General features: G+C 42.7%; 1 pseudogene; it reads left to right on the top strand.

Moving 5' to 3' along the window:
• The first annotated feature begins 32,262 nt into the window (after positions 1-32,262).
• On the top strand, positions 32,263-64,918 carry LOC139555873 (SNW domain-containing protein 1-like; annotated as a pseudogene).
• Positions 64,919-72,089: the final 7,171 nt, after the last annotated feature.

Genomic DNA, 72,089 nt, shown 5'->3' with positions numbered 1-72,089 from the left:
CCCCAGAGAGGCAGCACTCAGTCTCCTCAGTCTCAAGTATGGCAGTGAGTATTATGTTATTACCCTGCATGTCCCTCTCCTCAGTCTCTCTCTCTCCCCCTCTCTCTCTGGCTGGTGCCATTCATTACGATGAGAGCTCAGCGCTAGATAACAGTTCATAGCTTCAGCATTAGTGCACAGACACACTCACAAACACACACACACACACACACACACAAGGATAGATAGTGATTTATAGCTTCAGCATTAGAGAGCCACATTCATCACAGCGTTGGCTGATGAGGTGTCGACATCACACTCCAACGTGATTAATCATCAGCTTCCTGCCAAGCTGCTTAGCCTGATAACGTCACCATACGTAACGCCATTTATGATAATACGTATAGCGAAATGGGGACCGGTAGTAAAAGTGTGTCAGTTTAAAGATTGAGGAAATGAACGGAAGTCATGCAGACGTCAAACGATGGAATGATCTAAGGATAGCAGGTTATGTAAGCTAGGGCTCCATTAAATATAAGTTTAGCATACAGTAACATGGAAAAGGAATGACAGGGTCTACATATATATATGAATTAAATCAAATCAAACGTTATTTGGCTCATGCTTCGTAGAAAACAGGTGTAGACGAACAGTAAAAATAGAAATAGTGGCTAAGTGAATAATTAATAAAAAATAAAGAATAAAAATAACAAGACTATATACAGTATAGGGAGTAGAAAATAACAAGACTATATACAGTATAGGGAGTAGAAAATAGCATGACTATATACAGTATAGGGAGTAGAAAATAACATGACTATATACAGTATAGAGAGTAGAAAATAACAAGACTATATACAGTATAGGGAATAGAAAATAACAAGACTATATACAAGGAGTACCAGTACAGAGTCGATGTGCAGGGGTACAAGGTATTTGAGGTAGCTATGTACTGTACATATACTCTAGTTAGGGGTAAAGTGACTATCAGCGGTCTGTGTGTGTGGGTGTATGTAGTGTGTGTGTGTGTGTGTGTGTATGTCTGTGTTGGGGTGTCAGTGTAAGTTTATGTGAGTGTGTGGGTAGAGTCCAGTGTGTGTGCATAGATTCAGTGCAAGAGAGTTGGTGTGAAAAAGGGTCAAAGCAGGTAATCCGGGTAGCCATTGAATTAGCTATTTAGCTGTCTTCTTTAGAAGTCTTATGGCTTGGGGGTAGAAGCTGTTCAGGCTCCTGTTGGTTCCAGAATTAGTGCATTGGTACCGCTTGCCGTGCGGTAGCAGAGAGAGCAGTCTGTAGAGATTGCATCATCTGTGGATCTGTTGGGGCGGTATGCGAATTGGAGTGGGTCCAGGGTGTCTGGGATGATAGTGTTGAAGTGAGCCATGACCAGCCTTTCAAAGCATTTCATGGCTATAGATGTATAGAGAGCTATAGATGTATAGAGAGTGCTACGAGGCGATAGTCGTTTAGACAGGTTACCTTGGCATTCTTGGGCACAGGGACTATGGTGGTCTGCATGAAACATGTAGGTATTACAGACTGGGTCAGGGTGAGGTTGAAAATGTCAGTGAAGACACTTGCCAGCTGGTCAGCGCATGCTCTGAGTGCATGTCCTGGTAATCCGTCTCTATTGTACTCCACACTGCCCTATCCCACTTGGACAGAAGGAACACCTAAGTGAGAATGCTGTTCATTGACTACAGCTCTGTGTCCTCCGGAACCAGCTGGTGCTCTCATGCATGGTTTAGTGTTGCTTGTCTCGAAGCAAGCATTGAAGGCATTTAGCTCGTCTAGTAGGCTCGTGTCACTGGGCAACTTGTGACTGGGTTTCCCTTTGTAATCCGTGACAGTTTGCAAACCCTGCCACATCCGATGAGCGTCAGAGCTGGTGTAGTAGAATTTGATCTTAGTCCTGTATTGACGCTTTGCCTGTTTGATGGTTAATTTCTTTTAAACGTCTGGGTTAGTGTCCCGCTCCTTGAAAGCGGAAGCTCTAGCCTTTAGCTCAGTGCGGCTGTTGCCTGTAATCCATGGCTTGCCTGTAATCCATGGTTATGTGCGTGAGGTCAATGTGGGGACGATGTCTTTGATGCACTTATTAATGAAGCCGGTGACTGATGTGGTAAACTCCTCAATGCCATCGGGTGAATCCCGGAACAATCCAGTCTGTGCTATCAAAACAGTCCAGAAGCTTATCATTCGCTTCATCTGACCACTTCTGAATTGAGCGTGTCACTGGTACTTCCTGTTTGAGTTTTTGCTTGTAAGCAAAAATCAGCAGGATAAAGTTATTGTCACGTTCTGACCATAGTTCTTTTGTGTTTTCTTTGTTTTAGTGTTGGTCAGGACGTGAGCTGGGTGGGCATTCTATGTTGTGTGTCTTAGTTTTCCTGTTTCTGTGTTTGGCCTGATATGGTTCCCAATCAGAGGCAGGTGTTAGTCGTTTGTCTCTGATTGGGAGCCATATTTAGGTAGCCTGTTTTGTGTTGGGTTTTGTGGGTGGTTGTCTTCTGTCTTTGTGTTCTATGCACCAGATAGGACTGTTTCGGTTTTTCCACATTTATTGTTTTGTATTTTGTAGTGTTCACGTTTTTTGTTATTATTAAAGATGATGAACACTAACCACGCTGCGCTTTGGTCCTCTCCTTCGTCCACCACAGAAGAAAGCCGTTACAGTTATGGTCAGATATGCAAAAAAGAGGATGAGGTAGAGTTTTGTATGCGTCTCTGTGTGGAGAGTAAATATGATTTTGAGTTTTTATTCCTCTAGTTGCACTGGTGAAATGCTGGCAGAAATTTTGTAAAACGTATTTCCATTTTCCTGCTTTAAAATCACCTGCCACTAGGAGCGCAGCCCCTGGATGAGCATTTTCTTGTTGGTTTATGGCCGTATATAGCTTGTTGAGTGCGGTCTTAGAGCCAGCAGTGTTAAATTTGCAACTGCGAAAAATATTGATGAAAACTCTTTTGGTAAATAGTATGGTCTGCAGTTTATTATGAGGTATTCTAGCTCAATGAGTGCAGAACCTCCAGACATCCTTAATATTAGAGATTAGGCACCAGCTGTTGTTAACAAGGAGACCCCCTCCTTGAGTTTACGAGATGCTGCCGTTCTGTCCTGCCGATGCATAGAAAAAACAGCTTGGTTTATATTAACCATGTCCTCGTTCAGCCACTACACATTGAAGCATAGGATATGACAGTTTTTCATGTCCCATTGATAGGTTAGCCTCTTACGGAGCTCGTCTAGTTTGTTCTCCAGTGATTCTACATTCGCCAATAGAACAGAGGGTAGAGGTTAGCCTCTTACGGAGCTCGTCTAGTTTGTTCTCCAGTGATTCTACATTCGCCAATAGAACAGAGGGTAGAGGTTAGCCTCTTACGGAGCTCGTCTAGTTTGTTCTCCAGTGATTCTACATTCGCCAATAGAACAGAGGGTAGAGGTTAGCCTCTTACGGAGCTCGTCTAGTTTGTTCTCCAGTGATTCTACATTCGCCAATAGAACAGAGGGTAGAGGTTAGCCTCTTACGGAGCTCGTCTAGTTTGTTCTCCAGTGATTCTACATTCGCCAATAGAACAGAGGGTATAGGTTAGCCTCTTACGGAGCTCGTCTAGTTTGTTCTCCAGTGATTCTACATTCGCCAATAGAACAGAGGGTATAGGTTAGCCTCTTACGGAGCTCGTCTAGTTTGTTCTCCAGTGATTCTACATTCGCCAATAGAACAGAGGGTATAGGTTAGCCTCTTACGGAGCTCGTCTAGTTTGTTCTCCAGTGATTCTACATTCGCCAATAGAACAGAGGGTATAGGTTAGCCTCTTACGGAGCTCGTCTAGTTTGTTCTCCAGTGATTCTACATTCGCCAATAGAACAGAGGGTATAGGTTAGCCTCTTACGGAGCTCGTCTAGTTTGTTCTCCAGTGATTCTACATTCGCCAATAGAACAGAGGGTATAGGTTAGCCTCTTACGGAGCTCGTCTAGTTTGTTCTCCAGTGATTCTACATTCGCCAATAGAACAGAGGGTAGAGGTTTAGTCACTTGCCGCAGTAGTTTCATCAAGATGTCCTCACGTCGGCATCTATATCGTTGTCTTTTCCTCTCCCGAGTGGCGGGGATTAGGGTATGTCCTGCGCAGTCGAGTCATTGGAGTAGAATTCTTCATCCAAATCGAGGTTTCGGTCCTAGGAAACGATGGTGGAAACATTACGTACAAAAAAAGTTAAGATCAGAGAAGAAGAAAAAAACACAAAATAGCATAATTGGTCAGGAGCCCATAAAACAGCCGCTATACATCCCAGCGCCATTCTCACATGATGTAATTCTCCTATAATCTACTGTCAGTGATATATTATGCTTTATAAAGGATCCTACTTGAAAGGCACAAGAGGGGGCCACCTCTACAACATACACCAGGCATTCAGTGAGATGTAAGTTCTATAATGTACAGTGAGTGATATATTGTGTCGTCTGTAGTCTGTGTTTAAAAAAGGATGCTACTCCGGGGCACAAGAGGGGTCTAGGTCTCTAGTTTACAACATGTACTCTTCATTCAGTGAGATGTAAGGTCTACATGAATGAAAGTCACAGTCACATTTCATTATGGGTAATGTGTGTGGCTGGGCTCCACAGTGCTCCAGGAGAGTTGGCCTACATTTTATGAGGCATTGTTCTTGGCAGAGGCTGCCCTGATAAGATAACCCATGTGCACTCATGCAATAATGTCTACGTCCCAAATGGAACACTATTCCCTAAATAGTGCATTACTTTTGACCAGAGCACTATGGGCCCTGGTCACAACTAGTGCATTGTATAGGGAATAGGGTGCAATTTGGGATGCGCCAATGTCACATAGAGCAAGTGCATGATGCATGCTAGCCTGGTTCTAGATCTCTCATCAACTGGTCTATCAATGAGTATGGTTACATGCACACAATTATGTGATTATTGTAACTAGTCAGATTAATATAGTAATATAATTAAAACGTTTGCATGCTTTGCAAGAAGAAGGATCTCTAATAATCCTGTTTACATGGACCTATCTGAAATCAGGCTACCTGATGGCACTCTGATAAATGCAGAGAATCTGGCAATCAAAATAAAGTTCTACCACAGCGACCATGTTATTTTTGGGAAGCACGTTGATTCTGAGTTCGGACATATAAAGTTTGTATGTGATAAGTTTGTATGTCATGATGCATTCTTTATTCTTACTCTTATTATTATCCATTCTGATGCCTTTATGTACATTTCTCCCTCAAATACCTTGTACCCCTGCACATTCATCTGGTACTCGTACTCCCTGTATATTGCTTCATTCTTCTGTATTTTATTCCAATTGCGGTACTATTTTTATTGAAAATGTTTTCATTGGGAAGGGCTCGTAAGCAAACATTTCACAGTAAAGTTTACACCCGTTGTATTCGGGGCAAATTGATTTGATTTGATAACTATACCTAAGATGAGTACTTTCAGTTTTTCCGAACTCACTTCACTCACCCATTAGAGGGAGTCTTGCACTGCTGGTGCTGGCACATGCGCAGAAGAAATACACTGCTGGAACTAATGTCCTAATAATTTAAAATATTGCTCTGAAAGCCAGGTGTTTTAATCGGCGTGTGCTTACTATGATTATTTTATTTATTTATCATTTTTTATTTCACCTTCATTTAAACAGGTAGGCCAGTTGAGAACAAGTTCTCATTTACAACTGCAACCTGGCCAAGATAAAGCAAAGGATTGCGACACAAACAACACAGAGTTACACATGGGATAAACAAACGTACAGTCAATAACACAATAGAAAAATCTATATACAGTGTGTGCAAATGTAGTAAGATTAGGGAGGTAAGGCAATAAATAGGCTATAGTGGCGAAATAATTACAGTTTAGCAATTAAACACTGGAGTGATCGATGTGCAGAAGATGAATGTGCAAGTACAGATACTGGGGTGCAAAGGAGCAAAAAAATAAATAACAACATGGGGATGAGGTAGTTGGGTGGGCTATTTATAGATAGGCTGTGTACAGGTGCAATGATCGGTAAGCTGCTCTGACAGCTGATGCTTAAAGTTAGTGAGGGTTATATAAGACTCTTGGGATTTTTGCAGTTCGTTCCAGTCATTGGCAGCAGAGAACTGGAAGGAAAGGCGGCCGAAGGAGGAGTTGGCTTTGGGGAAATATACCTTCTGGAGCGCGTGCTACGGGTGGGTGCTGCTATGGTGACCAGTGAGCTGAGATAAGGCAGGGCTTTACCTAGAAAAGACTTATAGATGACCTGGAGCCAGTGGGTTTGGCGACGAATATGAAGCGAGGGCCAGCCAACGAGAGCATACAGGTCGCAGTGGTGGGTGGTATGTGGGCCTTTGGTGACAAAACGGATGGCACTGTGATAGACTGCATCCAATTTGTTGAGTAGAGTGTTGGGGCTATTTTGTAAATGACATCGCCGAAGTCAGGGATCGGTAGGATAGTCAGTTTTACGAGGATATGTTTGGCAGCATGAGTGAAGGATGCTTTGTTGCGGAATAGAAAGCCGATTCTAGATGTAATTTTGGATTGGAGATCCTTAATGTGAGTCTGGAAGGAGAGTTTACAGTCTAACCAGACACCTACAGTGGGGAGAACAAGTATTTGATACACTGCCGATTTTGCAGGTTTTCCTACTTACAAAGCATGTAGAGGTCTGTAATTTTTATCATAGGTACACTTCAACTGTGAGAGACGGAATCTAAAACAAAAATCCAGAAAATCATATTGTATGATTTTTAAATAATTAATTTGCATTTTATTGCATGACATAAGTATTTGATCACCTACCAACCAGTAAGAATTCCGGCTCTCACAGACCTGTTAGTTTTTCTTTAAGAAGCCCTCCTGTTCTCCACTCATTACCTGTATTAACTGCACCTGTTTGAACTCGTTACCTGTATAAAAGACCTGTCCACACACAATCAAACAGATTCCAACCTCTCCACAATGGCCAAGACCAGAGAGCTGTGTAAGGACATCAGGGATAAAATTGTAGACCTGCACAAGGCTGGGATTGGCTACAGGACAATAGGCAAGCAGCTTGGTGAGAAGGAAACAACTGTTGGCGCAATTATTAGAAAATGGAAGAAGTTCAAGATGACGGTCAATCACCCTCGGTCTGGGGCTCCATGCAAGATTTCACCTCGTGGGGCATCAATGATCATGAGGAAGGTGAGGGATCAGCCCAGAACTACACGGCAGGACCTGGTCAATGACCTGAAGAGAGCTGGGACCACAGTTTCAAAGAAAACCATTAGTAACACACTACGCCGTCATGGATTAAAATCCTGCAGCGCACGCAAGGTCCCCCTGCTTAAGCCAGTGCATGTCCAGGCCTGTCTGAAGTTTGCCAATGACCATCTGGATGATCCAGAGGAGGAATGGGAGAAGGTCATGTGGTCTGATGAGACAAAAATAGAGCTTTTTGGTCTAACTCCACTCGCCGTGTTTGGAGGAAGAAGAAGTATGAGTACAACCCCAAGAACACCATCCCAACCGTGAAGCATGGAGGTGGAAACATCATTCTTTGGGGATGCTTTTCTGCAAAGGGGACAGGACGACTGCACCGTATTGAGGGGAGGATGGATGGGGCCATGTATCGCGAGATCTTGGCCAACAACCTCCTTCCCTCAGTAAGAGCATTGAAGATGGGTCGTGGCTGGGTCTTCCAGCATGACAACGACACGAAGCACACAGCCATGGCAACTAAGGAGTGGCTCCGTAAGAAGCATCTCAAGGTCCTGGAGTGGCCTAGCCAGTCTCCAGACCTGAACCCAATAGAAAATCTTTGGAGGGAGCTGAAAGTCCGTATTGCCCAGCGACAGCCCCGAAACCTGAAGGATCTGGAGAAGATCTGTAGGGAGGAGTGGGCCAAAATCCCTGCTGCAAACCTAGTCAAGAACTACAGGAATCGTATGATCTCTGTAATTGCAAACAAAGGTTTCTGTACCAAATATTAAGTTCTGCTTTTCTGATGTATCAAATACTTATGTCATGCAATAAAATGCTAATTAATTACTTAAAAATCATACAATGTGATTTTCTGGATTTTTGTTTTAGATTCCGTCTCTCATAGTTGAAGTGTACCTATGATAATAATTACAGACCTCTACATGCTTTGTAAGTAGGAAAACCTGCAAAATCGGCAGTGTATCAAATACTTGTTCTCCCCACTGTAGGTATTTGTAGCTGTCCACATATTCTAAGTCAGAACCGTCCAGAGTAGTGATGCTAGACGGGCAGGCGGACGCGGTTGAAGAGCATGCATTTAGTTTTACTTGCATTTAAGAGCATTTGTAGGCCACGGAAGGAGTGTTGTATGGCATTGAAGCTCGTCTGGAGGTTTGTTAACACAGTGTCCAAAGAAGGGCCAGAAGTACACAGAATGGTGTCGTCTGCGTAGAGGTGGATCAGAGAATCACCAGCAGCAAGAGCGACATCATTGATGTATACAGAGAAAAGAGTCGGCCCGAGATGTGAACCCTGTGGCACCCCCATAGAGACTGCCAGAGGTCCGGACAACGGGCCCTCCGATTTGACACACTGAACTCTATCTGAGAAGTAGTTGGTGAACCAGGCGAGGCAGTCATTTGAGAAACCAAGGCTGTTGAGTCTGCCAATAAGAATGCGGTGATTGACAGAGTTGACAGCCTTGGCCAGGTTGATGAAGTCTTTTATCGATGGCGGTTATGATATCGTTTAGGACCTTGAGCGTGGCTGAGGTGCACCCATGACCAGCTCGGAAACCAGATTGCATAGCGGAGAAGGTACGGTGGAATTCGAAATGGTCGGTGATCTGTTTGTTAACTTGGCTTTCGAAGAGGCAGGGTAGGGTCGATATAGGTCTGTAGCAGTTTGGGTCTAGTGTCTCCCCCTTTGAAGAGGGGGATGACCGCGGCAGCTTTCCAATCTTAGGGATCTCAGACAATATGAAAGAGTGGTTGAACAAGCTAGTAATAGGGGTTGCAACAATTGAGGCGGATCATTTTAGAAAGAGAGGGTCTAGATTGTCCAAGCTGATTTGTGGGGTCCAGATTTTGCAGCTCTTTCAGAACATCAGCTATCTGGATTTGGGTGAAGGAGAAATGGGGGAGGCTTGGGCAAGTTGCTGTGGGGGGTGCAGAGATTATGACCTTACGCTGATTAAGATAACAAGAGTAAGGTGTTTACATGACTAATGCCTTACTCGGCCTAGTGGCATAGTCAGTATAATATCAAATTATTAGTGTGCATGTAAACACTCCTTGCCATGCCAAACATGTATGGACATGCAACAAACATGGCAAAGAGGAGTAAGACACAAACAGATCTTCATATGTTTTACATCAAATTAAAAGCTACGGGTCCTGAAAATGCTACAACCGACACTGGGAAGAGAGAGAGAAAGAGAGAGAGAGAGAGCGAGAGAGAGAGAGGGAGAGAGAGAGAGAGAGAGAGAGAGAGAGAGAGAGAGAGAGAGAGAGAGAGAGAGAGAGAGAGAGAGAGAGAGAGAGAGAGAGAGAGAGAGAGAGAGAGAGAGCAGAAGAAAGGTGTAAGTGCATCGCTCTTTATTAGCTAGTGTTGAGAGATGGTTAGACACTCCCTAATCCGTTTACCCAAAAGGCCTCAGTCAGCTGCTGCCTGCCGCCCACAAAGTCACTAGTTATTACAGGATGTGAAACCATTTATAATAGGGACGCAAAGCATGTCACTGCACCTGTTTATCCCATTGGACACCAGTTATTACAGGGATACAACACGTGTCACAACACCTGACAACAGTTAAGACAGGGTGACAGAACCTTTCACTGGCTCACAGAGTCACTGCTGATCCCAGAGGAAACTAGTTATTACAGGGATGCAGAACATGTCACTCTACCTGAGTGATAACCTTGAAACACTGATCAGTGTTCACTCACGTAGAAAGAAAAGAGCAGCAACATGTGGAGCGATTCAGGTACAACCTTCAATTCATGTCTCTGTCTCAGTGGTCAAGTGTGGAAATGTGGAGTCCCTCACTCCCATAGGAGTGATCTGCTCTAACGCATTACAATGTAGGTCAAGGACAAGCACAGGCCCTGCTACACCTAGTCTGTTGTGGTCTGTTACAGTGCATTGGGCCATGCAGGAGTAGGAAGTAACATCATATGAATTTGATTGACTCTGCGGGAGTTGGTATTCAGATAATAACATCAGCAATGACTTTTGCTGCAGGCCTACAGTAGCCCCTTATCCACCAGTGAGAAGAAGCCTTATAGCATTTCCTCCACTCAAGCTAGGCTGATGTTCTGACATATCTAATCATATACATTTGATCTGTCAGCTCATTTACAGATTGATGTGAAACGATACTACAGCGTCAATGCTGTACTCACACACATTCACACACACAGAGTAAATGCTGCACACCCAGCCCAACGACCGACGCCCTGACATCAGGGGAGAGAGGGATCATGGTGGAGGAGAGGAGAGGGAGCTGTAGCTAATTTCACGCCCAGTATTTTCCTGTCATGCACTGCTAATTTCCCGTTCAGCCTTCGTGATGAAATATATGCCCTGTGATCCCTGGTGGCCACCAAGGCCCAGAGCACATCCCGAATGGCAACCTATCCCCTATATAGTGCACTACTACCATAGGGCCCTGGACCAAATAAGTGCACTATATAGGGAATAGGGTCCCATTAGGGACGCACACACCCTGAGTGCTTGCTGAGCTATATCTTTATACGGGGAGGCCTTCCTCGCAAATCCATATTAGTGCCCTTTTCATACGGGCTTCCTAATTCATACAGAGCCAGATAAAACCATGCGGGAGACAGTGGTGGCAGTTTCATTTGCTCGCTCTCAATTTCTCCCTATCCCTGAGTGACACTGCGATGAAAATGGCTATAGCATCACATTCCCCAGCTCTGCTCTGCTCTGTTCTTCACCCAGTCTCCATGTGTAATTTAACACTTTTGAGAGGCTGCAGTGGTTTAATATTGTTCAATAAGTCCTGAAACACAGTATAGTACAGTACAGTACAGGATAGGATAGGATAGGGTAGGATAGGCATACCACTCCAACAGATCCACGAACGATGACAGTTACACCTCTACTCACTCGGCCGTAACACAGCTGGACAAGAGGAGCACCTATGTGCGAATGCTGTTCATTGACTACAGTTCAGCATTCAACAATATTGTTACCTCCAAGCTCGACACCAAGCTCAGAGCCCTGGGTCTGTACACCACCCTCTGCAACTGGATCCTGGACCTCCTGACGGGCAGACCACAGAATGTGAGGATTGGCAACAACACCTCCTCCACACTGACTTAACACAGGGGGCCCCCCAGGGGAGTGTCCTCAGTCCTCTGCTGTACTCCCTGTTCACCCACGACTGCGTGGCTTTGCACGACACCAACTCCATTATCAAGTTTGCTGACGACACCACAGTTGTAGGCCTGATAACCAACAACAACGAGTCAGCCTATAGGGAGGAGGTAAGTGAACTGGCATTGTGGTGTCATGACAACAACCTCTCCCTCAACATCAGCAAAACAAAGGAGTTGATTGTTGACTTCAGGAAGCAGAGGAGGGAACATGCCCCCGAACCACATCAACGGGACTGCAGTAGAGAGAGTCACGAGATTTAAGTTCCTCAGCGTCCACATCACCGTGGACTTGAAATGGACCAACAACACCACCACTCTTGTCAAGACGGCGTAACACCGTCTCTACTTCTTAAAGCGGATGAAGAAATTCGGCGTGCCACATTGGGTCCTCTCCAAGTACTACCGCTGCACCATCGAGAGTGTCCTGACCAGTTGCATCATGGCCTGATATGGGAATTGCTCCCTCCACGACCGCAAGGCCCTCCACCTGAGGAACGCCACGCATCATCAAGGACCCCACACACCCCAGCCACGAGCTGTTCTCTCCCTTACTGTCGCGCAGACAGTATCACAGCATGAGGTCTGATACCAACAGGCTCAGAGATAGTTTCTATCTACAGGACATCAGACTGCTGAACACTTGAACTGGACTGACCACCTGCTCTGATTCTCTGCTCCTTAGCACACATGCACTCACTCACACAAACACACAGACATACTGTACTTAAACACACATATACATTCATGCTACACACACATCACAACTGCTGCTACTAGACTCTTATTCCTGCTCAATTGAAACACTTGCCCCTAATCCCCCCTTCCCCAATATATGTGTAAATATTGGACTATAAATTGTGCCTTCCAGTATAATACTTATGCTAAAATGTTTTCTATTCTACTGAGCCATTGACTTTATTTTCATATTCTTATATTTTCTTATTGTTGTTGCGTTGAAGAGAAGGAACGTGCAAGTAAGCATTTCATTGGACGATGTACCCCATACATACGACTAATAATACTTGAAACTATATTACATACATGCGAAGCTAATTTTCAAAAACCCCAAATATCAAGTATTCGGGGATGTATAACCTGCTTTTTGAAAATACAAGGTAGGACTACATATCAGTAATTGATGCTGCCAGGTACACAAACATGAAGTAGTGCAAGTGTGACATCTCTGTCCTCAGGGACAGAAAATAACAAAACATCCCAAGCCCTCCCAAACAACTAAACCTAAGCCGATGCGGTCACAGCTGTGCTCTCATCTCTTCCCCCTCCTCTCTCCTCTCCCCTCCTCACCTGTCAGAAGTAGTTACGGCGGAAGCAGCCCCCCCTCGCTTTGGTCAGTCCGACAGCTCCTCTAGTTGCCGTGGAGCCAAGCGATGTCCCCAAGTGAACCAATGGCAGCGGTCGCTATGAAGATGAGCTCCGTTTCAGAGAGGTGGGCGCCACGTGGGAGAAGGGTTGAGGGGGGATATAGGGAGAGGTGAGTGGGAATGAGGAGAGATGATGGGAAGGAGAGATGGTCCTGTGTGGCTCAGTTGGTAGATCACAGTGTTAGCAATGCCAGGGTTGTGGGTTTGATTCCTGGGGCCACCCATATCTAAAATATATTCATGCATGACTGTAAGTCACTTTGGATAAAAGTGTCTGCTAAATGGCATATATTATGGTAAAGAGGGGAGGTGTGAGGATGGTGAGGGAGTGCTGAACTCAAGTACTACAACACTGGTGCTGAGCTCCAGGAGCGAGGGGTGAGGAGGAGGTTAGGGAGGTTGATTGTGGGTGAGGAGGGGGTAAGCTCCAGGGGCCACCTCCACGCTATGCTTAAAGATGAAAGCAGAGAGGCTGTGCTGCTCCAACAAATCGATCAGACAGTGGTTAGCGGGGCTGGCTGGCTGGCTGGAATGTGTGTGTGTGTGTGTGCGTGCGCGTGTCTGCATGTGCGCACTTGTGTACTTTTCCGTGCATACGCTTTCTAAGTATTTCTGTGTCTTCTCCTACATTACATTGCATGTACAGAACGTGTATGTGTGAACGTACGTGTGTGTGTGTGTGTGTGTGTGTGTGTGTGTGTGTGTGTGTGTGTGTGTGTGTGTGTGTGTGTGTGTGTGTGTGTGCGTGCGTGCGTGCGTGCGTGCGTGCGTGCGTGCGTGCGTGCGTGCGTGCGTGCGTGCGTGCGTGTGTGTGTGTGTGTGTCAGATCCTCCGCACACCCTCAAGTCAGTCTCAAGAGGTCCCCTGGAGAGGAGAGAAAATAGGTGAAATGAGAGAAGAGTTGAGACACAGAGAAGGAAGCACGGACAAATCAGATGTCTTCCAAAACAGGTTAAAGAGACACACTTTGAAACTGTTCCCTCATGACTGGATTCCATTAATACAGTTGGCATACTACCACTCGTCTTGTGTTTTGACATTCTGGAATGGATTTGTGTGCTCATTTTGCATCAGCGTTGTTTTGTAACTAAACTATTATCATGTATCTTGCAACGATAATTACACAGACATGAGACTATATGCACTGATGTTGACTATTGTGACATTTCCATGAAGATCGTTAAAAAAGTGTCACTGTCAGGTGTTACTTTTCTCGACTACATATACAAGGAGGGGATCCTCACGTCATTGCTTGAAGCCGTCCTGAGAAGGTTGCCCGCCCTAGATAATGCCCACAGTGCTCTCTCTCTCTATAGTTTTATGGGTGAGCTCTCTGAGCAGTGATGGAGAAGAGTTGGGGCTTATCTTTGCCTGTGTGAGTTCCTTAGGGAAGGACGAGAGGAGAGGAGGCTGAGAGGAGGCTGAGGAGAGGAGAAGAGAGAAGATTAGCTACTAAGGTTTCCTCTTCGAGAGAGAGAGAGAGAGAGAGAGAGAGAGAGAGAGAGAGAGAGAGAGAGAGTGAGATGAGTGCTCTCCTGCCAGAGGACAGTTTTAACTCCCACCGGGCTGGATATATCTGTTTATGGGGAAGTTGGAGGTGTTTCCAACAGTGATAGGCTACAGTACAACCATTCACTGTTTCAGCACAACATCCTCCACACTGTGAGTAAATAGGGAGCAGAACAGTGGTGCTATGTGATTCTGAGTACATCATGTCTTGTAACACTTGGGCTTCACTTACAAGCATCTGTAGTGAGCTATCGAGCGACCGACGCTAGTTGCTCGTTCTCCAGCACTGCCAATGAACGACATGCTCCATAGATTAGCTACGTGCTGCCTCCTTGCTTGGCTGCCACGTGCACACACACACACACACACACGCTCACAAACACACACAAACACATACACACACACGGTCTGTCTTCTCAAGGTCAAAGCTCTATCAGCTCCACCACCACAAGCCCTACAGACGTGAAAGGAGGGAGGGAGGGAGGGATGAACATACGCAGCATGAAATGGGGTTATCAGAAGAGCAACTTTCTCTCTGTGACACCCCCTGCGTGTTTATGTGAACGCAAGCGGAGCAGTGGACTGAATAATTGCGTGGATGAGGGGAGGAAGAGGAGAGATGTCAATGTTTGCTGAGAGCATTCTAATTAGCCATCTCGTTTGCCTCTTAACGAGCTCTTGTTGGAGTGAAGAAACATTTTCAGTGTCGATTAGGAAATTGTGTTATTTCCTCCCCTAAGTGAGGGTCCTGTGTGTCGCACTGTGTGTGTGTGTGTGTGTGTGTGTGTGTGTGTGTGTGTGTGTGTGTGTGTGTGTGTGTGTGTGTGTGTGTGTGTGTGTGTGTGTGTGTGTGTGTGTGTGTGTGTGTGTGTGTGTGTGTGTGTGTGTGTGTGTGTGTGTGTGTGTGTGTGTGTCACAGCATGACTGTTGGTTGTTTCAGAGCCTCCCTACCTCCCTCCCTATGCCCTAGATGGGATTAGCATTAGGAAGACAGTGTGAGTGGACACAGTCCAGACTTACAGATTGGAGAAACAGCATCTCTCTGGGTGCGTCCCAAATGTTACCCTATTCGCTATTTACTGTACTACCTTCTGATCAGAGCCCTATGGGCCTTGGTCAAAAGTAGTGCACTATATAGTGAATAGGATGCTATTTGGCCTCTCCTCATAAACTCTAGTGCTGTTTCTGGAACAGAGAGACACGCACACACATACAGTGCATTTGGAAAGTAATCAGACCCCTTGACTTTATCCACATTTTGTTACGTTACAACCTTATTCTAAAATTGATTCAACATTTTTTTTTTCAATCTACACACATACCCTATAATGACTAAGCGAAAACAGGTTTTTATACATTTTTGCAAGTTTATTACAAATAAAAAACAGAAATACCTTATTTACATAAGTATTCAGACCCTTTGCTATGACTCTAAATTGAGCTCATTGATCATCCTTGAGATGTTTCAAACAACTTGATTGGAGTCCACCTGGGGTAAATTCAATTGATTGGAAAATTATTTGGAAAGGCACACACCTGTCTATATAAGGTCCCACAGTTGACAGTGCATTGAGGGTCTCCAAGAACACAGTGGCCTCCATCATTCTTAAATGGAAGAAGTTTGCAACCACTAAGACTGTTCCTAGAGCCCTGACAAACTGAGCAATCGGGGAAGAAGGGCCTTGGTCAGGGAGGTGACCAAGAACCCGATGGTCACTCTGACAGAGCTCCAGAGTTCCTCTGTGGCGATGGGAGAGCCTTACAGAAGGACAACCATCACTGCAGCACTCCACCAATCAGGCCTTTATGGTAGAGTGGCCAAACGCAAGCCACTCCTCAGTAAAAGGCACATGACAACCCGCTTGGAGTGTGTCAAAAGGCACCTAAAGGACTCTCAGACCATGAGAAACAAGATTCTCTTGTCTGATGAAACCAAGATTGAACTCTTTGGTCTAAATGCCAAGCGTCACGTCTGGAGGAAACCTGTCACCATCCCTATGGTGAAGCATGGTGGGGATGTTTTTCAGCGGCATGGACTGGGAGACTAGTCAGGATCGAGGGAAAGATGAACGGAGCAAAGCACAGAGAGAATTTGATGAAAACCTGCTCCAGAGTGCTCAGGACCTCAGACTGGGGCAAACAACCCTAAGCACTCAGCCAAGACAGTGCAGGCCAGTGGAGGCTCCTCAGAGGAGGAAGGGGAGGATCATCCTCAGTGAATTTCATTTGTTTTTAAATGGTAAAACATTACAAAAGTTATCCTTTTTAAATAAAACTAGACTAAATATATTCACGTAACCAAATAATTAATTAAAACACATTGTTTTGCAAGTTCTACAGTAGCCTCAACAGCATTCTGTAGGGTAGCACCATGGTGTAGCCAGAGGACAGCTAGCTTCCGTCCTCCACTTGGTACATTGACTTCAATACAAAACCTAGGAGGCTCTTGGTTCTCAACCCCTTCCATAGGCTTACACAGTAATTATGACAACTTCCGGGGGACGTCTTCCAATGTGTCAGAGCTCTTGCAGCATGAAATGACATGTTGTCCACCCAATCAAAGTATTTGAGAATGACTCTAGTACTGAAAGCATAAGCTACAGCTAGCTGGCACTGCAGTGCATAAAATGTGGTGAGTAGTTGACTCAAAGAGAGAGGAGAAAGACAGTAGTTGACAACAGTTTTCAACAAATGAATTTCTTCAAAAATTAAGGAGAAGCACGAGAGAGAGAGAGATTTTAGCGGGTTCACTAACGCATTTGTTCTATTAGCTATGTTGACTCTGATGTTACTTTACCTAATATGGTGACAACAATGTAGGCTGCGTGTAGCGGTTATGATATGGTTTGGCTTGAAAAGGTTTTTTCACCTGGTCATATACAGCTGATGTGTTGTGCATTGAAGTCCACAAACGAACAGAAAAGGTGAGAGGAGGAGAGTGCTGCTATGAAAGTGAACTATGTTTATGCGTGATCAGGGGTGAATTCATTCCGCCGATTCTGTTGGGAAAAGTTTCTTAAACGGAAGCAAATGAAACGGGGATAAAAATACCTGAATTTGTCCAATAGAAACTCTTGTTTGCAACTGTGATGATTACACCCTAGAAAAGCTTGATGCAGGTAAGAGTGTGCAAGGCGGTATTGGATGTGTCACTGTCTGTCCATGTGTCACTGTCTGTCATCTCAAATTTTTCTAGTGCACATATGCTGTAAACTTTCATTCATAGGCTAGGTTGTAGCAACCTCATGATGGGTATAGGAAAAATTGTAGTATCATGTAGTAGCCTACATCTATCGCTGTGACATTGAACTGTGCAAATGGAATATGAATGACAGTCATCCAACATGCTGTAATACAAATAAGGCCATGCTCATTGAAAAAATTAATCGTCCTCCCTCATCATAAACGGCACTGACCGCCACTGGTGCAGGCGTGACTTCGGGACAATTCTCTGAATGTCCTTGAGTGGCCCAGCCAGAGCCCGGACTTGAACCCGATCTAACATTTCTGGAGAGACCTGAAAATAGCTGTTCAGCGACGCTCCCCATCCAACCTGACAGAGCTTGAGAGGATCTGAATGGGAGAAACTCCCTAAATGCAGGTGTACCAAGCTTGTAGCGGATGAATGGCGCATTGGTCTAAAGCACTGCATCTCAGTGCTAGAGGCGTCACTACAGACCTTGGTTCGATCCTGGGCTGTATCAGAAACGGCCATGATCGGGAGTCCCATAGAGCGGAACACAATTGGCCCAGCGTCGTCCAGGTTAGGGGAGGGTTTGGCCGGGGTAGGCCGTCATTATAAAATAAGAATTTGTACTTAACTGACTTGCCTAGTTAAATAAAGGTTCAAAATAAATAAATACCCAAGAAGACTCGAGACTGTAATCGCTGCCAAAGGTGCTTGAACAAAATACTGAGTAAATGGTCTGAATACTTACATAAATGTGATTTCATGGTTGATGTCTAAAACCTGTTTTTGCTTTGTCATTATGGGGTATTGTGTGTAGATTGATGAGGGGCAAAAAAAACAATTTAATCCGTTTTAGAATAAGGCTGCAACGGAACAAAATGTGGAAAAGTCAAGGGGTCTCAATACTTTCCCGAATGCACTGTAAACACAGAGGAGCGAAGGCAGATATACCTGCACGTGTTTCTTAGACGTTTACGAGCTCCACAGCACAATGAAAGCTTGCCAAAGGGGAGTGTGCATGCATGCGTGCATGTGTTTGCGGTGTCTCTATGCTATGTACAGTATGTGTGAGTGTGTTAGTGCTGCCATCTACTGGCACATACATGAACTACTAACCGTTCCATGTCCTCCATCCCAGAATGAGCAGATGTATGGATTTGATTGGGTGATAAGCTGCTATGTGTTCTGCACTTATCGTTCTCTCCATCATGCTATGCTAATGCAACATGAAACTAGGCCACATGTTCGTGCTATGAAGACGCTGGCTGCGTCCCAAAGGGCACCCTATTCCCTATATACTCCCCTGCTTTTGACCGGAGCACAATTGGTCCTGGTCAAAAGTAGCGCACTAAATAGGGAATAGGGTGCCATTTGGGACTCAGGCATTTGGTATTCCAATTAGTCTCTTTGCCCAGTAATTCATGCAGTGAAGATTCTGTAGTAATTTGCTTATTAAATGGTTCAATCTTTACATTACGATGCACAAAAGGGAATAGTTCACATCCATGTCTCTTTTTATCCTCTTTTCATTGTTAATCCTGATGCTGAACATTCTGTAATTTCTGCGATATATGGAACACTATAAACTGGGTGGTTTGAGCCCTGACAGCTGATTGGCTGACAGCCATGATATATCAGACCGTTTACCACGGGTATGACAAAACATGTATTTTTACTGCTCTAATTACATTGGTAACCAGCTTATAATAGCAATAAGATACCTCAGGGGTTTGTGGTACTCCGCTTTGCGTTGTGCATAAGAACAGCCCTTAGCTGTGGTATATTGACCATATACCACCTTAGGGCCCATGAGACAGACACTAGACTAAGACATTATGGTCTCAATTCAATCCGTAGCGTAGGTAATTTCCGATTGAGCCGACATACAGATTACTGCCAAAATAATGGAAACGCTTGAGTAAATTAGGGACACAAAGTATATTAAAAGCAGGTGCTTCCACACAGGTGGGATTCCTAAATTAATTTACAATTAACATCCCATCATGCTTATGTTAATATATACAAATGCTGGGTAGGCCATTATTTTGCCCCCATCCACAGGGCACGAGTGGTCACTGAATGTTTTGATAAGCATAAAACCAATGTAACCCATATGCCATGACTGTCTCAGTCACCAGATATCAACCCAATTGTCCACTTACGGGAGATTCTGGAGCGTTTTCCACCAAAATCAACAAAACACCAAATTATGGAATTTCTCGTGGAAGAATGGTGTCAGATCCCTCCGATAGAGTTTCAAACACTTGTAGAATCTACGCCAATGTGCATTTAAACTGTTCTGGCTCATGGTGGCCCAACACCCTATTAAGACACTTTATGTTGGTGTTTCCTTTATTTTGGTAGTTACCTGTATGCAGTGTTTACCATGGATGCAGTCTCAAACACATGAACATTGCCTTTAAATCTCATTGTAATGCGGATCTTCAGCGTTACAGATTGAATTGAGCCCTAGGATTCCCACAGTGACTTTACTATATTTACTTGTAAAACCCCCATCCTCCATCTTCCGTCCCTGTTAGCTGCTTTACTATACGTCCTCTTATAAAACCTTTTACAGGTCCATCTGGGTCCTTGTTCTCCCTCTCCAGGTTTATTTACTCCTATAAGCTGCTAAAGCCTTCCATTGACCTTGGCTGGCACTGCAGTCGTACTCTCTACACAGTCCTGAGTGGCCAGGCCGAGGTCCCCAGTGCTGTTTGAGCTGAAGGCCATGTTGTCTGCCCTCTGCTGAGGTCAATCATGGCCTGGCTGGCTTACTCAACTCTCCTATAATGGAGACACTAGGACTGTGGGTAAAGGTTTTAACTCTCTAAAGAGAGACAGAGTGGGTTTGGTATCCATTAAAACACACAGATATACACAGAAGCTAGACAAATATAACTGTATATACAGTAAGACAGATGATTATCAGCTTTCTCTGCCTACCCTTGCCAGGTTCAGACAATAGAATGGGAGAGAAAGAGATGCGGAGGGAGAGAGAAAGAGAGAGAGACAAGATGTGAGAGCGAATGATATATTGAAAGAGAGAGAATGAGAGCCAGAGGAGAGAGAGAGCACTCCGTGTACCTGTCCTGTAGATTTATGGAGAGGAAAGGTGTGCTGGAGGTAGAAACACTCTGGGCAGACAGCAAACTCCCTGCTGTGTGTTTAAACCAGATTATACTGGATAGAGACACCACTAGAATAACCAAACCTGAGAATTACACCAACTCTAGTGAATATAGGTAGGAATACTGAATACGTGGCCAAAGTATACAACTATAGGGAATAGGAAGCTAAATCAAGAAATTATATAGTTGTTTTATTGCTTTGGTACTATTTTCACAAGTATGTGGTACAATGTCACAATTCTTAGTACAAAACTCAAAACAGATCATCAAAAATGCTGGGGTTGTTTTGTTGCTCGAAGCACATTTTCAATTGACTAAGTACAACACACAAAATCCCAGAGTAACCTTTAGTGATTCATCTAGAAATACACTATATATACAAAAGTATGGGGACACCCCTTCAAATTAATGGATTCGGCTATTTCAGCCACACCCTTTGCCAACAGGGGTATAAAATCGAGCACAAAGCAATACAATCGCCATAGAAAAACAGTGGCAGTAGAATGGCCTTACTGAAGAGCTCAGTGACTTTCAACGTGGCACCGTCATAGGACGCAGAAGTCAGTTTGTCAAATTTCTGCCCTGCTAGAGCTTCCCTGGTCAACCGTGAGTGCTGTGATTGTGAAGTGGAAACGTCTAGGAGCAACAACGGCTCAGCTGCAAAGTGGTAGGCCACACAAGCTCACAGAACGGGACCGCCGAGTGCTGAAGCACGTAGCGAGTAAAAATCGTCTGTCCTCGGTTGCAATACTCACTACCGAGTTCCAAACTTCCTCTGGAAGCAACATCAGCACAAGAACTGTGAAATGGGTCATGACATGGGTTTCCATAGTCGAGCAGCCGCACGCAAGCCTAAGATCACCATGCGCAATGCCAAGCGTTGGCTGGAGCGTTGTAAAGCTCGCCTCCATTGGACTCTGAAGCAGTAGAAACGCGTTCTTTGGAGTGATGAATCCCGCTTCATCATCTGGCAGTCCGATGGACGGATCTGGGTTTGGCAGATGCCAGGAGAACGCTATCTGCCCCAATGCGTAGTGCCAACTGTAAAGTTTGGTGGAGGAGGAATAATGGTCTGGGGCTATTTTTCATCGTTCAGGCTAGGCCCCATAAATCCTGTGAAGGGAAATCTTAACGCTACATTCTACATGATTCTGTGCTTCCAACTTTGTGGCAACAGTTTGGGGAAGGCCCTTTTCTACACAAAGCGAGGTCCATACAGAAAAAGTTTGTCGAGATCGGTGTGGAAGAACTTGACTGGCCTGCACAGAGCCCTGACCTCAATCCCATCAAACACCTTTGGGATGAATTGGAACGCCGACTGCAGGTCAGGCCTACTCGCCAAATATCAGTGCAAGTCGTCACAGCAATGTTCCAACATTTAGTGGAAAGCCTTCCCAGAAGAATTGGAGGTGTTATATGTATATATGGATTTTAAGAACTAGAGAAATAGAATGTGTGTTTGTAAAGTATAAACATGTAAATGACATGTATGATATATGATAACCATACATAATGACTACTCGTTATTGCGAATTGATTTCACATAGTGGTAACCACAATTGGTCATCATATAGATGTGAAAGGGGGTGTGTGAACACTTGCAATTTCTTTCAACATGTAGCAGAATAGACAGCAAGGGAGAGGAAGAAATCAAAGAGCTCGTAGGACAAGGAGCCTGTCAGAGAGGTGGGCATGGGCCCCATCAAAGAGTTCAAAGAGGTAGGCATGGGCCCCATAAAAGAGGTCAAAGAGGTTGGCATTGGTGACATCAATAGAGGTGGACATCAGAGAGAGCGAGGCAGAAGGCAAGGAACCGTTCTGTCTAATAAAGTCAGAGCCATCGTCGTTGACCATGTGGTAAACAGAGACCTTACCATGGCCGAGGCTGCCAGATTAGTTCACCCCAATCTGAAAAGATTCGCCAAGAAAACCTATGTCAGCAGGATATGCACTATGCTTTACCATTACATTTAAAGCAAATTACATATTGTAATGCATGTAAATTCACAAAACATGTTACAATATTCGTACAGTATGATCTATTGACAGTATACTCTGTTCTACCCTCAGAATTGACAGAAGACCCCATGGTGGTAGCCGTGTGCTGACCGACCAGCAGGAGTGGGCACTGGTGGAAATGGTGAGGTCCAGGAATGACATACGGCTGTCCGAAACAAAGCAGGCCATTGATTGAGAACAATGACACCTTTGCCAATGTGGCATTCATCATTCTACCAACAATCGCCCACCTTTTGAGAGAAACAACGACCGGGTGAAACAAATGCTGGCCGAGTATGTTCAGGTACAGCACTATATACTGTATTACTTTTACTGTTAATGCACATACTACTTCACAATATCATCCTGGAACTATACTGTAAAAATAACTAAGCAAAATATATTTTTAGAGGGGGATGGTGCTTGATGTTGCTGCGAACCATCACAAGTATATCTTTGTTAATGAAGCAGGCCAACCTGGCCAAAACTCGGCGCCGTGGGCGGAACCTCGTCGGCCGACGGGCCTGGACAAGGTGGGGGAAACATCTCCATGTGCGCACCTATCTCTAAAGATGGTGTGGAGGACGTAGGCCATTACTTGGATCTTGCAACGCTGCACACCTCATTGTGTTTCTCAATGAAATTGAGAAGGCCTGTCAAGGTGAAGGGGTCACTTATGTCGTTGTGTGGGACAATGTCAGGTTCCACCCTGCAGAGGTGGTTCAGACATGGTTTCGGGCCCTTCCCCGATTCGTGACCCTACAGCGCATTCAGAAACTATTCAGACCCCTTGACTTTTCCCACATTTTGTTAATTACAACCTTATTCTAAAATTGATTTTTTTAAATAATCCTCATCAATCTACACACAATACCCCATACTGACAAAGCAAAATGGTTTTTAGAATTTTTTTCAAATTGATACAAATTTTTCAATAGAAATACCTGATTTACGTAAGTATTCAGACCCTTTGCTATGAGATCCATTGATCATCCTTCAGATGTTTCTACAACTTGATTTGAGTCCACCTGTTGTAAATTCAATTGATTGGACTTGATTTGGAAAGGCACACACCTGTCTTTATAAGGTCCCACAGTTGAGAGTCCATGCCAGAGCAAAAACCAAGCCATGAGGTCAAAGGAATTATCCGTAGAGCTCCGAGACAGGATTGTGTCGAGTCACATATCTGGGGAAGGGTACCTAAACATTTCTGCAGCATTGAAGGTCTCCAAGAACACATTGTCTTCCATAATTCTTCAATAGAAGAAGTTTGGAACCACCAAGACTCTTCCTAGAGCTTGCCGCCTGGCCAAACTGAGCAATAGGGGGAGAAGGGCCTTGGTCAAGGAGGTGACCAAGAACCCGATGGTCACTCTGACAGAGCTCGTCTGTAGAGATGGGAGAACCTTCCAGAAGAACAACCATCTCTGCAGCACTCCACCAATCAGGCCTTATTGGTAGTGGCCAGACGAAAGACTCCTTAGTAAAAGGCACATAACAGCCCGCTTGGAGTTTGCCAAGGCACCTAAAGGACTCAGACCATAAGAAACAAGATTATCTTGTCTGATGAAACCAAGAATGAACTCTTTGACCTGAATGCCAAGCGTCTGTCTAAGAAAAATTATAATCTAAAACCTGTTTTCTCTTTGTCATTATGGGATTTTATAGATTGATGAGGGGAAAAAAATAATTTAATCAATTTTAGAATAAGGCTGTAAGGTAACAAAATGTGGGAAAGGGAAGGTGTCTGATTACCTTCCGAATGCACTGTAAATGTCATATTTCCGGATTTTTTATCATACATTTGCAAAAATGTTGAAACCTGTTTTTGCTTTGTCATTATGGGGTATTGTGTGTAGATTGATGAAGGGGAAAAACCATTTAATCCATTTTAGAATAAGGCTGTAGCGTATCAAAATGTGGAAAAAGTCAAGGGGTCTCAATACTTTCCCGAATGCACTGTAAACACAGAGGAGCGAAGGCAGATATATCTGCACGTGTTTCTTAGACGTTTACGAGCTCCACAGCACAATGAAAGCTTGCCAAAGGGGAGTGTGCATGCGTGCGTGCATGTGTGTGTGTGTTTGCGGTGTGCACTGTATACCTGCACCATACTCTCCTTTCCTCAACCCTATTGAGAATATTTTTTCAGCATGGAGGTGTGAAGGTGTGCTATCGCCATCCCCATGAGCGTGCAACCCTCCTAGCCATGGATGAGGCACGCGACAACATCAATGCAGACCAATGTCAAGCTTGGATTCGCCATGCCAAAAGGTTTTTCCCGCTGTGCATGAACAATGAGGACATTCACTGTGATGTGAGAATTTATGGCCAAATGCTCAAGACAGGGATGATGCAAATTAAATGCATGAAAAACAGTAGGTTTTATTTTCATTTATTTAATTTTTTCATTTAATTTCTTACATTTGATTACAGACAGTAGACCGATGTTGCTATTATATCTGAAAAAGATATATTCTTTGTATGAATGATTGTAGAGATTGTAGAGAATGTCTTCATTGATCACACCTTTGATTACACATTGGATAGATATTATGGAAATTATAGATTTTCTGTCAATTTTGTTGGATAATGTAAGTGTATTGCCTAATGTGAAAACTGTGTAATCTACTGCAATTTACAGTACTGCTGCATATTACTTTCAGTACTTCTAAGGGCGATTTGAAACACGTATCTTGCATTGTTTGCTATTGGATTAACTGGTAGTTCAAACGACTAAATTGAAGAAGATATCAGTATGTTGTTTTGGTGATTAAACCAACGTTCTCATTACGTTTCATAATCAACTTATATTTTGAATCAATGGTTGCGTGGTGAAAGATGTTTACAATCCAAATGAATACACAATGACAGGTTTTGAATGAAAGACTGGCTGCGTTACAAGCGTGACCAGTATGGAATGTACCAAAGTCACAAAAATAATATGTGGTATCAAACATGTTGTGGAGTCATTGAAGTTGTAAGTAGGATCATGTGTGTGTGCGGCTGCTCCTGACCCACTTCAGCTTGTTTTCTTTCCTTTCATTCTGCCATGTCTAATTTACATGTAAATACAACAGGCTCTCTTTCTCTCTTGCTCTCTAAACCATGCTCTGTTTCTTCTCTCCCTCCATCTCTTTCTCTCTACCCCACTCTGCTTCTCCCACTCCATCACTGGTACATTGTTGCTGCTGTGGGAACTGGGCTCTCTCTCTCTCCCTCCCTCCCTCTCTCCTCCATACTCTACCCTCACTCCCTCTCTCTCTCTCTCTCTCCACCATTCCTTTTAAAACCTTTTATATTCAAGAGAATTAAGCTTGAGATCTTATCAATAGATACTTTAGGCTGGGCGTCGGTTGATAATTGTCCTTATCCATCAATGTGATAGGTAAACACTGGTTGATTGATTGATCATTCTAACTCGATTCATCCACTGCAGCCTGAAAACATCCTGCAGCATGCACACACATACATACGCCAAGTGAGTGATCTCACTTCAGCCCTGAAATGATCGCTCTTTCAGCAGAGGAGGCACTCCTCAGAGTGTTGTGGGACTGGGAGTGAGAGAGAGAAAGAGAGAGAGGGAGGGAGAGAGAGAGAAGGCGGGGGAGATAGAGAGGAGAGGAAGAGAGAGAGAAGGAGGAGAAGACAGCTAAAAAATGCCAACTGCCACCTGTGGCCCAGAAGAAGGAGGCTGGCCGGTGCCCACAGATGATTGGGTCTATTAAAAGCGTCCGTCTGTACCGTGTCTCATTTCTGCCTCCCAAATGGCACCCTATTCCTTACACAGCGCACTACTTTTGACCAGAGCCCTATGGACCCTGGTGAAAAGTAGTGCACTATAAAGGGAATAGGGTACCATTTGGGAAGCAACCCTTGTCGTCCCCTGCCTGCCTGCCTGGGACCCAGTGATTGATCTCATCCGAACCGTCCTTTTACCCTCTGTCACATTAATAACTGCCTCTCCTACTCAGAGAGAGACTGACATACAGAGAGGGGGGGATAAGGAGAGGCGAGAGAGAGAAGGTGAGAGGAGTGAAAGAAAGAGGGGGGTGGGAATAAAAGATGTGAGAGAGAGGAGAGAAAGAGAAATGAGGGAGGAGAGAGAGAGGGGTTGCGATAGAAGGGAGATAGGGAGAGAGAGAAAAGGGAGGACGAGAGCTGCATGATGCTCAAGGTTACAGCTCTCTACTCATTAGAAACCAAGCAACCCTAGCTTGTGAGCTGCTTGGTGAGTCTTTCTGCTGACAGGTTCGGGGCTCAGAGCAATCACTCCAGCAGCAGTGTGGCTTCTGTCAATGCAATCATCAGTCATTCACTACTGAATATGACATTCACATACAAATTGTTATATAATAATTATCTTTCTTCAACCCAAAACCCAATGTTTTCAGCAGCTTTGGCTGGCTTTCTAGCTCTGTTTGGTTAAACAGAAGTCCAATCTGATGGTTTAAACAGAGAGTCAGACACTGACAATGGCTAGAGGGCTCCCTCCGGGCGATTTTGCTTAGGGATAATGTCTTCTGTCCCTTCAGGTTAACCTGCCTCACTGCCCCCTGCTAACTCCTTGTTCAACAGACGAGCCAATCAGCACACTCAGAAACAACCTAAGGAGTCTGTGGAGGGAGAGAGGGATGGCGAGAGAAAGAGAGAGAGAGAGAGAGAGAGAGAGAGAGAAAGAAAGAAAGAAAGAAAGAAAGAAAGAAAGAAAGAAAGAAAGAAAGAAAGAAAGAAAGAAAGAAAGAAAGAAAGAAAGAAAGAAAGAAAGAAAGAAAGAAAGAAAGAAAGAAAGAAAGAAAGAAAGAAAGAAAGAAAGAAAGAGGAGGGGGGTAGCAGCTGAGCACTAAGCAGGGGACCAGAAAATATCGTTTTTTACATCCTCCATGCATGGCGACACACACACACACGCACACGCACACACACACACGCACACACACCGTGGCGGCCTCAATATGTGGTCACGGTTACATAACCCATAGTTTCACACCCTTTAAGAACGTCCGTTACTGGAATAGTAACACTCAGAGAGGGGAAGAGGAAGGAAAACTGTGGAAATGGAGCGATCCCTGCTTACCTCTTTATTGCCCACAGCTCAGGCATTGAAGAGAAGATATTTTACACTTTACTGTAGAGGTTACTACTAGTACTGACTGAGTGGTAAGGAAGGGGGGCACTTATTAACCTTATGAATTGAAATGATCTCGTCTTGTTTTCTTGAGCAGGTGTAGGTTAGTTCGAATCAGGTGGCTGAAACAGTTTGACAATTTTTGGGGGGGGTTTATTTTATTCATGCTTGTACTCAACAAGACTGAATTATGCAGAAAAACAATCTTAGTTTTTTGGTTATTATCTTGCTTGCCCTTTTCTGTACCCTATCCAGTGCAGCGTAATACGTCTTTGTGCAGCCCACCAGCAACACACGGGCATACTCTAGGCATACTTGGTGGTGTAGAGTTCCACGAGGTCATCAGTTGGATGGCCATTTCTTGCGTTCACAAGCAAGAAAATAATATGCGCATTTTCCCGCCAGAGATGAGTTACCATCAATTGACTTGTTGCGGATAAAAGGCTGTGTGTGATGACGTAGTGCACATCAAAATACCTCTTGCAGTTAAATTTACATGTACTAAATAAAGAATACAAGTGAAATGGGTTTCCACCGCATTTTCAACTCGACTGAAGGTTTTCTCACAACAAAAAATGCGTTACATAGTGAGTGTGCCCACTCTGGTATTTATTGGAAAGGAGCATCAAGCTCATCACCTTGCACTTACACAACCCTTTGAAGTTCATCATGATTTATTTAATCTGTAGCCTAATAAACTGCATGCTTTCCAGACGAGTCGTAGTGGGAGGACCACACACCATATCATACGCCATATTATCGCATGACTCCAAGTCCACTTCGATATTTGGTATTTTTTTATTTATTAGGATCCCTATTAGCTGTTGCAAAAGCAGCAGCTACTCTTCCTGGGGTCCACACAGAACATGAAACATGACATAATGCAGAATATTACTAGACAAGGACAGCTCAAGGACAGAACTACATTTAAAAATAAAAAGGCACACGTAGCCTACATACCAAAACCAATACATACACACAAACTATCTAGGTCAAATAGGGGAGAAACGTTGTGCTGTCAGGTGTTGCTTTATCGTTTTTTAAAACCAGGTTTGCTGTTCATTTGAGCAATATAAGATGGAACGGAGTTCCATGCAATAATGGTGCTATATAATACTGTACGCTTTCTTGAATTTGTTCTGGATATGCTGTAAAAAGACATCTAGTGGCATGTCTGGTGGGGTAAGTGTGTGTGTCAGAGCTGTGTGTAAGTTGACTATGCAAACAATTTGGCATTTTCAACACATTAATGTTTCTCATGAAAAGAAGTGATGCAGTCAGTCTCCTCAACTCTTAGACAAGAGAGATTGGCATGCATAGCATGTACAGTATATCAGCCCTCTGATTACAATGAAGAGCAACACGTGCCGCTCTGTTCTGGGCCAGCTGCAGCTTAACTAGGTCTTTCCTTGCAGCACTCGACCACACGACTGGACAATAATCAAGATAAGACAAAACTAGAGCCTGCAGGACTTGCTTTGTGGAGTGTGGTGTCAAAAAAGCAAAGCATCTCTTTATTATGGACAGACCTCTCCCATCTTTACAACCATTGAATCTATATGTTTTGACCATTAGTGTTTACAATCTAAGGTAACGCGAAGTAATTTAGTCCCCTCAACCGCCACACCATTCATTACCAGATTCAGCTGAGGCCGAGAACTTAGCTCTTACTTTTAGAGATGTTCAGGGCCAGTTTATTACTGGCCACCCATTCCAAAACAGACTGCAACTCTTTGTTAAGGGTTTGAGGGACCTTATTAGCTGTGGTTGATGATGGGTATATGGTTGAATCATCAGCATACATGGATACACATGCTTTGTTTAATGCCAGTGGCAGGTCATTGGTAAAAATAGAAAAGAGTAGAGGGCCTAGAGAGCTGCCCTGTGGTACACCACACTTTACATGTTTGATATTAGAGAAGCTTCCATTAAAGAAACCCCTTTGAGTTCTATTAGATAGTTGGCTCTGAATCCATGATATGGCAGATGTTGAAAAGCCATAACACGTGTGTTTTTTCAACAATAGATTATGGTCAACAATATCAAAGGCTGCACTGATATCTAACAGTACAGCTCCCACAATCTTCTTATTATCAATTTCTTTCAACCAATCGTCAGTCATTTGTGTCAGTGCAGTACAGTACATGTTTACATCTCTATAAGCATGCTGAAAGTCTGTTCTTAATTTGTTTACAGAGAAATATAATTGTATTTGGTCAAACACAATTCTTTCCAACAGTTTGCTAAGAGCTGGCAGCAAGCTCATAGGTCTGCTGTTAGGACCAGTAAAGGCCGCTTTACCACTCTTGGGTAGCGGAATTACTTTGGCTTCCCTCCAGGCATGAGGACAAATACTTTCCTCTAGGCTCAGATTAAAGATATGACAGATAGGAGTGGCTATAGAGTCAGCTACCATCCTCAGTTGATTTCCATCTACGTTGTCAATGCCAAGAGGTTTGTCATTATTGATCGTTAATAATACTTTTTCCACCTCTCCCACACTATCTTTACAAAATTCAAACTTGCAATGCTTTTCTTTCATTATTAGTTTTTTTATGCATAAATAAGATGGCTCACTGTTCATTGTTGGCATTTCCTGACTAAGCTGGTCATACAGTTTTTCAATTTCTCAATTCCTCATCAATCCATGGAGCCTTAACAGTTCTTAACAGGTTTAACAGTCAGTTTCTTAAGAGGAGCATGTTTATCAATAATTGGAAGAAGCAATTTCATAAACTCATCAAGTGCAGCGTCTGGATGCTCCTTATTAATACATCAGACCAACAAATACTTTTTACACCATCCACATAAGAGGCACAGCAAAATATTTTGTATGATCTCTTATATACTATTTTAGGCCCAGCATTTGTAACTTAGGCGTTCCTGGATATAGACACTATATTTTGATCACTGTATCCAATGGGTACAGATACAGCTTTAGAACAACGTTCTACAGTATTAGTAGAAATGTGATCGATACATGTGGATGATCTTGTTCCTGTAGTGTTTGTTAACACTCTGGTAGATTAATAACCTGAACCAGATTACAGGCACTGGTTACAGTGAGAAGCTTTCTTGGGGACCACAATATTCAGGTTCCCAAGAAAGTACACCTCTCTGTTTACATCACATACACTATCAAGCATTTTACATATATTATTTAGATACTGACTGTTAGCACTTGGTGGCCTACAGCAACACCCCAAAAGAAAAAGGCTTTAGATGTGCCAAGTGAACCTGCAACACTTAATTAACACTTCACATAAGATCTTCTCTAAGCATTACAGCGATATGGCTCTGAATATATACAGCAACACCTCCCCCGTAAGCGTTTCTGTCTCTTCTATAGATGTTATATCCTTGTATAGCTCTGTATCATCAAATGAATTATCTAAGTGACTCTCAGAAATGGCTAATATACAAATGTTCTGATGTTAGCAAGTTATTGATTTCATGAACCTTATTTCTAAGGCTACATATATTAATATGGGCAATGTTCAGCCCTTTCCTGGGTAAATTATCAGAGAGAGACATAATATGGAAAAGAGCAAACAAAGCAAGAGAAAAAATATATACATTCAGCAGTCCATTAATCAATTGGTGTGTGTGTGTGTGCGCTGTGGGGTTGAAGCTACGAACACATAGGCTTGGTTCTCTCATCCCTTCCAGGCTTCTGGGAGGGAGGGTGGACAATGAGCCTGTCATAGGGGATGTAAGCAATGTCCCCACGCACTCTGGCAGCTTTCATGGCTGGGATCAGTTATTTCCTCGTCTGGCGAACAGGTTCAGGATAGTCCTCGTTGAGGAAGATATACGTTCCTCTCAAACTCTTGGCTCTTTCCAGAACAGCTACCTTGTTCTTGAACCTCAGGAACTTGACCACTATCAGCCTGGGCCTGGGAAGCCAAGATATGATGGTTATTATATCAATATGTGCGCATAAAAGCGTTTCCACCAACATTTCTCACACTATTCATTTTACTGACACAAATAGATCCCACTTTGTCTAGCGTATTTTGTTTTGTCGACATTTGGAAAGTTTACAGACAAATGTTCTGTTTCTATCAGGCCTGTCATAACATGTTTTATGCGACATGTACTTTACTCGCATAAAAAGGTTGGATGGAAACTTGGTTATTCTCAAAAAATGGAGACACTTTGAAGCCTTTTCCACTGCTTGTGGGGACCAATGTGTTGGTTGTCCAAGTAGAAGCCAAGGTATTTTGTGCTTGTTACAACTGGAACAGTCCACAAAGAATTAGCGGAGCTGGTTGGGGAGGATTTTTGGAGAAGCAGATTCTTAGTTTTGATTTATATTTGATTGAGTTGTTTTGATTTACATTTGGTTGAGTTGTCAACTCATCTGAATTCAATGTGAAATCAACAAAAAATGTCACCATTAATTGGATTTGTGGGTAGTGAGGGTAGGCAACAACACATTCGCCACGCTGACTCTCAACACGTGGGTCTCTCAACGGTGTGTGCTTAGTCCCCTCCTGTACACCCTGTTCACCCACGACTGCGTGGCTGCGTAAGACTACAATACCATCATCAAGTTTGCAGACGACATGATGGTGGTAGGCTTGATCACCGAGAACGATGAAGCAGCCAATAGGGATGAGGTCAGAGACCTGGCAGTGTGGTTCCAGGACAACAACCTCTCCCGCAACGTCAGCAAGACAAAGAGGCTAATCATGGACTACAGGGAACGGAGGGCCAAGCACACCCCCATTCACGTTGACAGGGCTATAGTGGAGCGGGTCGAGAGCTTCAAGTTCACCTGTGTCCACATCACTAAGACTCTATCATCCAAACTGGTTTCTCTGCATTGTTGGGAACGACCCGTAAGTAAGCATTTCACTGTTAGTCCACAGCTGTTGTTTACGAAGCATGTGACAAATACAATTGGATTTGATTTGATTTAGGTTAAAAGTTGGGTAAAAAAAATACAATTACTTTTTGCTAATCTAATCAGTTTTCCACGTTGATTCAATGTCATCACATTCATTTTTGGGGTTGAGAGGACATAGAAACTTTGTTGATTCAACCAGTTTTTGCCCACTGCCCAGTGAGTTCTTTCCATTAAGAAGCATGTTGTTCCTCCAGTTGGTTATCCCCGAGCTGACAAGGTACAAATCTGTCGTTTTGCCGCTGAACAAGGCAGTTAACCCACTGTTCCCCGGTAGGCCGTCATTGTAAATAAGAATTTGTTCTTAACTGACTTGCCTAGTTAAATAAAGGTTAAATTTAAAAAGGTGCCATTTTTTATGTTTGCTAGCCTTATAGCATGGGACACCCCAATGTTGTCGGCGTAGCCAGTGTCATCACATATGTCTCTCCGAGTGGACATGTGGAGCTGGAAGAAGTAAGGTGAGACAATCCCACCCTGTGGCACCCCAATTATGTCTGTCCGTTATGATTGTTAATTTGATTCACACAAAAGGACTTCAGCACCGCTTGTTTTAAATCTTTATTACATGAGCTTGATGCCGCATATGGTGACTTGAATCTCCACTCTTGCGTAAGGTGGTTGAGTCGCACGAAAGTACTGCAGCGATTTGTTGACTTGCTGCCCGAGATCAAATAATTTCTGGAGTCACGAAATGAGGAGCATGAGGAACTGTCTGATGATGCATGGCTGCTAGACTGAGGTTTCCTCACGGACATAACAGCCACTGAACCAGCTCAACTATGAGCTTCAGGGAAAAGACAAAGACATGGTACACATGATCAGCGCGGTCAATGCCTTTAAGGCCAAGGTGGGTGTGTGGGCCTCTCATCTGAGGAATAGAAGGCTGGTGCACTTCCCAAACCTGGAGAAAATGTCACAACACATAGGAAACAAAGATGCTTTTCTCCTGCAAGAATTCTGTTCCCACCTGGAGAAACTGGCATCCGAATTCAACAGGCGTTTTCAGGAGTTAAGTGACATAGGGGAGGTTGTTGCATTTATCTCAAACCCTTTCCTCCCCATTGAGATTGAGGAGGTGTCCGCTAGATTCCAGCAGGTATTTGCTTTACCAATTGGAGTTGACATGGAGATAATTGAATTGCAATATGGCATCGAGTTGAAAGCAAGATAGAGCAAGATAAAGCAAGAGAACAAGTACATTGAGTGTCTAGTTTGAGAAACAGACGTCTCACAAGTCCTCAACTGGCAGCTTCAAATTTAATCAAAGCCTATTGGATGACAACTTGTTTTTAACCAAGACAGAAGAATTCATAACTTACTTTTTCAGACATAACATAGGTACAGCTGATCCCCTTATTGTATGGGACACTTTTAAATGTGCCTTTCGAGGCCATGCAATCCAATACTCATCTTTAAAACAAAAGCAATTTATGTCAAAAGAGTTCATATTATCAAAGGAAATAGAGACTAACAGTACATAGCGATAGGGCTGGATGCATACCAGTTGAGGTACACCAAACCTTTTTTGATGTACTCAGAGGACCGCTATTATGTTTTGACTACTCCTATAAAAATGGTATATTATTAGATACTCAACAAGGTGGTCTGATTTATATCATGACACTAGGTGAGACCCAAATGCAGACACAGGAGGTAGATGGTTGGAGTTTAAGATGTTTAATAATTCCAAAGGGAATAGGGAAGAGAATGGTCGTGGACAGGCAAAAGGTCATAACCAGATCAGAGTCCAGGAGGTACAGAGTGGCAGGCAGGCTGGAGGTCAGGGCAGGAAGAATGGTCAGGCAGAGTCCAGAACAGGCAAGGGTCAAAACTGTGAGGACTAGAAAAGGAGAAAAGGCAAGGCAGGAAAAACAGGAAAAGACACTGGTAGGCTTGGACATACAAGACAAACTGGCACAGAGAGACAGGAAACACAGGGATAAATACACTGGGGAAAACAAGCGACACCTGGAGGGGGTGGAGACAATAACGAGGACAGGTGAAACAGATCAGGGTGTGACAGATTTAATTATTACTGAAACAGGACCCAAGGGGTAAATATAAAGATCCAGTCCATTTTAAAAAATGGAGACCCCTTACACTTCAGTGTTGTGACGCAAACTTATAATGCATAGCGCAAATAATTAAAAAGGGATTGTCAGATATTATTCATCCTAATCAGACAGTTTTTTTTAAATGGATGGAGATAATATAAATGGATGGAGATAATATAATACAAGTCCTGGAAACAATAGAACACTATAACAAATCTGGGAAACCAGGCCTGGTATTCATGGCTGACTTTGAAAATGCTTTTGATTAAGTACGACTGGAATTTCTACATAAATGCCTGGAATATTTCAACGTTGGAGAATCTCTTTATTTAAAGTTATGTATAGTAACCTGTCATGACTCTCCTGTGAAGATCCAAAGGATCAGGTTACAGTGGGTCAGCTCTACAGCGCCATCTCTTATAGATCCTCTATAAGGCAGTGGAGGGATCCAAATTATGTATTTAAAAGAAAACATGAATCATCAGCGTACAATGACACCTTTGTTTTTAAGCCGTCGATTTCTAGCCCCTTGATATTATTGTTTGATCTAATTTTAATAGCTAACATTTCAATGGTTTTAATAAATAGATATGCCAATAGTGGACAACCTTGTTTTACTCCTCTTGACGGTTTAAAACCATCTGAGAAGTAGCCATTATTTACTATTTTAAACCTTCTAAACCTACTATTTTAAACCTAGGGTTTGTCGTGTCTTTGCTGTCATTAATGTGATGATGATTATTTTATGAAATCAATTTAACTACATTTAATTATTACACAATAAAATGAAACATATAACAATTAATTCAAATCAAATCAAATTGTATTTGTCACATACACATGGTTAGCAGATGTTAATGCGAGTGTAGCGAAATGCTTGTGCTTCTAGTTCCGACAATGCAGTAATAACCAACGAGTCATCTAACCTAACAATTCCACAACTGCCGTACAGAATGGCATAGGCAAGATGCAGTAGATGGTATCGAGTACAGTATATACATATGAGATGAGTAATGTAGGGTATGTAAACATAAAAGTGCATAGTTTATTAAGTAGTAAGTAGTAATCCTGGGGCATCACTCTCTGTACCAGAGACGTTTATTTAACCTCTCTGGTACAAGTGGGAGCGTCCCACCTCGACAACAGCCAGTGAAAGTGCAGGGCGCCAAATTCAAAACAACAGCAATCCCATAATTAAAATTCCTCAAACATACAAGTATTATACACCATTTTAAAGATAAACTTCTTGTAAATCCAACCACAGTGTCCGATTTCAAATAGGCTTTACGGCGAAAAGCACACCAAACGATTATGTTAGGTCAGCGCCTAGTCACAGAAAACCATACAGCCATTTTCCAGCCAAGGAGAGGGCTCACAAAAGTCAGAAATAGCGATTAAATGAATCACTAACCTTTGATGATCTTCATCAGATGGCACTCACAGGACTTCATGTTACACAATAAATGTGTGTTTTGTTTGATAAAGTTCATCTTTATGTCCAAAAAGCTAATTTGAAATTGGTGTGTTATGTTCAGAAATGCATTGTCTCAAACAACCATCCGGTGAAAGTGCAGAGAGCCACATCAAATAACAGAAATACTCATCATAAACACTGATAAAAGATACAAGTGTTAAACATACGAATAAAGATAAACTTCTCCTTAATGCAACCGCTGTGTCAGATTTCAAAAAGGCTTTACGGCGAAAGCACACTTTGCGATTATGTTAGGTCAGCTCCTAGCCACAGAAACCCATACAGCCATTTTCCAAACAAGGAGAGGTGTCACAAAAGTCAGAAATAGCATTAAAATTAATCACTTACCTTTGATGATCTTCATCTGGTGGCACTCCTAGGTCTCCATGTTCGACTATAAATGTTGTTTTGTTCGATAATGTCCCTCTTTAGGACCAAAAACCTCCTTTTTGTTCGCGCGTTTTGTCCAGTAATTCGAATGCACAAGGCGCGTGACCTAAGTCCAGACGAAAAGTTTTTAAAAAGTGCAATAAAAGTTCGTAGAAACATGCCAAACGATGTTTAAAATCAATCCTCCGGTTGTTTTTGTCATAAATAATCAATAATATTTCAACCGGACTAATTATATGCATATAGTAGCTTTTGGGCCTGAGTAGCAGGCAGTTTAATTTGGGCACGCTTTTCATCCAAAATTCCGAATGCTGCCCCCTACCCTAGTGAAGTTAACAAGTTACCTTTTTCATAATTAAATAATTAAAATATATAAAGATCTCTTACATTTCATTAATTCATTGTTACCTTCTATCAGTCTCATTCTGAATGTCGCAAAACTCTTGGATATCTGCACGAACCCTAGCATAAATGATGACTCAGTGATATACAAATTGGCTTAATTATTTATTTACTAACTAACTAAATAATCACACAGAATGACATAAACACACAAACAGGATAGCTTACACTTTGATTACTACACAATGCAATGAAAAGTCCCTAGTGGACTAACCCGATATGACGGCTTAATAGACAATGGAAAGGGGTGGGGACAGATAAAGAGCGGGAAAGACAGAATGGACCCACTACATACAGTTGATAACTATGCTCATGGAATTGCTAATACGCCAGACATACCAATGGTCGTTTGATAGGGAAATTGTCTTTAGAATGGATCTTTCAGAGTACCACCCGGTGGTTCTCGGTCGACTAAAGTACTTAAACAGCTGCAGACTGAATGTTCCTGTGTAGTCTTCATCTTCTTCACTCGAGAAAGTTTCAGAGTTTCTAACCATTTTGTACCTTTCAGCTCACGCTGTCCGTGTACTGGTCTTGTAGAGTCTAACCATTCATGACGTCCGGCTCACACCGTCCGCCTGCTTGGTCTCTAGTTTTAAACCATTTCTCAGCCATGTAGCCACCGCTTCACGCTGTCTGGTTTATAGAGATTTTCTTCTTCTTCTTCTTCTCTATTGAAAGTTTCAGAGTGTCTAAACATTTCGTACCTTCCAGCTCACGCTGTCGGTCCTGCTGGTCTAATGTAAATTTCGTCACGGGTCCTTTTACACACTCTGGAAAAAGGGGGCGTTCCATGATGCCAACATAATGTCTGTGCTCATGTGGGTGTGGTCACTGACTGGTAAAGACTTTATATGAAAAACAATTCTTTCATTTAGAAGGCTATCACATTTCATCTTCTCACAAATAGTTTCATATTTAATCATTAAAGTTCCCCAACATTTGGATGTGAACCTGACAGCTGGGAAATATACACATTCAGAGATACAGTTATGTTGTTATACTGTCCTTAGTCACATCACAAATTAGTAACAAATTCGACAGGATTGTTCTTTAAGTACCCACGGACCATTCCAACTGTTTGGATTACAGAAATATTGTTTCATTATTCAACCTTTTGATGTCACAGTACTACAAAATCTCTCTCTGTTGTAACAAAGGGATGTTTTACTTCCCTTTCATTGTGTGGGAGAGAGAGCTCCTTCAGGTATTTACGACCGTCATAAAACAGACAACTTCACCCCTCTTCCCCTCTGCGGGAGAGAGATGGCGCTGTAGAGCTGACCCACTGTAACCTGATCCTTTGGATCTTCACAGGAGAGTCATGACAGGTTACTATACATAACTTTAAATAAAGAGATTCTCCAACGTTGAAATATTCCAGGCATTTATGTAGAAATTCCAGTCGTACTTAATCAAAAGCATTTTCAAAGTCAGCCATGAATACCAGGCCTGGTTTCCCAGATTTGTTATAGTGTTCTATTGTTTCCAGGACTTGTATTATATTATCTCCATCCATTTATATTATCTCCATCCATTTAAAAAAAAACTGTCTGATTAGGATGAATAATATCTGACAATCCCTTTTTAATTATTTGCGCTATGCATTATAGGTTTGCGTCACAACACTGAAGTGTAAGGGGTCTCCATTTTTTAAAATGGACTGGATCTTTATATTTACCCCTTGGGTCCTGTTTCAGTAATAATTAAATCTGTCACACCCTGATCTGTTTCACCTGTCCTCGTTATTGTCTCCACCCCCTCCAGGTGTCGCTTGTTTTCCCCAGTGTATTTATCCCTGTGTTTCCTGTCTCTCTGTGCCAGTTTGTCTTGTATGTCCAAGCCTACCAGTGTCTTTTCCTGTTTTTCCTGCCTTGCCTTTTCTCCTTTTCTAGTCCTCACAGTTTTGACCCTTGCCTGTTCTGGACTCTGCCTGACCATTCTTCCTGCCCTGACCTCCAGCCTGCCTGCCACTCTGTACCTCCTGGACTCTGATCTGGTTATGACCTTTTGCCTGTCCACGACCATTCTCTTCCCTATTCCCTTTGGAATTATTAAACATCTTAAACTCCAACCATCTACCTCCTGTGTCTGCATTTGGGTCTCACCTAGTGTCATGATATAAATCAGACCACCTTGTTGAGTATCTAATAATATACCATTTTTATAGGAGTAGTCAAAACATAATAACGGTCCTCTGAGTACATCAAAAAAGGTTTGGTGTACCTCAACTGGTATGCATCCAGCCCTATCGTTATGTACTGTTAGTCTCTCTATTTCCTTTGATAATATGAACTCTTTTGACATAAATTGCTTTTGTTTTAAAGATGAGTATTGGATTGCATGGCCTCGAAAGGCACATTTAAAAGTGTCCCATACAATAAGGGGATCAGCTGTACCTATGTTATGTCTGAAAAATAAGTTATGAATTCTTCTGTCTTGGTTAAAAACAAGTTGTCATCCAATAGGCTTTGATTAAATTTGAAGCTGCCAGTTGAGGACTTGTGAGACGTCTGTTTCTCAAACTAGACACTCAATGTACTTGTTCTCTTGCTCAGTTACATTTACATTTACATTTAAGTCATTTAGCAGACGCTCTTATCCAGAGCGACTTACAAAAAGACCCAACAGAAAAAGCCAATGGAGAACGTAGAGTACTTCTTTACATTTACATTACATTTAAGTCATTTAGCAGACGCTCTTATCCAGAGCGACTTACAAATTGGTGCATTCACCTTATGATATCCAGTGGAACAACCACTTTACAATAGTGCATCTAACTCTTTTAAGGGGGGGGGGTTAGAAGGATTACTTTATCCTATCCTAGGTATTCCTTAAAGAGGTGGGGTTTCAGGTGTCTCCGGAAGGTGGTGATTGACTCCGCTGACCTGGCGTCGTGAGGGAGTTTGTTCCACCATTGGGGTGCCAGAGCAGCGAACAGTTTTGACTGGGCTGAGCGGGAACTGTACTTCCTCAGAGGTAGGGAGGCGAGCAGGCCAGAGGTGGATGAACGCAGTGCCCTTGTTTGGGTGTAGGGCCTGATCAGAGCCTGAAGGTACGGAGGTGCCGTTCCCCTCACAGCTCCGTAGGCAAGCACCATGGTCTTGTAGCGGATGCGAGCTTCAACTGGAAGCCAGTGGAGAGAGCGGAGGAGCGGGGTGACGTGAGAGAACTTGGGAAAGTTGAACACCAGACGGGCTGCGGCGTTCTGGATGAGTTGTAGGGGTTTAATGGCACAGGCAGGGAGCCCAGCCAACAGCGAGTTGCAGTAATCCAGACGGGAGATGACAAGTGCCTGGATTAGGACCTGCGCCGCTTCCTGCGTGAGGCAGGGTCGTACTCTGCGAATGTTGTAGAGCATGAACCTACAGGAACGGGTCACTGCCTTGATGTTAGTCAAGTCTATAGCCACATTTTTTTTTTTTTACTTTTAACTTTCAAGAGACCCTATAGAGGTAATGGGTCAGGGGTCATGTAGGCCAAGGTTTTTTTTTTCTGTCTGAGGTTCTTATTGTCACTGAGTGTACTGAACATGTAACAGGCATGTTTTCCTACGGGGTCTTTGAATTCCCCTAATTCTCTTTAGAGAATAGTCTTTGCACTGGAATATTTGGTGACATATGTATTGCAAGGTATTGCATACCTCATTTAGTTTCTTTGTAGTATGCAAGTGTAATTCAGCAGGGGAGAATGTAACAGGGTTGGTTATGTTTCCACTTGCCTCTAAAGAAATGTGTATTTGATGTTCAAGCATTCTTATTGGTTAGTTCAACTCTGATGACAATAAGGGGTGTTGTGATTGGCCCCGCTTGCAGATAGGGGGAGATCGCGAACGTCAGGTCTTCCCAGTATGAAAATGTGATGCGAGGGGTAGGTCACGTTCTGAATACTGTTTTCTATTTTCTATTTTACAATGTGTACAAATTTGCTGTACGTTACTGATTTTATACATGTGTGGTTATATGGTACCTGTTAGGGATTGAGGGGCTTTCTGGGATGTGCTTTGGCATATGATTGCTGTAAATAATTGTGTTAGCTTGCATACACCGATGTCATGGTCACATAAGCCACGGCAAACACAGTTGTCTTCATGCTACAGATTTTGCCATCGACAGCCATCATCACTGTTAAGTCCTGCACAACTAACGTGCTGTTTCCCATTTAATCACAGGTATTTACACATGTTATATTTTGTATTGTATTTTTGTATTTTGTTCGCCCAGTATGAAAATGTGATGCGAGGGATTTTGCCATCGACAGCCATCATCACTGTTAAGTCCTGCACAACTAACGTGCTGTTTCCCATTTAATCACAGAAATAAATTATGCTCAACTGGGACCACTGGCCGAAGTGATTTATTATTTTAAAACACAACGCATGGAGAGTACACTATACATCTACAGTTGTGCACCAGGGCCTCCCACTCCTCTTTATATTCTGGTTAGAGACAGTTTGCGCTGATCTGTGAAGGGAGTAGTACACAGCGTTGAACGAGATCTTCAGTTTCTCGCATGGAATAGCCTTCATTTCGCAGAACAAGAAAAGACTGCCAAGATTCAGAAGAAAGTTCTTTGTTTCATTTTAAGCCTGTAATCAAACCCACAAATGTTGATGCTCCAGATACTCAACTAGTCTAAAGAAGGCCAGTTTTATTGCTTCTTTAATCAGAACAACCATTTTCAGCTGTGCTAACATAATTGCAAGAGTTTTCTAATGATCAATTAGCCTTTTAAAATTATAAACTTGGATTAGCTAACACAACATGCCATTGGAACACAGGAGTGATGGTTGCTGATAATGGGCCTCTGTATGCCTATGTTGATATTCCATTAAAGTCAGCCGTTTCCAGCTACAATAGTCATTTACAACATTAACAATGTCTCCACTGTATTTCTGATCAATTTGATTTTAATGGACCAACAATTTGGTTTTCTTTCAAAAACAAGGGCATTTCTAAGTGACCCCAAACTTTTGAACGGTAGTGTATATATAGATATATTAAAAAAACATGCATATCTTAATATATTTCCACAATTAACGAATCATATGAGTAATAATGTAGGCAGTTCATATGAAGGATTGTTACCTATAACCAGAATTAGCATTTCAAAACGGACATTTTTGGTAAGTAATTATTATTTTGGCAAACAATTATTGTGATTCATCCTATATTGTCCCTAAAATCATTACCCCATAGCAACAGATGTGGGATACATACACTCCCCACACTTCACCACAAACAACCACAAGCTCAGATGTTCAACAGTTATTCCATCCCGGAGTCCAACTCAAGAGAGGACTTGATGTGCGAATGCATATAAAGTTGTAGCTGTTTGAGAAAGCATGCAAAATTGAGCAAGAATGGGGAGATTTAATTAACCAATGTCAAGTCCTAGCTGATGGAGCTCAGATACACCCCTTTCCCCTGAAACACACTCTGGTCCCTCATTTTTACAATTTTCCCAAGCATCTCTGTCAGACCTTTTGATTATTTTGTGCCACCAGGGCCTCAATAATTTGCTCTCTGATTGTCCGAGTGTGAGGGGGCGGTGCTGCTATGCTACTTGCAGTAGGCCTATAAAACAGATAAGGATTTCTCCTTAGTGTGTGGGTTGCTCAGGTGGGTGTCTAGGGTATATCAATCAATCAATCAATCAAATGTATTTATAAAGCTCTTCTTACATCACCTGATGTCACAAAGTGCTGTATAGAAACGCAGCCTAAAACCCCCAACAGCAAGCAATGCAGATGTAGAAGCACGGTGGCTAGGAAAAACTCCCTAGAAAGGCCGGAACCTAGGAAAAAACCTAGAGAGGAACCAGGCTATGAGGGGTGGCCAGTCCTCTTCTGGCTCTGCCGGGTGGAGATTATAACAGAACATGTCAAGATGTTCAAATGTTCATAGATGACCAGCAGGGTCAGATAATAATAATCACAGTGGTTGTAGAGGGTGCAACAGGTCAGTACCTCAGGAGTAAATGTCAGTTGGCTTTTCATAGCCGGTCATTCAGAGTATCTCTACCGCTCCTGCTGTCTCTAGAGAGTTGAAAACAGCAGGCCTGGGACAAGGTAGCACATCCGGTGAACAGGTCAGGGTTCCATAGCCGCAGGCAGAACAGTTGAAACTGGAGCAGCAGCACGACCAGGTGGACTGGGGACAGCAAGGAGTCATCAGGCCAGGTCGTCCTGAGGCATGGTCCTAGGGCTCGGTCCCCAGAAAGAGAGAGAGAGAGAGAGAGAGCGAGAGAGCATACTTAAATTCACACAGGACACTGGATAAGACAGGAGAAATACTCCAGATATAACAGACTGACCCTAGCCCCTCGACACATAAACTATTGCAGCATAAATACTGGAGACAGGAGGCTGAGACAGGAGGGGTCAGGAGACACTGTGGCCCTGTCCGACGATACCCCCGGACAGGGCCAAACAGGCAGGATATAACCACACTCACTTTGCCAAAGCACAGCCCCCACACCACTAGAGAGATATCTTCATCCACCAACTTACTATCCTGAGACAAGGCCGAGTATAGCCCACAAAGATCTCCCCCACGGCACGAACCCAAGAGGGGGTGCCAACCGACAGGAAGATCACGTCAGTGACTCAAGTGACACACCCCTCCTAGGGACGGCATGGAAGAGCACCAGTAAGCCAGTGACTCAGCCCCTGTAATAGGGTTTGAGGCAGAGAATCCCAGTGGAGAGAGGGGAACCTGCCAGGCCGAGCACTGGAGTAATATGATAAAAATGTTGGTTCTACTCAAGATTCTAGCAGCCGTGTTTAGCACGAACTGAACTTATTTAGTGCTTTATCCAGGTAGCATGAAAGTAGAGCATTGCAGTAGTCTAACCTAGAAGTGACAAAAGCATGGATATATTTTTCTGCATCATTTTTGGACAGAAAGTTTCAAATTTTTACAATGTTACGTAGTCCTTGAAATAGTCTTGATATGTTCGTCAAAAGAGAGATCAGGGTCCAGAGTAACGGCGAGGTCCTACACAGTTTTATTTGAGACGATTGTACAACCATTATGATTAATTGTCAGATTCAACAGAAGATCTCTTTGTTTCTTGGGACCTAAAACTAGCATCACTGTTTTGTCCGAGTTTAAAAGTAGAACATTTGCCGTCATCCACTTCCTTATGTCTGAAACACAGGCTTCCAGGGAGGGCAATTTTGGGGCTTCACCATGTTTCATCGAAATGTACAGCTGTGTGTCATCCGCATAGCAGTGAAAGTTAACATTATGTTTCCGAATTACATCACCAAGAGGTAAAATATATAGTGAAAACAATAGTGGTCCTAAAACAGAGCCTTGAGGAACACCAAAATGTACAGTTGATTTGTCAAAGGACAAACCATCTACAGAGATAAACAGATATCTTTCCGACAGATAAGATCTTAACCAGGGCAGAACTTGTCCGTGTAGACCAATTTGGGTTTCCAGTCTCTCCAATAGAATGTGGTGATCGATGATATCAAAAGCAGCACTAAGGTCTAGGAGCACGAGGACAGATGCAGAGCCTCGGTCTGACGCCATTAAATGGTCATTTACCAGTTCTATGATGGGGTCTAAAACCAGACTGAAGCATTTAATATACATTGTTTGTCTTCAGGAAGGCAGTGAGTTGCTGCGTAACAGCTTTTTCATTTTTTTTTAGAGGAATGGGAGATTCGATATAGGCCAATCGTTTTTTATATTTTCTGGGTCAAGGTTTGGCTTTTTCAAGAGAGGCTATATTACTGCCACATTAAGTGAGTTTGGTACACATCCGGTGGATAGAGAGCCGTTTATTATGTTCAACATAGGAGGGCCAAGCACAGGAAGCAGCTCTTTCAGGAGTTTAGTTGGAATAGGGTCCAACTATGCAGCTTGAAGGTATAGAGGCCATGATTATTTTCATCAATGTGTCAAGAGATATAGTATTAAAAAATAGGTTTGGGGACCGATCCATTATGATAGGATGATAAATAAACTATATGTACATCCCATTCCTGCACAAAATTGAAAGCTCTCTACAGTATGTCAGAACTCCTGCTCGCAGACACACGTGGGCTCTGGCATTTGCAACCATTTTCATTTTTCACTCACTTAACTCCTGTTTTATTTGTCCAATGTTGCATTTTTCTCCTTCCCCAACAGGTCTAGGAAGAGGAAAAACAGTGAAGCATGTACAGTGCATTCGAAAAGTATTCAGACCTCTTGACTTTTTCCAAATGTTGTTACGTTACAGCCTTATTCAAAAATGGATCAAGCCTTTCCAAAAATTATTTGAGCCTTTCCAAATCATGTCCAATCAATTGAATTGATAAATAAACTATATGTACATCCCATTCCTGCACAAAATTGAAAGCTCTCTACAGTATGTCAGAACTCCTGCTCGCAGACACACGTGGGCTCTGGCATTTGCAACCATTTTCATTTTTCACTCACTTAACTCCTGTTTTATTTGTCCAATGTTGCATTTTTCTCCTTCCCCAACAGGTCTAGGAAGAGGAAAAACAGTGAAGCATGTACAGTGCATTCGAAAAGTATTCAGACCTCTTGACTTTTTCCAAATGTTGTTACGTTACAGCCTTATTCAAAAATGGATCAAGCCTTTCCAAAAATTATTTGAGCCTTTCCAAATCATGTCCAATCAATTGAATTCCTAGACCTTTATCAATGACTCCAAACAAGTTGAAGAAACATCTCAAGGATGATCAATGGAAACAGGTTGCACCTGAGCTGAATTTAGAGTCTCATAGCAAAGGGTATGAATACTTATGTAAATAAGGTGTTTCTATTTTTTGTTTTTAACAAATTTGCAAACATTTCCAAAAACCAATTTTTCCTTTGTTATTATGTGGTATTGTATGTATTTTTCTGAGGAAATTGTTATATTTAATCCATTTTAGAATAAGGCTGGAACATAACAAAATTTGGAAAAAGTCAAGGGGTCTGAATAATTTCCGAAGGCACTGTATGTGTTAACATATACAGTACATGTATGTGGTAAAACACATTTGAATACATGATTGAGGTCATTTTCCTACATAGATATGGTATTTGAAACTTTAGAAGGATTAGTTTACATGTCTCTTGTATGTTTTTTATACAATACATGCAACATATAAGTTGGATATTACAAGAATCTTCAATGAATCGTGTAAGTGTATTTGCTGCCATGTGTATCACTTACAAGTTCCAGATAGAACACTTAAAAACTTCTTGTCAATATGGGAGCGCTGTTTTCACTTTGTAAAAAATCGTGCCCAAATTAACCTGCCTCGTACTCTATTCTAGATTGTACAATATGCATATTATCATTACTATTGGATGGAAAACACTCTCAAGTTTCTAAAACCGTTTGAATTATATCTGTGAGTAAAACAGAACTCATTTTGCAGCAAACTTCCTGACAGGAAGTGAAAAATCTGAAATCGAGGCTCTGTTCCAGGGCCTTCCTATTCATTTGCTTGAAATCTATGGATATACATGCACTTCATACGCCTTCCACTAGATGTCAACAGCCAGTGGGAGGTGGAATGGGGTGTCTAGCTTGATCTGAGGTCGAACAAGAGCTCTTGGAATGACGTGACCACTATTTCCTTTGTCTACCAAGGCGCGGGAAGGACATCAGCATTGGCTTCTGAAAAGCATTCGGTATAGACGGCTAATATCTCCGGCTTTGATTTTATTTGATACATGTGATAATATCATCGTTTTTTCAATATAGTTTTATCAGATTATTCAACGTTTATCGGGAGTTTTGGAGTTTTCCGTTCTCTGCGTTAGGTGAAGATGGACATCTTCGCGCCACTTGGCTAGCTAAGGTTGCTAATTCGACAGGAGAAGACCAAACAACGATTTATTCTGGACAAAGGACTCCTTGTACAAGATTCTGATGGAAGCTCAGCAAAAGTAAGAACCATTTATGATGTTATTTCGTATTTCTGTGGAAAATGTTTAGTCGTATTTTCCTTCCTTTTTGCGGGTGCTGTCTCGCTATAACGTAAGCTGTTTGTTATGGTAAAGTTATTTTTTTAAATCTAACACGGCGATTGCATTAAGAACTAGTGTATCTTTCATTTGCTGTCCAACATGTATTTTTTAGTAAAGTTTATGATGAGTTCTTTGATTAGATTAGGTGACTGTCCAAAATTTCTCAGGAGATTCTGGTGAATCGATGCTACATATTCACAATGTATAACCACGGTTTGCAGCTCAAAATATGCACATTTTCGAACAAAACATAAGTGTATTGTATAACCTGATGTTATAGGACTGTCATCTGATGAAGTTGGTCAAGGTTAGTGATTAATTTTATATCTTTTGCTGTTTTTTTGCGATCGCTACCTTTGCGGTGAATGAATGCGGTTGTGTGTTTGGCTATTGTGGTAAGCTAATATAATGCTATATTGTGTTTTCGCTGTAAAACACTTAAAAAATCTGAAATATTGGCTGGATTCACAAGATGTTTATCTTTCATTTGCTGTACACCATGTATTTTTCATAAATGTTTTATGATGAGTATTTAGGTATTTCACGTTGCTCGCTGTAATTATTCTTGCTGCTTCGGTGCTATTTGTGATTGTAGCTGCAATGTAAAACTATGATTTATACCTCAAATATGCACATTTTCGAACAAAACATAGATTTATTGTATAACATGTTATAAGACTGTCATCTGATGGAGTTGTTTCTTGGTTAGTGACTAATTATATCTCTATTTGGTCGGTTTTGTGATAGCTACCTATGCGGTAAATTTTTTTTGAAAATATGCGGTTGAGTCTTTTGCTATTGTGGTTAGCTAATAGAAATACATATTGTGTTTTCGCTGTAAAACATTTTAAAAATCGGAAATGATGGCTGGATTCACAAGATGTGTATCTTTCATTTGCTGTATTGGACTTGTGATTTCATGATATTTATATGCTAGTATTTACTTGTGGCGCTATGCTAGGCTATGCTAGTCAGCTTTTTTACTGATGAGGATGCTCCCGGATCAGGGATGGTGATGAAGTAGAGGTTAAGAACCTTGTTAATACATTATTATATATATTTTCCACATGGGATGTGACCCACTGTTATGTATTAATACAATACATATCTTAAAGGAGAAAGTCTGAAGGAGGGATTTCCATTCAGTGGAAGTATTAGAAAAGGCCTACACAAAGGTCAACAGTATTGAAGAGGCACTTAGGCTATTGCTATTTTGGTCTTTATTGTGTCTTCCTATTGGCGAATGGACACCTAATGAAGTTTGATCTGATGTGGAAATGCTGTGATGGATGTGAGCTGACAGGGTTTGGAGAAATAACACTGTCAGAGGATAGAGGATGAGTGACAGGGAGATGAATGAGACAAGGCAGCATTTATCTTTTGGGTCATCGATGCTCTTTCTGCCATCTTCTCAATAGCCTAATTCGGGTCATTTTGAGGCAGTTACAACAATGTAGAAAGCTAGGCCTAAAAAAAGGAGGTTCCACTTTTTCTGACTTCACCCTATATATTTTACATCTAATAGCCTATCGATAGATTTCATAAGCAAAATGGCTATTTCACCTTGGACATCCTTGGTGATCACAGATTAATGTGCTAGCTAGTCTTAAATGTTTGGTGCGAGTTGCTTTGCTGCTTTGGTGCAGGGGCGCCTCATCTGAATTGTCTTTGCTGGGCCATTAGCAGTGGAATAGCATTTTTCCCTCCCATGAGTTTATTTCAAGTAGGATAGCAGCCTACACCAAAAAATAACCCCATATTGATAACCATACTGTAGATGTAACCTTGATACAAACATACAGTCTACTACTCAATGGGGAAGGCATGGATGGCAACAACACTGTGCCCTTCGCTCCCGCTTGACAAGTTACAGAGTAGCCAAGTCATTGTAAGCCTCCGCATAAAACGCATGAAGAAGCAACACTGCAGCCATCATCAAATCAACTTGTGAAATGCTTGCTTACAAGCCCTTAACCAACAATGCTTTAAGAAGTTAAGGGGGAAAAAGTGTTGAGTAAAAAATAGATAAGTAGAAAATAGAAAATAAAAGTAAACAAATAATTAAACAGCAGCAGTAAAATAACATTTTTATATACAGGGGGTACCGGTACAGAGTCAATGGGCACCGGTTAGTCGAGGTAATTGAGGTAATATGTACATGTAGGTAGAGTTACATCAGCACTTTTAATAAAAAATAAAATATATAACTATATAACTGAAAATATACAGTGAAATACGTCTCAGACACATCCTCTGGCAGACTCATCCTCAGACTCATCCTCTGGTAGCTCAACATAAAAGAAAAAAACAGCTCAATCAAAACCATCTAATCTATAGCAGAGCGCATTCAACACAACCACTCCTTTCCACAAGCCCACTATTTTCCTTTCGACACATCCACTCCTTTCCACACACCCCTACTCTCCCATACAACATTTTCCACTAACATTTTACACATTTTACAGCCACAAAGTCAAAATTGGCTTTATCCAAGTGTATATGTATAAGATGCTCAAGTCTCCGCCCTAACAACGAGAGTCATTGTCCCAAAGGTGGGAAGGCAGGTGGCAAGCTTAGGTCCAAAATAAGCACATATTTTGGATAGATTTTGGCAATGCTGTTTGATGGCTATGACCTCCGGCGAGCCATCAAACAGGCAAAGCGTTAATACAGGACTAAGATTGAACCCTACTACGCCGGCTCTGACAGGATGGATGTGGCATGGCTTGCAAACTGTCATGGATTACAAAGAAACCCAGCCACGAGCTGCCCAGTGGCGTGAGCCTAACAGACAAGCTAAATGCTCACTTCGAGGCAAGCAACACTGAACCATGCATGAGAGTACCAGATGTTGCGGACGACTGTGTGATCTTGCTCTCTGTAGCCGATGTGTGTAAGACCCCACTCAGGGGTGTGTGCTTAGTCCCCTTCTTTACTCTCTGTTCACCCACGACTGTGTGGCCGCGCACGACTCCAACACCATCATCAAGTTTGCTGACGACACAACGGTGGTAGGACTGATCACCGACGATGATGAAGCAGTCTAGAGGGAAGTGGCCACAGAGCTGGCAGTATGGTTCAAGAACAACAACCTCTTCCTCAATGTCAACAAGACAAAGGAGCTGATCGTGGACTACAGAAAACTAATGGGCAAGCACGCCCCCATCCACATCGATGGGGCTGTACTGAAGCGGGTCAAGAGCTTCAAGTTCATGTGTGTCCACATAACTAAAGAATTAACATGGTCCATACCCACACAGTTGTGAAGAGGGCACGACTCTTTATCGTTATTCTTTATTCACTGTATATGTATTCCTTGTGTCACTATTTGTATTCTTATTTTATCTTTATCTTAAACTCTGCATTGTTGGAAAAGGACCCTTGAGTAAGCGTTTCACTGTTAGTCTACACCTGCTGTTTACGAAGCAGGTGACAAATACAATGTGATTTGAGAGTGAAACCTCTCACTTCGACCCTCTTCCTCGCCCTTTTCAGAAAAATGTCGAAGCCAACATCGCAAGACCATAGACATTGTGAAATAAACAAGAATGTCGCTTATGAGGTGAGTGTTGGGGAAAGGCCAGATTTATTTTACAGAATGTAAAACAATTCCAATCAGACGTTTAAGTGATAAAATGTCATGTTAAACCTTCTTATGGCTGCAATCCCGTTAACGGGATCGATATGACAACAGCCAGTGAAAGTGCAGGGCGCCAAATTCAAACAACAGAAATCTCATAATTAAAATTCCTCAAGCATACAAGTATTTCACACCATTTTAAAGATACACTTCTTGTTAATCCCCCCACAGTGTCCGTTTTCAAAAAGGCTTTACAGCGAAAGCACCACAAACGATTATGTTAGGTCACCGCAAAATCACAGAAAAACAGCCATTTTTCCAGCCAAAGACAGGAGTCACAAAGAGCAGAAATAGAGATAAAATGAATCACTAACCTTTGATGATCTTCATCAGATGACACTCATATGACTTGATGTTACACAATACATATATGTTTTTTACGATAAAGTTCATGTTTATATCCAAAAATCTCAATTTACATTGGCGCCATGTTCAGAAATGCCTCCAAAATATCCTGAGAAATTGCAGAGAGCCACATCAAATAACAGAAATACTCATCATAAACTTTGATGAAAGATACATGTTTTACATAGAATTAAAGATAAACTTGTTCTTAATGAAACAGCTGTGTCAGATTTCAAAAAAGCTTTACGGCAAAAGCACAATATTCAATCATCTGAGAACAGCGTTCAGCCACAAAAGGAAGCCATACAGTTACCCGCCAAATTGTGGCGTCAACAAAGGTCATATATAGCATTATAAATCTTCACTTAGCTTTGCTGATCTTCGTCGAGATGCACTCCCAGGACTCCCACTTCCACAAGAAATGTTCGTTTTGTTCGGTAATGTCCATCATTTATTTCCAAAGAGCTACTTTGTTAGCGTGTTTGGTAAACAAATCCAAAGTCACGAAGCGCGTTCACTAAAAGCAGACAAAATGTCAAAAAGTTCCGTAACAGTCAGTAGAAACATGTCAAACGATGTATTGAATCAATCTTTAGGATGTTTTTAACATAAATCTTCAATAATGTTCCAGCTGGAGAATTCCATTGTCTTCAGAAGTGCGATGGAACAGAGCTCCCTCTCATGTGAACACGCATGGTCAGACTGTTGACATCTAGTGGAAGCCGTAGGAAGTGCAAACTGACCCATATCCCACTGTGTATTCGATAGGCGATGAGTTGAAAACCTACAAACCTCAGATTTCCCACTTCCTGGTTGGATTTTTTTCTCAGGTTTTTGCCTGCCATATGAGTTCTGTTATACTCACAGACATCATTCAAACAGTTTTAGAAACTTCAGAGTGTTTTCTATCCAATACTAATAATAATATGCATATATTAGCAATTGTGACTGAGGAGCAGGCAGTTTACTCTGGGCATCTCTGGGCACCTTTTCATCCAAGCTACTCAATACTGCCCCTGCAGCCATAAGAAGTTAAGATTATGTAACGTTACTAAGGTTTTACTGCCATATTATTCCTTTGAAATCGATGTTTTGTTCGTTAGCTTATAGCTAGCTATGGCTAACTCCTGAGACGAGTCCTGGCCTAGCCCTAACGTTAGTTAGTTACTCACTTAGCTAGCAAGCTAACCTTAGCTGGTCTCCTTCACCAGTTTCTTGTTTTGGTGTTTAGCTAGGTATTGTATCAAGGTCAGGTTTATTAATACCTGTACGTTACTACTGCGAACACAAAAGCTTATGTTGTGTTTCAAAACAAGCATTTGCAGCTAGCACATGCACCGCCCACGTACGCTACTGTAACTACGTTATCCTAAGGTTAGATGGCCTTGTTTACAGTCGAGATGTCGGAAGTGGAAATCCTAGCTAATGGTGCAAGAAGAATTACAATTTTGTTTTTTGCCTGCAGCTCCCTACCGGCGCCGATTCAGTTGTCCCAGGACCAGCTGGAGTCCGAGGAGAGGGGCCGGGCACAGAGGTTCCACTCCACCGCCCTCGTCTCCTCCCGCAGAGAACCCCCTCCCTACGGCTACAGGAAGAGCTGGGTGCCCCGCTCTCTGGAAGTACTAAGCTTTACTCCATACCCAGTTTAATGGATTCAATGAAGCTGTGTTACTGTTGGTGTTGTGTTAGAAATGACGCCCTGAATGTTCAGAGAAGCGATATCATGGGATATAGCTTTTTCCTCTCAGTTTGTGTGTTGGACTCCCCTGTGTTGTAGGACAGTGGAAACGGGTACATCTACACATTGCTTCTTACTACTAGTCTCTCAGTGATAACAACCTTCCTTTTGTTGTAGGACTTTTGAGATGGCATTGCGTTCCCTGAGATCCACGTGGCCCAGTTCCCTCTGGAGATGGGAAGGAAGAAGAAACGCTCCAACGCCCTGGCTGTACAGGTGGACGGTGAGGGCAAGATCAAATACGACGCCATCGCCGGACAGGGCAAGGACAAGGTAAGAATATTAATAGATATCCAGCTGGTCTGCCTAAATCTACAATGTAGTTGTACGTACGAGACATTCTCATATGAGTCTAAAGTAAATCCATTGGTCCTTTTCATGTGGATTTATTTTACAGTATTTACATTAGTCATTTAACAGACGCTTTTATGCAGAGCGACTTACAGTATTGAGTGCATACATTTTCATTCTTTTTTCGTACTGGTCCCCCGTGGGAATCGAACCTACAACCCTGGCATTGCAAGCGTCATGCATTACCAACTGAGCCACACGGGACCATGACGCTGGGGACGAAATTGCCTATGAATCGCTGTGCCCACATGCTTATTTTATAGAGCAGTGGTCTCCAGACTCTTTCCTGTGCTGTGACCCACCATAGTTAAGTTTTTGTTATTGTCATCTAGTTACCAAGTAAACAAAGCTGTTTCTTGCCACGATCCTGTATTAAACAGAGAGCCATCATTTGAATAACTACTGTCACGGAGGACCTGTGTACAGTTCAGTTTCTATATATTCAGCTGTCTCCTCTGTTCTCCCTGTGCAGGTGATTTTCAGTAAGTACTCAGACCTGCTTCCTAAGGAAGTGCTGAGCGACTATGCCCCAGAGTTGCAGAAGCCTGACGAGGAGGCTGTCAAAGAGCTGACGGAGAAGACCCGCGATGCTCTGATGAAGCAGGTCTCTCAGAAGATAGCTGCAGCTATGCCTGTGAGGGCAGCTGACAAACGGGCCCCGGCACAGTACATCAGGTACGGTTTTTGAATGTGATGGATGATGCCAACTGTTGTTTATGAGTTTCTCCCTTTTCAAAATGGAAGATAATATAGGGTGTTCACCCATAAAATGCTTAATTCATTCAAGCTTTATACAAATATGTCCATTCAATAGAACATTTTGTTAGAAAAACAATAGTCCAAACCCCATGTCTCTACATTATATGGTTCCAAAAGTTACCAACGATTTACTCTTTGAATTTAGCAGGTTTAGAGTGAATGGAATGTCATCACGTGCATGATCAAAAAGTGGTCAATGCTCAATAGAACTCTGGCACTGCTCCGCAGCAGAACAGCACTAACGTCAACTGAAAAGCTAACTAGTGACTGCCGGTTCGTGAGTTAAAATATGGGCTTTTTCTAAATGAAATCCGCTGAATACAATACTAAATATATATTTACACTACATGACCAAAAGTATGTGGACATGTGCTCGTCGAACGTCGCATTCCAAAATCATCGGCATTAATATGGAGTTGGTCCCCCTTTTTCTGCTATAACAGCTTCCTCTCATCTGGGAAGGCTTTCCACTAGATGTTGGAACATTGCTGCAGGGACAACTCCACAAGAGTATTAGTGAGGTCAGGCACTGATGTTGGTGATTAGGCCTGGCTCACAGTTGGCGTTCCAATTCATCCCAAAGGTGTTCGATGGGGTTGAGGTCAGGGCTCTGTGCAGGCCAGTCAAGTTCTTCCACACCGATCTCGACAAACCATTTCTGTATGGATTTCTCTTTGTGCATGGGGGCATTGTTATGCTGAAACAGGAAAGGGACTTCCCCAAACTGTTGCCACAAAGTTGGAAGCACAGAATGGTCTAGATTGTCATTGTATGCTGTAGCGTTAAGATTTCCCTTCACTGGAACTAAGGTGCCTAGCCTGAACCATGAAAAACAGCCCCAGACCATTATTCCTCCTCCACCAAACTTTCCTGGCATCCGCCAAACCCAGATTAGTCCGTTGCACTGCCAGATGGTGAAGCGTGATTCATCACTCCATAGAACGTGTTTCCACTGCTCCAGAGTCCAATGGCGGCGAGCTTCACACCACTCCAGCCGATGCTAGGCATTGAGCAGGCTTGTGTACTACGGCTGCTCGGCCATGGAAATCCATTTCATGAAGCTCCCGACGAACAGTACTTGTGGTGACGTTGCTTCCAGAGGCAGTTTGGAACTCGGTAGTGAGTGTTGCAACCAAGGACAGAGGATTTTTACGCGCTTTAGCACTCGGCAGTCCCGTTCTGTGAACTTGTGTGGCTTACGACTTTGTGGCTGAGCCGTTGTTGCTCCTAGAAGTTTCCACTTCACAATAACAGTACTTACATTTGACCGGGGAAGCTCTAGCAAGGCAGAAATTTGACGAACTGACATGTTGGAAAGGTGGCATACTATGACGGTGCCACGTTGAAAGTCTGAGTTCTTTATTAAGGCCATTTTACTGCTAATGTTTGTATATGGAGATTGCATGGCTGTGTGCTTGATTTTATACACCTACACCTTTATTTGAAGCTACTCATTCAAGGGTTTTTCTTTATTTTTACTATTTTCTACATTTTAAGCAGTTTAAGTCCAGTGAATAACCTGAAATGGTACAAAGGTAAGCGGTAAACTGCCAGGGGTTTAAAAAAAAGTTTAGGTTACCGAAAACTGAAAGATTATGTAGATTCCAGAGATGTGAAAAGGGGTCTTTTTCAGGAAACAAGTAATGGGTTAACAACTTACCGCTGTTCTGCAGCAATGGAAGTAAATTAAGCCTTGAAAGTTGATGCTAACAGTTCCTACGACTGTCCCAACTTTTGTTGATTACTTACAAACCCTCTGTCTGTATAAAAGCAGTGTTGGAACAGACTGTGTTACTACACCCTCTTAAGCATTATTTGGACAGTATTGTACTGCAGGAAGTAGTATATTGCTATCATAATGGCGAGGGGAAAAAGCAATTAACAGAGGAAGACAGACCATTATAACCCTTAAAAGTGTAGGTCTTTCCTTTAGAGAAATTGCCAAGGTGTCAGTGAGTACAGTTTCCTACACCATCAAAAGGCAGACCCAAAGCCACAACAGAATCGGAAGACAAGATTCTGAGAGTCAACAGCTTGCGTGATAGGTGGCTCACAGGACAACCGCTTCAAGCACAGCTTAACACTGGTCAACTTAAGCAAGTCTGTTTCAACTGTGAAGAGAAGACTTCGAGCTGTAGGTTTGAGAGGTCGAGTGGCAGTAAGAAAGCCATTGCTAAGATGGCAAAATAAGAAAGAGACTTGCCTGGGCCATGAAGCACCGCCAGCGGACAACTGAAGACCTAAAGGAGGTCTTTTGGACTGATGAATCAAAATGTGAAATCTTCAGTTCATCGTGCAGGGTTTTTGTACGCCGTCAAGTAGGCGAAAGATGGTTCCTCAGTGTGTGACAGCAACTGTCAAACATGGAGGAGGAAGCGTGATGGTCTGGTGCACTTTTGCTGGATCCAGAGTTGGCGACTTGCACAGAGTGAGTGGCACACTGAACCAAAACGGCTATCACAGCATTTTGCATGGGTTCATCGTACAGCAAGATAATGACCCAAAACATACCTCCAGGCTATGTCAGAACTACTTTAGAAGAAAAGAACAAGACGGTAGGCTTCAAATCATGGAATGGCCAGCCTTAAACCCCATGGAGCTGGTTTGAGATGAACTGGGCAGAAGGGTGAACGCAAAGCAACCTACAAGTGCAACACATTTGTGGGAACTTCTGCAACAGTGTTGGGAAGAACTTTCCCAACAATATTTGATTTCCATTGTAGAAAGAATGCCACAAGTGTGTTTGGCTGTTATGTCTGCAAAAGGTTATGTTAAACAAAATCATTCCATGGTTTATTCTTTTTTGTCTCCAGTTGTTTATTTGTTCTATGCTTTAATTGCAGAGTACATTAAGACATTAAACTGTGAATTTCAATAACAACTGGAAAAATGGTGGCGTTCTAAAACTTGTGATCCGTAGTGTGTGTGTGTGTGTGTGTGTGTGTGTACAAAGACAAAAGACTGAATTTTAGTATCCACCCTCTGCGAAGACAATCTGTTCCGGTTTTCATTGAGTATTTCTCAGTCGTTCTCTTTAAATCGCCATAGAAATGTAGATTGATCGTGGTTGTAGGCAATGAAAGCCAAGGAGGTGACAATGATCAAGGTATCAAGTAGATTTTGATTGGTCCAACCAGCGGAAACGCCTCCAAATGGTACCACCTCACAACACCATATATGGAAGAGACGCAACCAGGAGCGGCGCAGTCTAAACTAGCAACGGTCGCAGCAAATGAACGTTCTTATTTCATCAACACTGTCAAGTACGTTAAGGTTATAATATTGTATAGAACAATCTAAAGATGAATTTGATGTCATTTTAAAATGACAATGTTTTGACATCAGTTTCGTAGCACCCTCTTGAATTGCCCCGTTTTTCTCTACATTGTACAGCAGTGAGTGAATGCCCTAGATAATAAGACTAGGCTATATAAATCCTGTCATCATGGGCGGTATAGAAAGCATCAGGAGCACTAGGGCATACTTAGAAAATACATCCTCCACACACTGTGCTGTAATGTATGCATGCATTTCCCCAGGTACACTCTGTCCCAGCAGGGCGTGGCCTTCAACTCGAGGGCCAAACAAAGGGCCATCCGTATGGTGGAGATGCAGAAAAACCCCATGGAGCCCCCACGCGACAAGTAAGTACATTCCCACCAGCGTCGCTGACTAAACTCATAACTGAATAAACTTTAAAACGTATGTGCTTGTCACTTTCTATTTCACTATCTTGCTATAGACCGGTTAGCTGACAGCGTCACGGAAACGATGCGCACGCTTCAATGGGGCAGAAGGCAGTGTGTTATGTGATTCTGGATGGCCAGATAGCTAGCAACAATGACAAGAAGCTGCCATGTGGGGATCATAGGTGGCTCATTTCAGCTAGTTTTATCTTGTACTTGATACCATGTCTTGTTTTGACTGACAATTCGCTGGCTAGCTAACAAGCAACTGTAACAATGTATTTGAGAGACGACACGTGGTCATTGTGCAAATGTATTTGTTTTTGTGAATAAACATTGAAGACAAAACATAGCTTACATGTTGTCAACCGTCTAAGCCAACCTCGTCTGTTTTGTCCTATAGTTGTGCACTCGTCGGTTTTGTTGCTAAACAGCCAACCTGCTGTGCTAGGATAACTTGAGTCATGCACATCCCCTAAATAAAGCTAGAAGCACACTCGCTTATTTTGTCATCTAGGATGTGATGTGTCAAGGTTGCTATTCCAGGATCAATAAGAAGATTCCTGGTGGACCTCCCTCCCCTCCTGCACCTGTCAGGCACTCACCAAGCAGAAAGGTACCTTTTGGGGTTCAGACAGACTTAACTGATCTCAAGATTTGAAGTTGCCAATAGTGTTTTTATGACTTTAATAATGTGTAAAAGGATCCGCTCAACTCAACACCTTTTCCTTGTGTCAAAATGAAATGTACTTTCTTCTCTAGCTGTGCAAATGTTGAGCGAAAGATGTGATGCGTTTTCTCTCTCTGTCCTACCAGATGACAGTCAAGGAAGATTCCTCCCTGCATCTCAAACTGGAAGAATGCAAGGGTATACCAACTCTGCTCTCTCCCTCTGGAGACACTGACTCAATGGGAGGTTGTGTTTGTTTGAGGTCAGGATTGCTGACATTGTAAGTACACTCCTGTGTTCTATGACTAGTGGTTTTTATGACTGCCTAAAGCAAAGTTGTGTAATGCACTATATTTTTATTATAAGGCATTATACAGCTGGTTGGTCTAATCCTGAATGCTGATTGGTTAAAAGCGCATTCCAGCCTGTGTCTATTCCACAAATTACCACTGGCTAAATCCTATGAAGTTAAAATGCCTATTTACTCTGTTCCATCTGACTGATCAATCCACTGTCTCATCAGCCCACCAGGCACTTCATTAACTTAACAGTTTCGGGGGATGAGACAGACAGGCAGCGTTTCTCAGCCAATCGAAATTATGAATCAGCTGCCATCATTTTATGGATATATTTTTTTTTTAAATGTATTTTTTTTTAATTCAAAAAAAGTGAAACGAAGTGCAGCTAGTTTGAAGTCTTTCCAGCTCAGTTTGAAGTGATTGTGTTAGCTGTGTTGTTGGCTAGGACACTGAACAACAGTGTCCTGATGAGTGAGCACATTTTCTGTGCCAGGCGAAATAGCGCCTCATTAGCTCATTGTTATGGATGTATCCAAATAAATGTCACTAGAAAACAGCTTATGCAAACGCGGTGACTTTGCTGTTATTCTGGCTGCACTTTTTGACGTGACTAAGTTAGCTGTAGTTGGTTAGCTAGCAAGCAAGGGATAAGAACGTTGCCAAGCCAGTATGGCAATGGAACATTTAGAACGAACGACTGGGTCGCATCTCTAGCAACCGAACCGATAGAACGAACAACCAGCCGGCATTGGTAGCAACCCTAGATTTGTGTCGGGACTATATCTTGAGGAAGGATGAAATGGTATGAAAAATTTAAATATGTCTGTCATTATTTGAATATGTTGGTAACCTGTTGTTTAAAAGTGACAATGCCCTCGACGCCAGTGTTTGGAGGATATCTTGGCACGGTTCGCCGGCCCGAGATAAAGCCTAACAAGACCTGTGCCAGTATATCCTCCAAACACCTGCTTCTCTGGCATTACCACTTAATTATGTGTGAGTGTGTGTTTCGTAGAAAGTATTGCCAAAGTTGAGTCCTATGTTCTGGGTTTGTCTTCTAGAGTTACACCACCCCTCTGGACAAGCATCTGGCAGCTGACGGTAGAGGACTGCAGACCGTTCACATCAATGAGAGCTTTGCCAAACTGGCCGAGGCGCTCTACATTGCTGACAGAAAGGTACACTGTTTGTGGTTTTGAGAACCGATGTGTGTCCTGTGATTAGCGACTTCTTCTCCGAGCCTCTCTGAAATATATATATATATTTTTTGGGGTGAATGGTCATCTCTTTGTGTCAATTTCAAAGCCGACTACTTTTCTGTATGATATTGCCTCGAGCCTTTAGAATGATTCTCTCATCCTAAAATTAAGATTCTGTGTTTTCTTTCTCTTCGTTGTGCTGTGTCTAAGCCGATATGCCTCCAAGCCACATATATGATTGTAGCCTAAAGTTTATAATGTGATGTTGATTTAAATGAATGTAAACTAACTCTGTGTCTACTGCATCCAGGCCAGAGAGGCTGTGGAGAAGAAGATGGCCCAGAAAGAGAAGGAGGAAAAGCTCAGAGAGCTGGCTCAGATGGCGCGAGAACGCAGGGCAGGGATCAAAGGTCACAGAGGGGACAAAGGTCAGTCCACAACCTCTTCCTGCTTGACCCTAACCACAGATCTAGGATCAGGTCACCTGTTTGTGATGTCATGTTTTCCTGTACAAGGACTGCCCGTGTAAAGTGTTGTAAAGTTGTGTGGGTGGTCTGTGACAAATCAATCAATATATTTGAAATGAAATATACTGACGGTGTTTAACCAAATGCGGCATTGAGGAACACAAACCCCTAGACCTTTCTCAGAATCTTGTCCAAGTAGCTCTGTGCATGCAGAGAGCAGACTACTCAGCTGTCAGTCCTGATTATGTGTGAGTGAGCCGCTCGGTAACACCCTTGCTCCTTCTCTCTCGCACGCTCTCACCCTCCATACCTCCCCTCTTTCTGTCGTCACTCTGTAACTCTCTCTCCCCTCTCTCCATCCTCTATCCTCTTTCTTCTACGCCACCTCTCCCTCCCGCTCTCCCTCCTGTGGCAGGTGGCGAGGACGGTGAGGCCAGAGAGCGTGACGAGATCCGCCATGACAGGAGGAAAGAGAGACAGCACAACAGGAACATCTCCCGAGCCGCCCCCGATAAGAGGTACATACATCCACACACACACACCCTGCTGAATCATTCATGGTTCATCAGGAACGCTGAAGGAACGCAGCTGGCCACAGCAGCACCCAGCCCAGACCTCCTGACCGTCCTGTCTGCTACAGCTGCAGTGCTTCAGAGAGCAAGAGGGAGACAGGCCGAGAGGGAGACAGGCCGAGAGGGAGACAGGCCGAGAGGGAGACAGGCCGAGAGGGAGACAGGCCGAGAGGGAGACAGGCCGAGAGGGAGACAGGCCGAGAGGGAGACAGGCCGAGAGGGAGACAGGCCGAGAGGGAGACAGGTCGCTTCTGCAGCTTCTGCTGGATGTGATTATCTGCAGATATGTTGGGATTGTGATAATGTTAGCAGACAGTGATGTGCCATGTGAGCGGTTTGGTGCAGCAACTCATTTCACACACAAAGCTACAGAGGTGGGGTGCTCTACTAAAAACCAAGCTCTCCCGTATCCATATGTTGTCTCTCTCTCTCTCGCCTTCTTCCTTAACTAACCGTCTGGTTTGATTTATTCCCATCGTCAGGTCGAAGCTGCAGAGAGACCAGGACAGGGACGTCAGTGAGCTCATTGCTCAACCCTAGAGCATCCAGTGAGGCTCAGTACGACCAGAGACTATTCAACCAGACCAAGGTGACACACACACACACACCTGCTGTGCTGTCAGAGGTTCTCCTGTAGTGGTGTTTCTACTAGAGTGACTTAAGATCTCACATGTTACACTGGCTGACGTTCTTTGTTTAACCACTGCCCCCCCCCCCTAAAGGGTATGGACAGCGGTTTTGCAGGCGGGGAGGATGAGATGTACAATGTGTACGACCAGCCGTTCAGGAGTGGCAGAGACATGGCCCAGAACATCTACCGGCCCACCAGGAGCTCTGACAAGGACATGTATGGAGACGACCTGGACACCAGGTACCACCTCCGTCTGTTAAATTACCCTGCTGACTACAGCTTATACCAGGGCTCTCCATCCCTGCTCCTGGAGAGCTACCCACCTGTAGGTTCTAACTAACCTGCTTCTGCCTATCAACCGGTTCGTTATTAGAATCAAGTGTGCTAGATCAGGGTTGGAGTGAACCTATAGGAGAGGTTGTTCTCCAGGAACAGGGTTGGAGAGACCTGGCTTATACTATATCCATATGCAGTATATTACTGTATGTTGATGACTTGGTCACTCGCGTGCAGAGCAACAGGTATCATAGGCCGTCTGTTTCCCTGGCGCTGCTGCCTCTCTGGGGAGAGATATATGGAGCGATGCAGTCGACTGCTGAGAAATGCAATGTTTAAGCCTAATTTTGATACCCTGCGTATGCAATGCAAGGATGCTGCAGTCTGTTGTGTAAGGGCTGTAGTGATATTGCACCTCAGCGGATCATGCAGGCGTCTACAGTATAGTGCGTATACCAGAGCAGAGAAGCTTGCTTCATCTGTAGTATCCCTCTAAGGTCCATTATGTCTACTGAAATACACTCTCAGTTCGTTCGGATTCTTTATTGGGTTTTCTACAGATAACCCGGTCACTAACAGGGACTGGTGCTGGAATGCGATACTAGCTATAGCCTTCTAAACACTACAGAACAGTATTTATTATCTGACAGATTGCCGTCACTGATACATTCTACCTGTTTCGATCACATTTCTAATGGGGAAAATGATACACAGAGAAAGTTCAATGGACAGCATTCCAAACGGTACACATCAATGCATACAGGTAATTGCCAAAATAAAGGAAACACCAATATGGTGTCTTAACCCCCTAGTGTCAATGTCCCCGTGGAAATCTAATTATATTAAGCTAGAATATCTACCTAGATATCACATTTTTGCATGGGCTGCGTCTCAAACCTCTGCATCTGCCGATGTCGCCCTTCTGCGTCTGCGTGAAAGGCAGCAGAGCTAGAGCAGTGTTTGTCAAACCATGAGACAACCCCGGAAATCGGTCTTCTCACTAAATTCTCTGTAGCGTCCCAACAGTTTGGCCAACAAACTAGTATGAACCCCCTATGGAGAGATGAGAGTCTCACGAACACGATGGCATTGGTTCTACTCTAGGACGCCAACAAGCCTCACAAGACTATTCTGAAGGTAGCCGGGTACCAGTTGAAAAACTGAGTTTAGTGCCTAAAATAAAGAATGAAACCCCCTATGCTCCTTTTTGAGACCTCTCTTTCAAAGTCACCGAGATCTCCTCCTCTAAACATGGTATCCAAAATAATGGGCAACTAGGACTTTTTATTCATGACCCATAGAGATGGACAGAGGACTCAACTTGGATCTAACCCATTTTAGCATGGACATTTCCATTGAGGGCTTCCACCATTTTTTAAGTAGTCATCGGTGGGGATTCCTATGGGTTGGGAACCAACAGCCAATGATCAGAGCATTGTCTTCTTCCAATTGGGTCCAATGGTTTGTAAATGGCTTTAACATCGCCATCTAGTGGCCACAATAAATGAATGACGCAATATTTGGTTCAGGATTCAGGCACTGCAGGTTGTGGATCACCAACATAAGCTTTATACTTTTTTCACAAAATAAGAAAATGTACTACTTTAAAATTGAGGGCGCTGCCCATGCTGTCACAGATGCCATAGTGGTACGGATACAATGATGAGATGAGGCCTCTTTCCATCTCTATGACATTGATGGGGTGATAATTGCACCTGCTTTCAATATACTTTGTATCCCTTATTACTAAAGTGGGTCCTTTATCAAATCACATTTTGTTTGTCACATGTGCCGAATACAACAGGTGTAGGTAAACCTTACAGTGAAATGCTTACTTACAAGCCCTTAACCAACAATGCAGTTTTTAAAAAGTCCTTAACAAACTAAAGGATGATATAAAATGACAATAATAAGGATATATAGAAGGAGTACCGGGTCAATGTGCAGGGGTACGGGTTAATTGAGGTAATATACATCAGTTGAGGCTGCTGAGGGGAGGCAGGCTCATAATATTGTCTGGAATGGAGTACACGGAATGGCATGTGTTTGATGGATTTGACACCACTCCACCTATTACCACGAGCCCATCCTCCCCAATTAAGGTGCCACCAACCTCCGGTGATGGACATATAGGTAGGGGTAGAGTGACTATGCATAAATAATAAAAAGAGAGTTGTGTGGTTAGGGTCCAGTGAGTGTACATCTAGCCTGTGCAAGAGAGTCGGTGCAAAAAATGATAAATACAAATCAAATTAGAGGGTTGACGCAAATAGTCCAGGTAGCCATTTGATGAACTGTTCAGCAGTCCGATGGCTTGGGGGGTAGAAGCTAATTTATTTATCTAGTTAGCTGTATATTTACATATACCTGTATAAATAAACCATTCAAGAAAATATTCCCTGCATTATACTTTCTATGGGTCATAACTACAAGGATACCAAAACACAAATATATATTATTATTTTTTCAGCATTTTGTCTACTGTTTCAGAAACAATAAAACATATCCTAACTCTCTCCTTCCCCTCTCCCAGGTTTGTTCCTGACCGTGAGTTCTCTGGTACGGACCATGGTCCTCGTCGTGACGGCCCCGTCCAGTTTGAGGAGGATCCCTTCGGTCTGGACACGTTTTTGGAGGAGGCTAAGCAGCACGGGGGCTCCAAGAGCCCCTCCACCAGCAGAGGCTCCAAGGACTATGACCATGACAAGAAACACAGGAAGGAGTGATTGGAACAAGACCGAGACCCTCGGTCTGATGGGAAGGGAGGATAGCGTTCAGTATGCAATGTTTCAAAACGTTGAGAAGTCACTGTATGTGTTTTTTTCACCTGAACGTAGGCGTCGCCTGAATGTGTCCAATAAGAATGGGCCTTTTTTGTTTTAGTTTTGAAGCTGTTTTCTCCTTTCTGTACCTACTGAATGTAACCCTGGGTTTTTGGGAGGATGAGGGGGGGAGAGTTGGGTCAGAACCCTGACTGGAACTATAGACATTCTGTTTGTGTGTGTTGTATGGCTGAACCCCCCCAGGAGCTAGCAGGGATTATTTGTTGATAATGACCTTTTTCTTTACAGCATCCCTTTATCTTTACGTACAGCACCATCCTGCCTGTAACGTGAGTTTAAGTAAAGCCCCCTAGTTTTGTAAGGAATATTATTATGCCTTTTTGATATATGGTCTTTGATCTAGCAGCATTCCTGTGATTGAATTCCCCTTTCAGGTCTTACGTGATCTACTCTATGGCATCTTGACAATAACTATACAACCTCTGTTACTGGTGGGATACAATGTAAAGCTACTCTAATTTATTGTACTGTACTAACACTGAATATATTTCATATAATGGAATAAACGTGTCTCTGTATTTACCCCAGAGAAGTCTGTGCTAGTAAAAAATGTTATAAACCTTTGTGATCAGATTTTACAGTGCTATGGTGTCATACAAAATGCACTAACAGAATGCAATCGTCGAGGTTCTTCAACAACAACCAGAAGAGAAACGACTGCAACTGGGAGGGACTACCTGACTCATCCAATAAGTATCTGTTCTGTTTCTGAACATTTTCTATTGCATGCCGTAATGAACATGACCCAGATGCATTCTCCTCGGTCAATGAATGCAGACCCTCTGTTAGGTCTATTCTTGTTGTAATCGTTTTATTTAGAGTGCCACAGTTTCCCCTGATTCTTATTTTTATCACATCTTGAATAATGCCTCACATTTACATAAGATGAAAGACCCGAAGTGGTGGAGGACTCATCAATTCCCAAGCGTTACCAACGGAAATATGAGGCACATCCCAAATGGCACCCTATTACCTACACCAGGGTATCCCAAAGTCGGTCCTGCACCACCGTGTTGTTACAACAAAACGTGCACCCCTTGGGGTCCACAGGACTGAGTTTGGGAAACACTGCCCTACATAGTGCACTACTTTTGTCCCAGTATAAGGCTCTAGTCCAGTATAAAGTCGTGCACTGAATAGGGTGCCATTTGGGCCACAATCCAAACTGTATGGGAGATTTGAGTTGATTAGATCAAAACGGGTTCCATAATTATAATTCTTAATGATTTATGGAGCTACATCCAGGCCTCAAAGAACTAATCAACACGACATTATACAGTCCAGCAGACTGGGGATTTCTCAGTATTACGCTGTGTCATCCTGCCCTCATGCTTGAATAGGGGGATAGCTTAGCAGAGGGTTTATTCTATAGATGTATTTAGTTCAATTTAAATTAAGTTATGGATTTCTACATTTAGCTCAGGCTTTTGTATACTATGTCAGAGGTAGGTCATTATCAGTCCAATAGCGCAATCTTAAATACTGTTGTAGAGACAAATACTGTAGGGTTGTCAAGTGCAGAATATGATAAAAGGCCAAAATCAAAGCAGCAACATGTCTTCATTTCAACTTTATATCAATGTCTTACTCTTTCACATAACTGTTTACCTTGCTATTTTTCTACCTCCCAGGTGTACTGTAATTCTATTTGCGGTTGAACTACATTTTCTCCTCCCAAACACTACAATCTGGCCCCTAGAGTTCCTACTCAGACAGAAAAGACTAGACTGATACCAGAGCAAATCAATAACTACAGCATCATCACAGGATGCCAAGTATAGCAGCTTAGATGGTAGACGGTTCTCTGACTTTATTTAGGCCCCCGTGCCGATTCTCCGATAGACAGTTTTCACACTCCACTTCACCAGTGTGTCTCTTCAAGGCTTCGCTGCCTGTCTCCAGTCACAGCTCTTATGTTGCCATCAGAATTAATTTCCTCCCCCAGTGAGAGGTCGGACTGAATGTGATGCGCTCATACGCACACTACACCAAGACACACACGCACTGTTTGTTTACAGGCTTCACAGGGATGACATGGTGTGTGCCTGCGTGTCCTCTTGTCTCCACAGCCCTCTGAGAAACATTAAAGCGTGACTAGCTTCATTGTAAAGTGGTGCGTTTTATTGTGTTGACCTTTAGCATGTGGAGAGGAGCGGAATCGGTGATTGTCATCTGATAGCCTCTCAGCGGGAGATGCTTTTCAGACCACGGTGGAGACAATGGACTCGCTGTGGAGGTGTGAGACAAGCCGTGGAGTGAGAGAATCAGGCCACAGCCAGAGGAATCAATAAACAAAGTTATTACCGGTCTGATGTAAGGCTGCGTCTACTGGTTCATGGTGGTGGCAAAGTCTGCAGTGTGCGTAACTGTTATTGCTGGTCAAATGTATTTATTGTGGGTTGTTCAGACACAAATGTGCACCCTTGACTGATCTAATCTGTAATGTTGATGTGTTGACATCATAGGTGACAGGACTAAGAGATATCCTGACAAAGTGACCTTGACCTCTGAGCCTTTGTATTGTGCTACAACTACGGCCCAGTGTTTCCTAGTCAGGCTGTATGGTCAGGGAAAGACTCCTGGCACAAATGATGGTTTAAAATGATATCTACCTGTAGTATTATAATGGGACTGGCCAAGCCCTTTACACAACAATATCAGGAACATCTCAGCCTTTATGATGATGCTATAGTCTACAAATTCAATTTAGCTTTTGAAGCATCCCACTGGGGGAAAAACTGGTTGAATCAATGTTTCTGTCATTTCAACAACAAAAATCTATGTGATGACGTTGAATATGGAAAACGTGTGTTTTCCATATCAATGAGCTGAATCAATATGGAAAACTGATTGGGTTTGGAAAATAGTCATCAACATAATGGAATTGATCTGAAATCCAATGACATGGTGAATTTGCTGTTGAATTCAGGTTAGTTGACAAATCAACCAAATGTACATCAAAACTAGATGTTGAACTGACCGGTGGGTTAGCCCTACCACAGACACCCTCAGTGTACAGTATTCCTTCAATTCTCAGTTGAGCTTTGACCATTATTGTTGAGACTGTGAGGTGTAGTTAATTTTCTCAGACAGCTTGATAATGGCTCTTCACTACTCTGTTGTTTGGGTTGTGAATGTGGAACAGCGGAGGATGAATGGGTTTCTTATTCATGAAGGTAACAAAGAGGAAATTGGTTCTTTGGCCAGCTTTTGTTTGGCTTTGCACATAAACAGCCAAATACTATTGTGTCCTTCCACAATGGAATCTTCAATGTGCAGACAGAACACATACACGATTGATAGGTTCTTATCCTTGCTCCAAAATGGAGCAAAATCCAGAAAGAAACAATATTGAGTTGTAAAGGAAAAATGTATTTATTTCGCTGTGGTGACTTAAAGGGTGGTTTATAGTTATTTGCAATGTGTTTCTGTGATATTTTCCTTTCCTGTTAATGGTGGGTAGGCGAAAGCGATTGGGTTTAGTGATAAATGGGTGTGCTCCATGATCATTTTGACCTGTCTAAAGTTCTGGACAAAGATCTTACTCTGTAGATTTGTTTAACCACTGCTTATAAGGTCATGCTGAAATCCCTCTCTTTGTCCCTTGCTCTTTCCATGTAATTGCCACCTCTGTTTTATGGTTTTGAGTCAGTCTGAGTGTGGACAATTTGATTCTACTGTCAATGTAAATGATAAACAGAAGGACATTCAGACTGACTGAATGTCATTCAGTCCCCATATAACCTACCATCTAAGGAATCCTGTCATCTTCAACCAGTCACGTTCTTTTCATTAGGTCTTCCATGTTGCCTGAATTGCATCATTCACTCATCACATTGCCAGACTAGCCTGGTAGTCTGGGTTCTGAGCTTTAAACTCATTGGATTAGTCTCACTTGACTGACATTCATGTGGCTTGTGATTTGGCTATTGCTCGCGAGACTAGTCATTTGATGACTGAGCAGTCAGTCAGGGAGTGGGTATATAGCTGAGGCTACCCTCTGAACCCTGGAGAGCTGCAGAGAGAGTCTCCGCTCCCCAGCAGTGGCCCATGTCTCCTGTGCGCCACAAGACTGTCTTAGCCCACTGAGTTAAAGCCTAATCATTAAGCAAGACCTTAAGGTTACTCATCAAGCAAGTGTGGTTACGAACCACCTCTGTTGCACTGGGACAACCCTGGGAATCCTGGAGAGCTGAACAGGGCCTCTCCCCTCATCTCCTCTCATTTCTGCTTTTCAGTATTATACTTATGCTAAAATCTTTTCTATTCTACTGAGCCATTTACTTAATTTTCATATTCTTATATTTTCTTATTGTTGTTGCATTGTCGAGAAGGAATCTCCAAGAAGCATTTGGTTGGATGGTGTATACCATGTGTATCCCGTACATACGACTAATAAAGCTTGGTACTTCAAACTCTCTTCCCCTCCCTTTTCCTCCCCTCTCCTCTCTTCCCCTCTCCTCTCCCATTCCCAGGGAGGATAATCCATTATAAGGAGAAGGTTTAGACAGCCGTAAAAACGCTCTAATGGTTGTGTCAGTCAGAGACAACCCTCCCTCCAACACACACACACACACAGTGGCTGAGAGAGAGGCATGGCTGCCTGGAATTCAGTGTTTAGCAGACTGACAGCTCTGGAATGTGTTGTGAAGTGTGATTGAGTGATGGCTGGGACAAAGTCTTCATTTAATAAAAGACCAGCTGTGTTATTGTCGGGCCTAATGGCTAATAGTAGTGTCCCTTTGGATTTTAGATGGTGGCGACGTCTACGATGATGATTTCTTCCACGTTTCACTTGCTCCTCTTTGCTTCCCCTCCCTATCTTCTAACATTCACTGGTAAATTATAATAGGCAATGATTCTAAAATCTTCTAAAATCATCATCCCCCATTAACCATACACATACAGTAAATTGAAATGTCACATTGTTAGATATAGTTGATATAGGGCATTTTTATCCTCTGCCATGTATTAACCGACAATAACATTGAGATGAATTCATCCATCTCCTGGTTGGGAGGACCTTAGCCGGTGCCGACAATGTGATTTGTAATGCTTAGGTTTATAAATAAATGGACTGCCAGGTGATCATCTATTGTCTTTCATCAGCCTGTATATTAGAGCTTATTTCATAATTTCATCCGTTATTTGTTCATTTATTATTAAGTGCATGGCGTTAAAGTATGACAAATGACGTTGAATTATGCGTGTGTGTGTTGGTGTGTGTGTGTGTGTTGGTGTGTGTGTGTGTGTGTGTGTGTGTGTGTGTGTGTGTGTGTGTGTGTGTGTGTGTGTGTGTGTGTGTGTGTGTGTGTGTGTGTGTGTGTGTGTGTGTGTGTGTGTGTGTGTGTGTGTAGTTATTTTGTCGAAACATCGGTCTCTAATAGGCTGTCTAGGGTGTATAGGGAGAGATTGATGCCCCTTGATGATTTCATTAGATCACATCAACATAGGGAAATGACTACAAAGGCTGTGAATATATCATCTAAGCATTAGCCTAGATCATCAATCAATCGGCAGGTAGCATAGCAGTTAGAGCGTTGGACCAGTAATCGAAAAGTCGCTGGTTCGAATACTCGAGCCGACAAGGTGATAAATGTCGATGTGCCCTTGAGCAGGGCACTTAACCTTAATTTGCTCCAGGGGTGCCACACTACTATGGCTGACCCTGTAAAACAACACATTTCACTGCACCTATCCAGTGCGTGTGACAATACTATTGAGTTTTATCTACAGTAAAGGAACGCATCAATTGAATGTAAAACACAGCCAACAACATGCAGTACATTACCAAGGACGTGTTTACCTGTTAGAGGAGACACACAATAATTAAGTGGTTGTTCCTATGTGGATATTTAATTTAGGGGTGATGCATGTTTACGATTACAGACACATGTAGTCTAATCTGTCATATTGTGGAGATTGTTTTGCAGGGATTTAACTTAGCAGGAAATGAATTGGGTAATGTATATCTACTGGTCTCTTACCTAAGTGCCTCATCTGCAACAACAACACTATCTATGCATCTCTACATTTGCATACATGAGTAGCGATAACAGATCAGGGAAAGTGTTTTACCACAGGCAAATTAAATGCTGATACAATAGTGGCTGTGTATATTTGACGGATACATATCCGATCACAAAAATCGTACCGAAAATGCAGACCTCTAAATAACATTGAAAGGTAATTGATCAATGTGTGTTACCAATAGTTCGTTATTAATTCTATTCCATGAATCGTCTACTGGAGAAGCTTATATTGCCAACGAAAATACCCAATCAATCAGAATTGATTATATTCCAATCACTACTAAATCTACTCACTGTAACAACACTGTGGCAAAACTGTAACAACTCTGTGGCAACACTGTAACAACTCTGTGGCAACACTGTAACAACACTGTGACAATGTAGTGCGTCGTCTATTAGATCCACAGCCTCCTCCCACTTAACCCTGTCCTTGATCTTATTAAATCTTTACAGTGTTATCTCCACTCTCAACTTAGGAAAAGCTCTAAGGCTACCTCCCAAATGGCACCCTATTCCCTTTATGCACTTCTTTTGACCTGGGCCCATAGGGCTCTGGTCAAAAGTTGTGCACTTTGGAAGGAATGGGGTGTCATTTGGGACGCACCCTACTGGTCTTAACGACCTCTATGCAGGTTGGCAGGGCCAGACTAGATCATTTATTATAGCACAGTGAATGGTATATAACCTTGTATAGAGTACAAACTCTCCCGTTGAAAATCAATCGGACAGAGAATAAATTGGTTTGATGTTATCAGTAAATAAAATGTCTTAATCTCAGAGTTCACATTGTGTAAGAACATTGCTGTCGTATATTGAGGTATACAACAGTGATATTAAACCAAAGAAAGACTTCAATATTTGGTGATATGAGGGTAAGTTTCCTTTATACTATTTATATGGTTCCACAGTGCCATCTAGTAGGGTAAGAAGTGAAATACTATTCAACCAAACTCTTACCAATTGATATATTCCCAACCAAGTTACTGGTTGTTATTGTATTGATCCCACCGTGTAGTGTGTTCAGAGTTGTGTTTGATTATTCTATTTAGCCTTTGGCTAACCCCATAATCCACTTTAGTACAGTACGTATGTGGTGTACTAAAACATATTGACCAAACAGGAAGAGATGTTGTAACATGACCTGGAAGGCTTTTAAAGCTCTACTTCAGAGTCCTGCACTTGACTTCAGGAGGAAAGGTCCATTGTTTTAAATTCACTATCTGACATTCCACTGATTCCACAGATCAGGCGTGTTTGTTTTCTGTTCCAGGAATGTCTTAGCTGGCAACACTAAGCAAAACAGGCTATGACTACTGAGCTCGTAATGTTCCACCTTGTACTGGTGTAATGTTTATGAATGATCTTACCATTTTAACCAACAAATGTTATTTGTTTAATTAATGATCTATAGTGTCTCCATTGACGGCCAATAAACAAATGATGAACCCTTTATGATCCCTATTCTAAAGAGTTACCAAGAAGGGATACTTTATAGGTAGAAAATATGCCCATTGATAGAGGAGCGGGTAAGGATCAGGTCACACAGGCATGTCATTGTGGCAGTATGTTGCTAGCTATATGTTCGTGTGTTCAAGAGTTGGCTTCTAATATGGTCAATCATAACAAGTCAATTGTGATATGTACTTGACTCACTTTGTCTGAGTCC

The sequence above is a fragment of the Salvelinus alpinus genome, chromosome 27 (assembly GCF_045679555.1).
Source record: "Salvelinus alpinus chromosome 27, SLU_Salpinus.1, whole genome shotgun sequence".
In the NCBI taxonomy this organism is placed as follows: domain Eukaryota; kingdom Metazoa; phylum Chordata; class Actinopteri; order Salmoniformes; family Salmonidae; genus Salvelinus; species Salvelinus alpinus.
Note: the sequence above shows the minus strand (reverse complement) of the source record. Positions and strands in the feature narration are given on the sequence as shown.